Source organism: Apodemus sylvaticus, chromosome 8 (assembly GCF_947179515.1).
Source record: "Apodemus sylvaticus chromosome 8, mApoSyl1.1, whole genome shotgun sequence".
In the NCBI taxonomy this organism is placed as follows: domain Eukaryota; kingdom Metazoa; phylum Chordata; class Mammalia; order Rodentia; family Muridae; genus Apodemus; species Apodemus sylvaticus.
The window spans coordinates 63815058-63878187 of NC_067479.1; the positions used below are offsets into that span (position 1 = coordinate 63815058).

General features: G+C 44.7%; 2 protein-coding genes across 2 annotated transcripts; both read left to right on the plus strand.

Moving 5' to 3' along the window:
* The first annotated feature begins 3484 nt into the window (after positions 1-3484).
* Mtmr9 (myotubularin related protein 9) lies at positions 3485-26733 on the plus strand. The gene is made up of 10 exons (XM_052191218.1): positions 3485-4046; positions 5875-5983; positions 8243-8368; positions 10124-10297; positions 12713-12930; positions 16869-17030; positions 17355-17496; positions 18651-18871; positions 19959-20110; positions 22638-26733. Exons 1-10 carry the CDS (start codon positions 3865-3867, stop codon positions 22796-22798), a joined length of 1647 nt encoding a protein of 548 aa, XP_052047178.1. The 5' UTR covers positions 3485-3864; the 3' UTR covers positions 22799-26733.
* A 6702-nt stretch (positions 26734-33435) lies between these two features.
* LOC127690938 (L-threonine 3-dehydrogenase, mitochondrial) lies at positions 33436-49006 on the plus strand. Its single transcript, XM_052190508.1, has 9 exons — positions 33436-33509; positions 41622-41818; positions 43993-44035; positions 44597-44667; positions 45500-45649; positions 45733-45905; positions 47112-47202; positions 47534-47803; positions 48661-49006. Exons 2-9 carry the CDS (start codon positions 41638-41640, stop codon positions 48798-48800), a joined length of 1119 nt encoding a protein of 372 aa, XP_052046468.1. The 5' UTR covers positions 33436-33509; positions 41622-41637; the 3' UTR covers positions 48801-49006.
* Positions 49007-63130: the final 14124 nt, after the last annotated feature.

Sequence of the window (63130 nt, forward strand, 5' to 3'; positions counted from 1 at the left end):
CCATGTCATACAATACATCAATCTAAAAAAATAAAATAAAATACGTAACTGAAAAAAAACAACAATAGAACTACCTCATGACCCAGCTAAACCAATCTTGGACATATGCCCAAAGGATTTTCAATCAACATACCTCAGAGAGCCTTGAAATGTTTATTTGTAAAGTGTTCACAATAGCTGAGTTATGAATCAGCCACATTTGTCAACAGATGAATGGATAAAAAAATGTGACACTCACAATGCAGTTTTATTCATATGCACAGAAGGAATTAGTATTTTCAGGAAAGTGGATGGACTTCGGATCATGTTAAGGGAAATAAATCAGATGTAGAAAGACAAGTACCACGTTTTCTTGTTTGTAGTTCCTAGGATAAACTTTTGCTGGTTACACACCCATACCACGTTAATCTCAAGAATAAAGATGATAATAGTACCTGCGAGGCAGTGAAGAAATCCTTTACAGTGTTTTATCTTTAAAAATACTCACTTGGTTTGTATGAGTGTTTTACCTGAATGGATGTAGTGAGTGCACTTTGTGCTTGTTTGATGCCTTTGGAGGCCAGACGAGGGCACTGGATTCCTGCATCTGGACTTAAAGATGGTTTTGAGTTTCTAAGTGGGTGCTGGGAAGTGAATCTGGGTCCTCTGGAAGAGCAGTGACTACTGTCAATCTCTGAGGCATCTCCCAGGTCTCCTTAGTATTTTAATTCAATTTTATGATGTGTGTTCTCTCTCTCTCTCTCTCTCTCTCTCTCTCTCTCTCTCTCTCTCTCTGTGTGTGTGTGTGTGTGTGTGAGCATGCGTGCATGCATGTGTATATGACTATATGGGCCTATGAGTTTGGAGGTCAGTATTAGGTGCATTTCATGAGTCCCCTGAACTTTATTTTTGAGTCCGTTTCTCTCATTAGTTGGTCCAGAGTTTACTGTTTCCACTACACTGGTTGGCCTATGAACCCTCAGGATCCTCTTGTCTCTGTCTCCCTTCTCCAGCACTGGGGTTTTAGACACAGGTTTCTGTTTTGTATGTGTTCTAGGGTTTTGAGCTTAGGTTTTCACACTTGCTTATTGTCCATTGTGGTGGTTGGAATAAGAATGGTCCAGTAGGTTCAAATATTTGAATGCATAGGGATTAGCACTATTTGAAAGGATTAGGAGGTATGGTCTTGTTGGAGGAAGTGTGTCACTGGGGATGAGCTTTGGGGTTTCAAATGCTCAGGCCAACAGCTCTCTGGAGCTTCCTGCTACCTGCAGATCCAGTTGTAGAACTCTCAGCTCCTTTTCCAGCACTAGGTCTGCCTGCGTGCTTTTATGTTCTGCCATGCTGATAATAGACTGAACCACTGAAACTGCAAGCCACCCTCAATTAAATGCTTCCCTTTATAAGAGTTGATGTGGTCGGACTGAGCACAGGGGCCCCAATAGAGGAGTTACAGAAAGGACTGAAGGAGCTGAAGGGGTTTGCAATCCCATAGGAAGAAAAACAGTATCAACTCACCAGACCCCCAGAGCTCCCAGGGACTAAACCACTAACTAAAGAGGGACTTGGAGGGACCCAGGACTCCAACCTCATATGTAGTAGAGGATGGCATTGTCCGTCCTCAATGAGAGAAGAGGCCCTTGGTCCTGTGAAGGCTCAATGACCTAGTATAGGAGAATTCAAAGACGAGGAGGCAGGAGTGGGTTGGGTGGGTGGGGGCACACCCTCATAGAAGCAGGGGGAGGGAGGATGGCATAGGGAGCTTGGGGGGAACTGGAAAATGGAATAACAGTTGAAATGTAAATTAAGAAAATCTCTAATAATAATAATAATAATAATGAGTTGCTGTGGTCTTGTCTCTTCACATTAGACTGGGAAAGCACCCATTAAGCTATCTTTATAGTCTTTCAGTAAAATTTTTGTATACATTATAAATTCCATTATTTTCTTGGCTTATCAGAATCGCCTGAGACCCTTATTTCTTGACGGTTTGGGCAGTTAATATTTGACTACATCATTGGACTGTTTTAATAGAAGTATATCCCATTGCTTTCGAATTCTACTGCCACCTACTGCTTATGTAGGGAACTGCTACGCATGCTTTATTCCTAAGTATACAAGTTTGGTTTTCTCAGCACTGGTGAACTTTCTAAACTTTGAACTTCAAATCACTGTCGATGTACTCCTAACAGTTTCTGGTATTTCATTATAACAACTCAGAAGATACAGAATTTTTTCCTCTTGTCAAAAAACAAATAAAAGGAAAAAAACCCTAATTTATACTTTATAGAACATGAAACATGTTAACTTAATGATATAATGTTTTCATAATTTATATTCAAGAAAACCAGAAGGGACATAGGGTCCATGGAGAATTTCTATCTTCTAACATATACTAAATTGGACACTAAGTTCTTCCTTGAACATCTTCCATTCAGGGATCCTTCCTTACTTACCCTTCAAGGCTTTACTTTCATGTTTTTTCTGTAAAACTTTCCATTACTTTTCAGATTAAAAGTAAATTCTCCATTCCACAATTTGTAGTTAATATAGAGTCATATGAGAAAGGAAAATGAGCAAAACCAGTTTGAAAAATCCCTCCACATTACTTTGCCTCACTTCCTTGCATCCACTGCTGGTTGTTTTTCTTTTGCAGATAAACTGGATCACAGGAGTGATTTAAGAAGGGAAGGTTTGTAGGAGAGACGAGAGCAAAAGCAAGGACAAACACTGTGCCGTCTGGTCAGCTTCTCTTTGCACACTCTGAAGTCAGCTACCTTGCTATTCTTAAGACACTGGATGGTGAGAATTTTCATGGCTAACAAAGTAAAAGCAGTCCAGGGCTCAAACGTGATTCTTATTCTGGGATAAAGTAGAGGGATAGAAAGCAAGAAGGGGAAAATCACAACAGCAAAACTGTCATTGCAGTGTCCGTGAGCAGTTCGGCTAGACTGTACTTAGCTGAGATGCTATGAAGTCGTGACCAATATACCAAGGTGTCTTTGATTTCAGGCTTTGCTACAGATTAACTGAGCTGTCTCTGAAGTCACTAGAGTCGTTTTAAGGGGAGAGGATTAATCAGTTTCTCTTTGTATCCGTTTAGAATACGCCGTTCTTGGTTAAAATCATTGGCGTTCTCAAAGAGTCTAAAGCATAGATAGCCCCGTGTCCCTTCCAGACACAAAGAGGCTACTTTTCGATCACAACCACTGCTTCCACCCTACATTTGACATCTCTTCGTGACCAATCCATGAGACTAGCTAGCAGTTATAGCAAACGCCCAGAAGAACCCTTGAGGGACATCATTCAAGTGGAGGCTGGCAGGTTAGCGACGTCTTCTCGTCCCGCTTTTTCGGAAAAGGAGTATTTGAAGGGCAAAGATTGCGCCGGTAGAAGGTGAAAGAGTGTTTTTCCCTCCCCATTGTAGGAACATAAAGTCATTGTTTCTGGCTGTGTTCCACCGGATTTAACAAAGCACCAACTTCCGGTCCGGCTCCTATGTCTTCCGAGTCTTGAGTACCTCTAATTCCTCTCCGAGTTACTGCCGGGTGCAGCGTTCAGTAGCTACTTCCGCCAGAAGTCAATAGCTGCTCGGGCTCTGATGCTGCCCTGACGCCGGGTCCATCTCCTCTGCAGCTCGCCCGTCAAAGGCCGGTGGCAGCGGAGAGTGCAGGGCCTGGAGTGGAGCCTTCTCTGCGATCGAGTCCAGGCCAGCGGTGCGGAAGAGACTTAGGAAGCGGCCAGGGCGGTGCCCGCAGGACTAGACGCACCCGCCCAATAGGGGCGGGGCTCGACCTCCCGGGCCCGCCCAGCCGGGGCGGTAGGTCTGCGGATTAACCTCCCCTGTACCTGCCGTAGCAGGCCTCCCTCTAGGCTGCGCCGAACATGGAGTTCGCGGAGCTGATTAAGACCCCACGGGTGGACAATGTAGTGCTGCACCGGCCTTTCTACCCCGCCGTGGAAGGGACCCTGTGTCTGACAGGCCACCACCTGATCCTGTCTTCCCGGCAGGACAACACAGAGGAGCTCTGGCTCCTCCATTCAAATATCGACGCCATTGACAAACGGTGAGCGCCCACCACACCCAGGTCCGCGAGGAGCCTGGAACGGAAGCTTTCAGGTGTTTTTTTGGGCATCCTCGCTCAGCCAGCCAAATGAGCATTCTGTGGCCTAGATTTGAATGCCATCTGCACTGGCTACCTGGCATCCCCTTGCTAAGGTCTCAGAGTCGTAGTGGTCAATTTGAATATCATTTGGGCGTATTTTTAATGTTCTCTGTAAAAATTTTTTTCTTTCATCACATTTCTTGAATTATTGGTTGTTGTTAATCAGACTTCATGAAGTTGTGATTGAATACAATTTAAAGCGACGCCCCTCCCCCGCCCCGTTTTTAAACAAGCATGCTCAGCCCTTTGCAGCATAGGGTTGAAATCCCAACCCTCCAGCCTCAGCCTCCCAAACAAGGGCTGGAATTATAGTTGTGTGTGTAATGGCCACTGTGCCTGGCCATTTAGTACTTAACTGAGTACACTGTCATTTTTTCCATATATGCATATGCATTTTAGTCTCTCCTTACAAAGCTTTAGAATCGGTAAGGTGCAGCCCTGTAATAGTCCATGGGGAATGCCGATGCAGTTGGATGACAAATTTTACACCCCTCCTACAGTGTAGGGAAGACCGAGTTTATCATATTGCATCTTACTTACTCTCTGGAATGTTTACTTCCCACTGAGGTAATCATTAGCCCTTAACAGCCAGCTTTTCTTATGAGAAGAAAAGGGCTGGCCCTAAAGGAAAGTATGAACTAATTCATCTTTATTTCCCTACTCCATCACTGTAAATTTTTTTACTTTTACTTATATGTGTGTACTGGCTGGTTTTGTGTCAACTTGACACAAGCTGGAGTTATCACAGAGAAAGGAAGTGCCTCTGTGAGATCCAGCTGTAAGGTATTTTTTCAATTAGTGATCAAGGCGGGAGGCCCCTTGTGGGTGGTGCAATCTTGGGCTGGTGGTCTTGGGTTCTATAAGAAGGAAAGCTGAGCAAGCCAGGGGAAGCAAGCCAGTAAGAAACACCCCTCCATGGCCTCTGCATCAGCTCCTGCTTCCTGACCTGCTTGAGTTTCAGTCCTGACTTCCTTTGGTGATGAATAGCAATATGGAAGTGTAAGCTGAATAAACCCTTTCCTCCCCAACTTGCTTCTTGATCATGGTGTTTTGTGCAGGAAGAGAAACCCTAACTAAGACAGTGTGTATGTGTGTATCCATGTACAAGAATGTACACATGAGTGCAGATGCCCCAGAAGCCAGAAGAAGGTGTTGAATCTCATAGAGCTGGAGTTGCAGGCAGTTGTGAGCCACACTGTGTGAGTTCTGGGGTCAGAGTTTGGATCTTCTGGAAAAACATCAAGTGTTCTTCATTGCTGAAATATCTCTCCAGCCTCCCATTCTATACTCTTTACCTGTGCAAGAGAGTGTATCAGAGTCAAATGGTTATATATACCTTGATCTGTGCTTAATTTCTCTGTCTTGTCAGTAACCCTGTGAACCCTTTGTACTCTAGGCAGAAGGCAAATTGCTTATCTAGTTCTTTGTAAACTACTTGAGTGCATATTTTGGATGCTTTCTACAGAGATGATGCCTTAAGATGATCTGAAGTGACAGTGTTACCAGCAGTTTGGGTGAAGAGGTTGTAGGTCATCCATCTGTCTATACTACTGGACTCTTCAGTTCATCTTTATTGCATAAATGTATTCAGTGGTCTCTCATTCAGGCCTGCATGATAAAGGTTGAATCCCTGGCCCTCTATGTCTGGTTCTCACCTTCTGTCCACACTGTTTTGTTGTTGTTGTTGTTGTTTTTAACCATTATCATGATTTTGTGTAATTTCTTACAGATTTGTGGGCTCTCTGGGTACTATCATCATAAAATGCAAAGATTTTCGAATCATTCAGTTGGATATTCCTGGAATGGAGGAGTGTTTAAATATAGCCAGTTCCATTGAGGTAAGTATTTTGCAGGCAAAATTCTGATAGGAAAATGGCTATATTTTGACTTAGTACAGCCCTTGACACATAAGTAGAATCATGTATACTGTGCAAATCTTGCTACTTTCATAATGAAGACAGTTTGTGAACTGTTTTTCTGTTTCAGAGGATTTCTTGAAAGAACATCCTATGTAAAGTTCTCAGCCAATAAAACAAATATAGTGTAGTTAGATCGTGGACACATCACAGTCAGTGGGCATTACAGTGAGCAAGTGTAATCTTCTTGAGTGGATTGCGTCATTGGAACCGATGAACTCTGAGCAGTACTCTTAATACCGTGATTGTTGTAATAGTGAGGTTCTTTTAGCATGGGGTCCATGGGTGAAGTACCTCATGTCTCACGGTTAGCCTATAGTATCTTATAAAAGGAAGATAACATTACTTGCCTTTCACAGCAATTAATTTTTAATTAATTAATTATTTTTTAATTGTTGTACAGTTACATTCGTGGGTATATGTAAAATGCTTAGTATAATACTGGGAAAGTGGTTGCTGCCATTGGAGGGCCTTTCTATGGCAACAGTTTTATTCTGAGACTGGGGGTAGAAATTAGCCACATCACATAAAGTTCACTGTCTCAACTTATCATGGCACTGTGTGTCAGAAGTACATTCACAGTATTGTGTAACAGACTAAAGCAAGCGATTATCACTAACAGCAGGCATCGGAACTTTAGCATATCTGCAAGCATGTATTTGTTTTCACCACTTCACCTAAGGTGGGTCTGTTTATGCTTGTATAAAAGCTTTGAACAGTGGTTCTGGCCACACAGAAACTTTGCTTGGATAGTTTATTGCCTCTGATGAAGGCTTCACACTCCTTTTCCTTCTAACTATTTTGGTCACTGTGATTTTTAAATTGCCTTATTTTTAATTGCTACCACTAAATTATATCAATTATATCAACTGACTCTGTTTAAAGTAATTTCTAGGTAATTATAGAATCAAGCAGATTTTATTTTCTTTCTGTGTAACTGACTTATTGGGATTTATGTAAAAAAAAAATGGATTTAGCTCTTAAAAGGAGAGAGAAAGCCTTAAATCTATAATTAGAATTTTGTTTGGCTTTAAACAAGAAGTAGAGGATCGGGTGATGTGTTGTTGAGGAATGACACACACACCTTTCTGCCTTTGCTAAGTTCTACTCAAAGAAATGAGCACCTAAGTTGAATAGTCTGCCATACGTGGTTGTCATTTGGAAGTACAATCTTGACTTGGCTGTACTCCCCAACATGAAGGAGAAAGCAAACTGAGATAACATTACACTATTTGGACAAAGGCATGCCTGGGGCTGGCTCACTTTGCTTGGGTAGAACCAGTGTAGCATAGAGACAGTACGATGCGATGCCTCGCCAATTGGCAGAGCCCTGTAGGAAGGAGGACGTGGGCGTGGGTGAAGCTTCCACGTGTGTGTCTTGTAAGAGCTCACTTTCATTATGTACCATGTACTGTTGTTGAGCTATTAGATGCCTTATCTCCATGGAGACTCCTAATCAGCCTGTAAAGTTTTTTCCATTGAACAAGACTTAGGGGAAGCTATATGACTTAACCACTGTGTAGCTGGGATCTGGAGCTTGAGGCTTCTGAATACTTGGCAGCTGGCCAGAGTTGAGCACTCCTTTATATAGTGGCAAGCAGACATAGCTTTTGAATAGTTTACAATGTTTAGTTAATTACTAGATATTTATTTATTTATTTATTTATTTATTTATTTATTTATTTTGGTTTTTTGAGACAGATTTTCTCTGTACAGTTCTGGCTGCCCTGGAACTCACACTGTAGACCAGGCTGGCCTCAAACTCAAAAATCTTCCTGCCTCTGCCTCCCAAGTGCTGGGATTAAAGGCATACGCCACTACTGCCCAGATTAATTACTAGATTTTTAGCTGAGGCTTTACTAACTAATCCAGACCTCCTTGTTCCCCAGTACCCAGAAATTCTTGAACATTTCACTGAGCGTGGTTAAATTGTACCAAGAAGCATTATTTCACTAGGCACAGACTGACTGTCCTGATGCTTGTTTCATTCAGGCAGCAATTGTTGAGTGTGGGTGTGTGTGTCAGTGTCTTGTTAGATGATGAAGTGTGGATGCTGGAGTCAGACTAGCTGCATGTAGAGACATGGTGTTGGAGACCTGTACCGGCTCCACCATCACCAGGTCCTGTGTGCCAACTGCTACTTTGTTAGATTTGCAGACTCCTTTTCTTTCTGTCCTGCAGGCATTGTCCACTCTGGACTCGGTCACCCTGATGTACCCTTTCTTCTACCGACCTATGTTTGAAGTGATTGAGGATGGCTGGCATTCCTTCCTTCCTGAGCAAGAATTTGAGTTCTACTCCTCTGCTGTGAGTCAACATTGGACACTGTGGGTGATAAGATCCTTCACTTGTGAAAGTCCTCCCTTCCCTTTGAAGACTAGTGAGGTGGGGCTGGGCTAAGAGTGTGCACTGGCTGTTGTTCAGCCCCTTTTGTTCTGGGCTGGTTATTTTGTCTGTGTGTAAGTATAATTGCCGCAGCTGGCAATGCTTTTCCTTCTAGTAAATTAACATAGTCTAGGTGTTTTAATTTTTTAAATTATATTTATTAATATTATTTTCAAAAATAAAAATAAGGGTATGAAGGGATGGCTCAGCAGTTAAGAATAATGACTGCTCTTCCAGAGGTCCTGAGTTCAATTCCCAGCATCCACATGATGGCTCACAACCATCTGTAATGGGATCCGACGCACTCTTTTGGTGTGTCTGAAGATAGCGACAGTGTACTCACTAACACGAAATAAATAAATCTTTAAAAAAAAATAAAAATAAAGCATTGATTTGCTTAAAGCTAGCCTTGGCAGACTGTGCATTAATTAATAGGTGTCTCCTGAGTAACAGCTTAATATGTAACAGAATTTGATCCACTCTTCCAAAGTATGTTAAATCCACAGTGTGCCTAGGATGGCACTGGAGAACCCCTCACTTGTGTGTGAGCTGCTGTGGGTTAACCCTGGCCTGGTCTCCAAGGCCAGCTGCAAGAACCAGGTTTTCTTTCTCAGCTGTTTGGCTTCTTTATTCTTACTTTTATAAATGATCAGTTGAAAATCAAGAAGTAGAGATTAGGCAGCGATGGCATTTGAAAAATGAAGATGCCCATTGTGGCAGAGGAAGAAGGAAGGGAGTATTATGGTCTTGTATGGTAAATACCATTGAAAACGGTGAAGATATAGCTTAGCCTAGAGCTTGAGAGATCTGTATAAAAGATGAAAATTTGGCAGGAATCAAACTGTGTGTTATGAAAAGCCTGGGATGAGGGGAGCCATAGGCTCCTGAAGGGTAGGTCTGAAGGAAGAGAGCCAGGGTTTGAATCTGCTGAGAAGCGGGCAGAGCAGTTTCTAAGAAGCATCCTTCAAGTACTGTGGGGAAGCAGCAGTCTTCAGGCTGTGCTCATAGCCTACTGTCCTCCTGTGCTAGGAAGTAAGCAGCGAGTGTGTGCTTCACAGAACAGGAATCGGGGCACGTTTATTCCTATGCAGTATTTCTGGCACATGACCAGCAAGTGGTAAGGATTTGTTAAGTGAATAAAAGAATGTAAGAATTTATTATATTTATAGAATACAACAAAGGATCTTGGGTTAATCATTAGAAAACCTTTGAGCAGGACAGGTTGCCTTGATATGTAGACTTTGGAAAGCTGGGGGCTTTTTGTTTGTTTGTTTGTTTGTTTGTTTTGAGCTTCTTTTGTTTTGTTTGCCAGCTACAAAATTCTCTAATAGTATTAGCCACTTCTGCTTATAAGTTGTGTCCCTCCACCCTATGCAATGTGATATTGCAAGAACAGAATATTTAGAATAGCTATAAAGAGGCCTCATTAGTCTCATTTGGTGGCTTCGTTTTAGAGCTCAGCATGCTGTGGCATTGCTAGTTCAGAGCAGCTCACACTCTGACAGAAGAGGACCCATGTTCCTCCAGGAGGAAAAGCTAGAGGACAGAGCCTGAGGTGATGAGTGACACAGGGGAGCAGTGAGGAGCCATGGGCAGGAGTGGGCCTGACATTGTTCCAACCCAGGTCTCTATGACAAGGAAACAGTTGCTAAGTTTTGAAGTGCATGTGTTTTTCAGACCAGTGAATGGAGACTGAGCTATGTCAATAAGGAATTTTCCATCTGTCCTTCCTACCCACCAACTGTCATTGTGCCCAAGTCCATCGATGACGAAGCGCTTCGGAAGGTGGCAGCCTTCCGACATGGGGGGCGCTTCCCAGTCCTGAGCTATTACCATAAAAAGAATGGCATGGTGAGTACGAGGGGCTGCTGCTCTGCTGACAGGAGTGCTCTGGGCTGGGCAGGATCCTTGCAAATGATCTTGTCTCTGTGTGGCTTTTGGCTGAAGTTATGGCCAGATTGTTCCTACTAGTACATCCTTCATGTAAACTGCAGGGCACCAGGAGTGGGTGCTTTCCTGAGGAGGACTCACTAAATTCTTTCAGTACTGCTCAGCTTTAGAAAGGTTGGATTTATCTTCCCAGCACAATGTGAAGGAAACCGTGCTTATTTAATGCTTGCTGCAGTAGAAAATCTGGGACAGGTAGGCCATCATAGTCTGGTGGCGAGGCACCAGCACTTCAGTGTGGAACCTCAGCCTGGTTATTATGGACAGGACAGGGGAGGGTTCAGCCAGCTTAGGAGCGAGCTCTCTAAGCCAGCCGGCTCTGTGCTTGTTAGTTTTGTATAAGCTGTCAACATTTATACTTAGTGGAAGGTTGTGCCATTTCTCTTATCCGACCACGGGCAAGGCTTTGTCTTTGACCAAAGGCCTGCTCACATCAGCAAGACCCTTCAGTCAGGGCTTCCTAGGTTCCCCACAGGAGATGCGGCAGTCTAGAGCTTGCCCCGTGTAAGCTTTCCACATTACTTTCTGCTCTCTCCCTTCCCCTTCTTTCCCCTCCCTTTCTCGCCCCACTCCCACTCTCCTCCTTTCTCCCTCCCGCCTGCCCCCTTAGTGTTTTTGAGACAGGGTTTCTGTGTTTAACCTTGGCAGCTCTGGAACTCTCTGTAGACCAGGCTGGCCTCAAACTCATAGAGACCCACCTGCCTCTGCCTCTTGAACGCTGGGATTAAAGGTGTGTGCCACCATGTCTGACACTTTGTCCTCTCTTGATTTCCAGTAAAATGTGCTTCTTATTCTGCAGCCCATATTAAATTAGACAGTCTCAGCTCTCTTCCGTTGTCCTTTCCTCTGGGAATATAAAAGAGGGGACCAGTGTGACAGAATGTTAAATTGTGCTCTGTAGTCAGCAGGCCACCTGTCCTGTCAGCAGAGGCTTTGCTCCATAGTTTTTATTACAGTGTTTAACAACAGACACTAAATGTAGTTTTGTGTCCTCTGGAGGCATCAATATAAAATAATTGCTGTTTCTTCTGAGCCAAACAGTAGTGTCTGCCCTGGGTGATAGGTTTCATAAGCTCCTGCCGTCCCAAATCAAAGAAAGGCACAGGTAATGCATGTAATGGCTGCATGGTGAGCACCTTGGGTAGTTGGGTGACAAAGCAAGAAAACTTGTGTGTGTTTCAGATGTCACAGCTTTAGATTAAGGGCGTGCAGAGATCAGAGATTGGCAAAGCCTAATGGTGCAGCCCATAAGGTTTTCCTCACAGTCACCAGGCTATTGGTCAGATCCAGAGATGGGCAACTGCTGTGGAGAAACAAGTTAATGGAGGAAAGACATGTGCTGGCTCACAGAGTCCATGTTTTTGTCCCCAGCCTGCTGCTCCACTGCTCTGGGCTTGCGGTGAGGTAGAGCACCATGGTGGAGGGAGTGTGGGGAGATAGAGGCTCCTGACCTCAGCAGAGAGGCAGGAAGAAGAGGCCAGGGGCAGGGCTATCCCCTAAACACATCCCTAGATACCTATTTACTCCAGCAAGGCCCCACTTCCTCTATCTCCCAAAACTTAGCCACAAACTGGCCGCAGGCTGCTTGGACTATTTTCGAGAGGTGGGAGCATGAGCTGAAGCTTTCCCTGAGACAGCTCCAGTCCGTTCCCCGGAAGAGACAAGCTTAGACAGCAAACCTTTCAAATGCGTAGATGGTAGTCTTCAGAGAAAGGTAGTCTCAGAATAGGAAGAGGATGGCGGAGGACAGTGGAGGATAAATAATAGACAGGAAACTCCAGAGCATTGCAGATGGCTCCCCACACAAGTATACATGCTTTTTATTTTGTGTTTCTCTTCATAATTCTTGCCTGCCAACCCTGTGTGTATGGAGGTGAGGTTTGCTCTTTCCTCCAAGATTGTGAGTCTCTCAGATAAAGTGATAGAGATATAAAGTGGGAAATAACTTACAGATTTTATTCTATGTCTAAGTGCTGGGGCGTGACACTAAGAACCAGAAGGTGGAATTATCTAGAGAAAGACGTGGACTTCTGGGCGGGGACAGTGGTTGGGGTAGAAAGGAATGTATTTGCAGTCAGCAGGGCTGTTATGTTACACAAATGAAGCCTCCCTGGTCCATGAATATAACTATTAAAGTTCAAGGCTTATCTTTGTTTTTACAGTATTAACTGTTGTTAATACACGCAGAGGTTTATGTATGGCACACTCATCAGAATCCATGACAATGTGCCACCGATTGTTTCTGAGGGAATTCAGATCCAGCTTCTTTTCAGGAACTTCAGCTGACTGCTACTGAATCCTTACCATGTGTGCTTCCAGGTGATTATGCGAAGTGGTCAGCCCCTGACTGGCACAAATGGGCGGAGGTGCAAGGAAGATGAGAAGCTGATAAATGCCACCCTCAGGGCAGGAAAGCGTGGCTACCTTATTGACACCAGATCCCTAAATGTGGCCCAGCAAGCTAGAGCCAAAGGAGGTGGCTTTGAACAGGAGGCTCATTATCCCCAGTGGAGGCGGATTCACAAGTCCATTGAGAGGTAATCAGTCAGGGTGATGGGACTTCCTGTAGGCTCCTTGGAGTGGGTGATCCTGGATGTTCAGAAATCACAGCCACTCTACATAGCTGAGGGTCTGCAATAGACGGGACAAATTATTGGGGGTTCTCTGCCCCATCTGATTTATCCAGGTTTAGTGGACACAAATGTGTTTGTTTGTCAATGCATATAGCTCTCAACTCATAGGGAGTAAGAGTGAGTTTATTCTTGAGCCAAATACAGTGACCCTGGCCCAGAAACACAGATTTGGGTTCCTCCAAATGACATATTCCAATGTGGAAGTTATTCCATGAAGATTTCATAGTCATAGGATGAAAGGCATGAAGTGAGGCATTTTCCAGATACATTGGTGAGAAAATCAGGTAGGTGGGTTATATAAACGGGGGACCATTGTCTAGCAGGTCTCAGGTGCTGTCTGACAGCATTCTTAGCTTTTATGCTAGTGGTTTGCCATGTTAATGGATTCCAGAGGTTTACCAGTGGCAGGAAGGTTAGGTCAAACAAGATGACCAGAGTGGATGGCTCCTGAAGGAAGAGATGACTAAACATAATTTGATTGGGAATCTGCAACATTCCAACTCCACAATCACAACATTCAAATCAGCCAGTCTTGTGTCTTTGACATAGGTGTGGCTATTTGCTGCACACCTGAGTCCATACCGTTGTGTGTGATGTGTTGTTTTGATTCAGCTGTAGATTGTGAAATGACAAAGCGACAAATCCATCATCTCACCTGCCTGTCTTTGGCACGAATATTTGTGTCTTCTCTGTCAGCAGTTTCCAAGTGCTCCTGTACCTGCTGTACCCGTGTCCTGTAGAACCAGCCTCTCAGGCCCATGGCTTACCGCATCCTAAAAGAACAAAGCAGGACATATATCAGTAAATAAAAGTGGTCTTTAAGCCAGAAGAGAAAGAAAAGAAGGTTCCTAATTCAGTCTGTCATGGCTGTGGCAGAATTGGGACTTTGGGGAAGTCATGAGACAAAAGCCAGAGCTCCATCGATTGAGTTGTGGGCTTGATAAGTCCTTTCCTGGGAGAAGACAGCTGCTTGGCCTCCGTTCTTAGCATAGCAAGTGTGTTGTCCAGGCCCAGGTGGGGTTTAGGATTGTCCTCTTTCTCTTTCTGGCTACTGCCATTACACTTTTGTAAAGGGTCATATAGAGTCTATAGATTGATTTGGGTAGAAGAGCACCCTACCCATCTTCCCAGCCCATGAACACGAGATCTCTTTCCATTGATTTGTGTCCACATTAAGTTTCTTGAGCATTTTATAGCTTTTAGTGTACAGATCTTTTACAGTCTTAAGTAATTCACTCCCAAGTACTTTCTTCTTTTTGTTGTTCCCTGAATGAGTTTCCTGTTTCTTTTTACATAGTTCACTGCTAGGATGTAGAAATGTGCCTGAGTGGGACTGGGGAGACAGTCAATCAGTTACAGTACTTACAAGCATGAAGACCTAAACTCAACTTTCCATTACTCACGTAAAAGGCCAGATGTGATGGTGTGTATCTGTAGTCCCAGTGTTGGGGTGGTAGAGACAAAGGATCCAAGAAGCTCATTGGCCAGCCAGTGTAGTTTAGTCAGCAAGCTCCAGGGTTGGTGTCACAAAAACTATGGTGAAGAACAATAAAATCAGACACACCTGACGTCAACCTCTGGCCTCTATCCATATGCCTTTACATTCTCTCTCTCTCTCTCTCTCTCTCTCTCTCTCTCTCTCTCTCTCTCACACACACACACACACACACACACACACACAGCCTTCTACCTCCTGACTTAAATATGTTGGTTTTAATCTGAATTTTTTTCTAACAGATTTTTTGCTGGAGTCTTTAGAATCTTTCCATTTACAAGATACTTTTGTTTGTAGAGAGACAATTTCACTCCTACCTTTTGATGTATTTGTTTATTTCTTTCTGTTGCTCATTGCTCTGGCTGGTACCATGATGACAGCAGGCATTCTTGTGTTGTTACTGATCTCCAAGGAGACACCGTGGGCCACCCCACAGAGTCCGGTTTGACTATAGGTTTGTCTCATAGCCATATTGTGCTCCAGTGCATTTTTCCGTAGGGAACTGGTTGAGTATCAGGAAAGGATGCTGACGTTTGTCTCAGGCTTTCCCTGTGTCTGTTGAGATCTTTGTGTTTTCACAACATGTGTACATTGTCACATGTATTAACAGTTTGAGTTGTGTCCTTGTGTATGAAAGTGTGGATCCTGGATGATGTTGCTTTAGATGTGCTGTTGAGTTCCGTTTGGTAGTGTTTTGGTGGTTTTTTACATCTGTGTTCACCATGGCTACTGGCCAGCAATCTTGTCCTTTTTTTTAAAGATTTATTTTATTTATTATAATACAGTGTAGGTACACTGTAGCTATTTTCAGCCACTCCAAAAGAGGGAGTCAGATCTTGTTGCAAATGGTTGTGAGTCATCATGTGGTTGTGGGATTTGAACTCAGGACCTTCAGAAGAGCAGTCAGTGCTCTTAACTGCTGAGCATTTGTCTTTGTCTGGCTTTGGTATTAGAATTGGGCTAGTAGATTTGTGGCACTTTCTCCAGGATTTTGGAAGACTGGCAGGACTGACATTTAGTTCTTCGTGTGTTCTGTGACCTATGAAGCCTCCAGGACTGCGGCTTTTCTCTGATCGCAGATTCTTGGTTTCGTTACTGATTCAGTCTGTTATTGTTGTTAACTCATTGTGCTGTTCACACTCTTGTTTCCTCATGATTCTGTCTTGGCAGTTCTGTTTTCCCATTTTCTCATTTTTTAGGGTATTCAGTTTGTGGTACATAATTGCTCATAGAAGTCCATAATCCTTTTTTCTTTTTCTGTTTGAGGTAGGATGCCACTGTGTCACCCTGGCTGTCTTGGAATTCACTATGTGGACCAGACTAGCCTCAGACTCTCAGCGCTCTGCCTGCCCTCATTATTCAGTCCAGCCTGCCTGGATTAAATAAAGGCCGCCAGCATGCCACCCTCTGCGCCTTCCACTCCTGGTCTGTCACCTGCCGTGTCTCCTCCTGCCATGCCATGCTCATTAGATTACTTGAATTTGTTCGCTTTTTAAATTATTTAATTTAGTTAAAGAGTTTTAATTTTAGCTAACTCACTTTTTGGTGTGTGTGTGTGTGTGTGTGTGTGTGTGTGTGTGTGTGTGTATATGTGTGTGTGTGTGTAGCAATTGAATACAGGCTTGGGTATATTAAGCAAATGATCTCCACCCAAGCCTTCATTGAATTGTGTAAGATAAGCAAAAAATCTCATGTTGAGTAAGCACAGATGAGCCTTACTAGATAGCAATCTTTTTAAATTCAGCCCCGAGCTCTTACCATGTGTCAGCTGTTGCCAGACTGGCAGAACAGATTTGCTAAATATAATTATATCTTCCTACATAGAAGGTATAGAGGTTTAGTCTCTCCTGTTCCTCCTTGTGTTTCCTGTACCTGTTTGCTTCTCCTTAAAGGAGGGATTTACAGGTTCTTCAGGGGGGTAGCAGGTATGTGTGTGGGAGTCTTGGAGCTAAATTGAATAGGATTTGTGCTGGTCCTGTGTGTCACTGCTGAGACCTAGGTGTGTAATCTAGATCATTTAGTAGCTGTAGGGGCAGAGATGTAAGTTAACCCAAGTCTTGGGATCAGATGGTCACAGGACAAGGCCCCAGCCTCTGCCTTCCTAGGTAACCGAGCTTCTTGGACCGGGCCTCCTCTGTTCATTCAGCAGGAACAGTTTGCCATGAGACGTTGAAGCATCTTTGCAGTAGTGCTAAAGGTCATTTTCAATCCTTAACCCTCAGCGTAAGTGGTCTGAATTGCTTTGCCACTGGATGCACTGGAGATGGATTGGGGTTTGTTCTCTTTAGCATTCATTTTATCTCTCTGTCTCTCTTTCTGTAACTTTCTCTTTTTTTTGTTTTAAAAGATACCATGTTCTTCAGGAGAGCCTAATCAAACTCGTAGAAGCATGCAATGAACAAACCCACAACATGGATCGGTGGCTCGGCAAGTTGGAGGCCTCCAACTGGCTGTCACATGTCAAGGAGATTCTGACCACCGCCTGCCTGGCCGCCCAGTGCATTGACAGGTAGCGTGTGCTTGGCCTCCCTGCTTATAAGTTTGATGGAACAGTTTGCTCAGCCACTAAAGCCGTGAAGGCAAGTAAGTACCTGCTCTGACAGGGACTGTTGTGGTCTGTAAAGGGTCAGAAGTCAGTTGAGTGGTGCTGTGAGATTTGTTGGTGCAAAAGGATTCTTGCTATATGAAGTTTGGGATTTGTTTTAGTCACATGTTTTCCTCAAGACAATTCTCATCTGCCCAGTGTCTCATTTAGATTCCATATCCCACTGACAGTATAGGAAATGCTCATTATTACGGAGTTTCCCATCTGTACTCTGGGTTTTCTGCTCAGGGAAGGTGCGTCAGTGTTGATTCATGGGACAGAAGGAACTGATTCCACACTGCAGGTGACTTCTCTGGCCCAGATCATCCTGGAACCAAGAAGCAGGACCATCCGAGGCTTTGAGGCCCTGATAGAGAGAGAGTGGCTGCAGGTGAGGACGCTGCCGGGAAGGAATGGGAGGGACTGCCAGTTGTTGGCATTAAAGTCTCAGTTGTGGTGCAAACATTATGTGTGACATTTTGATCAGTTAAAATTTTTAAGTTGTATGTTTACTTTTCAGTGAGTCTGATAATCTACCTTCACCCAAATAAGAACTTATCATTAGCTTACAGTTTCTCCATCTCCCGTGCTGGCTGTTGAACTGGGCTGTGTATACATAAGCCGGCGCCACCACGGAGCGGCAGTCCCATCCCAGCGTCGGTTTATATGGCTCACACCTGTGCAAGCTGAGCATCCCTAATGTCCGAATCCCAAATGCTCCAAAATGCTGACTCCTGACATCCTGTGATTGCAGTGGGAACCACCCTTCGGCTGCGGAGAGGCGTCTGCTATGAGGCTTAGGTTCCACCCCCAGATTATCTCATGCTGCATGCACAGTTTTCAAACTTTGAAAAACCCTGGAGCCAGAGTACTTCTGGTCCCAATCAGACAAGGGATCTTCATCTTGTGTTTGTTACCCCTATGGGAAATAGACTGTTAGACATAGAAGGTTTTTCATGAGCTGAGTCTTGATACAGATAACCAAGGAGGGAAAGTGGGGTTGTGACCATGAGTCTGGACTTCCACACAGTCTGCCTCTTGTCCATGCTGCTCCAGCCTTCACTTCCTTTAAGATCCAATTAAAGGTCATACTTTCATGGTGTGTTTGAAAACAAAGCCTCCTTTCACACATGAAGTTGATTCATTCCCTTCATGTCCTGTGGTTAGAGACTCTTATCCTGTTCTTGTGTTTCTCCCTAGGACACACCACTGCCCCCTAATGTTGGTGTAATGCTATGTAATGACTGTTAACAGGCACACCTGGGGCAGTAGCTGAAATCAAGTCTGAGGATTTTATAAATTTGTCATTACTTAAGCTTCACCTTGCACTTGATGTCTGAAGGACATTTTCAGTTCCCATATTCATCTCCTCACTACACAACTTTGCCAAGGGTTTGGAAATGATCATTTTCCTTAGTTGCAGAAGTTAGTCATTTTAACCCCAAAACTCATCCAGGTACTCCAGTAAATAGATGTGCCCTATGCGTGTGTGAACTGGTGTTCTCAGGTGTGCCATAATGTGGTCCTTTCTGTCTTTCCCACCAGGCTGGTCACCCATTCCAGCAGCGCTGTGCACAGTCAGCCTATTGCAGCAGTAAGCAGAAGTGGGAGGCCCCCGTGTTTCTTCTCTTCCTGGACTGTGTGTGGCAGATCCTCCGGCAGTTCCCTTGCTCCTTTGAGTTTAATGAGCATTTTCTCATCATGCTCTTTGAGCATGCTTATGCCTCACAGTTCGGAACATTCCTGGGCAACAATGAAAGTGAAAGGTGAGTGAGCTCACACAAGGTCACCTCCTGAAAGAGACTGGGCTTTGGATGTGTGTGAATGCCATTTATAAGAAGGTAGAATCTGGGCTGGAGAAATGGCTCAGTAGTTAAGAGCGCTGACTGCTCTTCCAGAGTCCTGAGTTCAATTCCCAGCACCCACATGGTTTCTCACAACCATCTGTAATGGTATCTGGTGCCCTCTTCTGGTGTGTCTGAAGAAAGCAACAGTATACTGATACATAAAATAATAAATCTTTAGAAAAAGGAGGAGGAGGAGCAGGAGGAGGAAGAGAAGGAAGAGGAAGAGGAATCTGCAGTTAAGCACAAATTAAATTATGCAAAATACAGACACCTTATCCTTATGAGCCAAGCATGTGCTCGGTGAGAGGGAACCCTAGGCTTTCTGCCGCTGGATTAAAATTAGTTTATGCACCGCTTAAAGACATAAATCAGATTAGACAGCCATTTTCATGTGAGTGTCTTGATGTACCATCGCAGTTTCATATATTTGGGAGTCAAGTTATGATATAACCAGGCATGCTTTCCTTCCTCTCCCGTAGTTTAGGAGAATAAGATCCAGAGAAATCAACTAACTGTCCAGAGACACACCGCTAAGCCTGGAGCTGGAGTGTGGCACATCAGTGAAGAGCTCACACGGCTGGTTCAGGGGACCCAAACTGTGTTCCTAGCACTCTGATTGGGTAGCTCACAATGCCCTCTCAGGACAGTTGCATCCATGTGATAACAGATGTATACTCTAAAGTAAAACTTGGGGAATGAATCTTTACAAATATAACCTCAGTACAGGTCTTCTGGCTACTGGTTTACCTGGGAATTGTCCCTGGGTCCTGAGTGACATTAAACTATCCCTAGGCCCTGAGTGACAGTTCCCCCAGCCACTGCTGCTTATAGAAGGTTTTAGGAGCTTCATAGCAGTTGCTTCTGTTGTTTCATCCTAAAGCATTTTGTTTCTCTACTAAGAGTCTTATTTTATGTCACAGGGGAAGTAGTGAGACCTGCTAGGATGAGCACTTAAAGGTGTTTCTTGTCACTAATGACTCTAATGGTGATGTTCTTTTTTGAGCAGATGTAAGTTGAAGCTACAGCAGAAAACAATGTCTTTGTGGTCGTGGGTCAATCGGCCCAGTGAGCTGAGTAAATTCACCAATCCGCTCTTTGAAGCCAACAACCTGGTCATCTGGCCTTCTGTAGCTCCGCAGAGTCTCCAGCTGTGGGAAGGTAACTCCTCTACTGTGTGCAGAGATTCACATACTCCAAGCTGTGCCCTGAGCTGGCCTGGGGTCACATGCCACAGTAGTCGGCATTTGAAGATGGCCAGCTGGTAACCCACAGACCTGTGTATGGGTGTTACTGTTTCACAGTGTGGGCATGGCAGCTGATTAACAGGGAGACTTTGACGGGAGTTGATAGATAGCTGGGACATGAACGAATTCTAAGTTCTTCTATCTGTTTCAATTCTTAAGCATCATTACAGTTAAGTGAGCCTTAAGTATTATCACACAGTCATTCCAGTAGGATCTGTAAGTCAGCACAAAACACCAGTGGGCACTGCAGGTGCCACTGTTCATGTAGAATAGCAATTCATGATGCATTTCTAAGTGTATTCTAAAATAGGTTCTTACATGTGTAATTTTCACATGAAGCTAATCTCCTTAAATAGCGAAGTTTGGTTTTTGTTTTGTTTTGTTTTTTAAAAAAAAGACCAGATGTCACATAGTGTATATTAGATGTTCATTCCTCAGGCACAGTAGATGTTCCCTTCAACTTAGTAATCACTTTGAAGACAGTGAGTGCATCTTCATGCATGTTTGCACTAAGCACCATAAATATAAAAAGGCTGTTGTTTGGGAAGTTCTCCTAGGTTACCATGTATGTCTGTTGACAACTTCTAATTTGTGGTGCTCTTGGGATAGCTCAGGAATAGAAAGTGGTTTGCCCATCATGTGGCGCTTTCTCTGTCTGGACTGCCTCTTGTTCCTCTTGGCATGTCGGCTAAGTGCATCCTCCTCCTCAGGCTAGGTGCCTCCCTCCTCAGAGTGCAGGGAAGCTAGATGCCTCTATCATTGTCTAGGTCCCCTGAGCAGGCCCCTGTGATTTAAATCTGTGACGGGGTAGAGCCTCTGTGCTTCCTCTGGACCTGTAGGCAGCCACAGGTCACAGAATAAGTAATTTCCTAGATGAGAGCTGGCCGCTTCGCTTCCTTTGTAAAGGTCTTGGGCCTGGTGAAGTAGCTCAGTGACAATCTGAGTTCTGTCTCCAGGACTCATGTGATGGAAGCAGAGAACCTACTAGCTCTGGCAGCTTGTCCTGACTTACACACACACACACACACACACACACACACATGAACACATGAACATACACACACAGACACACACGCACACACACGCACATGAACACATGAATATACACACACACACATGAACACATGTACATACACACACACAAACACACAAGCAGGCACGCACACACACATTTGCATACATAAACTGAATAAAATGTAATAAAAATTTTCAGTTTCTGAGGCAGTTTATTTAAAAGCCACTGTCATACTTAATCACTGAAATGAGAGGCCAGCTGTTGGAGACAAATCCCAGTCCGGAGTGGGACTCCAGAGATGAAGTGGTGGAGGAAACCCAGCTGCTGTGTGCTTCATCCTAGGAGGCATTCATAGTGACTTCTAACTGAAGAGTAGTCGACAGTGTCGTTGTGGGATAGGAACAACATGAGCCAGCTTTCTCTAACCATTTGTTTGGCCTCTGTCTGTGTGCACAGACAGAACCAGCTGTGGGTTGGAAATTTCAAAAAGTTTGTCCTGTAGCAGGTTAGTTTCTTATTCACACTCTCTAAGCAGCACAGTACCATGAGCGTTTACAGAGTCCACGCTGAATAGGACAGACATCCTGAGAGGCTCGTGTGCGTAGGTTAGAACTCTGTCATTTGAAGTAAAGGATTCAGCATCCAAGAATGTGATACCCAGGAGTGATTCTGGAACCAGTCACCTGAGATGACAAGCACCCCTTCAGACCACAGGGAGTCAGTGGAGGTTGTCTGAGAGAGAGAAGCAGTTCCCTGTGGAGCTGGGTGAGGACTAATGGTGCAGAGTGATGTGAGCTACAGATGGTTAGGCGTGTGTAACAGCCCGTGCCTCTGATGCTACAGCCACCATCACTATTCCAGTGAGAATAGCTTTACCCATGCAGGCAGTCTCACAGACCAACTAGCATTCTGCAGTGGTAAAATGGGTGACTTAGGTTATCAAAGTGAAGACTTTGTGGCACTGTAAGTTACCAGCTTATTTTCATGAGCATATACAACAGTGTTTCTGGTTATAACCAGTGAGCACCTCCATGACAACTGCAGTTCTTTGCTACTGTGTGGGTCTTTCAGTAACTGAACAATCTGTGGAGTTTAGGGTATCGTGAAGCACAGGGTGAGCCAGGTGTGGCGGTGCATGCCTGGAATCCTAGCTGCTTGGAGGCTGAGATAGGAGGATCACAAGTTTCAGGCAAGCGTGGCCATTTAGTGAGACCTGCTTCTCAAAATCAGGAAGAGCCATCGTTCTGTAGTAGAGTATTTGTCTGTCAAGCATAAGGTCCTGGGTTCAGTCTCTAATGCTGCAAAACAAAAATCTAAACAAATGTAACATGCATTGTGGGAAACTGTACAGCAGTGCATGAAGACACCAGGGACACAATGCTTCTCTGAACATCCTACTCCTGTTTTTCATTCCCGGATTCTACAGGAATCTTCCTACGCTGGAGCAGATCCTCCAAGTATCTGGATGAAGCATATGAGGAAATGGTCAATATCATTGAATATAACAAGGAGTTACAAGCCAAGGTCAATGTCCTGAGAAGGCAGTTGGCTGAGTTGGAAACAGAGGATGACAAAGAGAGTCCTTGAGAGATCTCCTACCTGTCTTGAGGACCTGTCTAGGCCTGAGTCCATTTCTCCCTCTATTTGCCCTTCAGTTCATGTACACAGTACCTGCAGGTGTGGGGTCCCTGTAATGTTACGGCCTTCTAAGCATGGCAAGGTGGAAGTCACTAACACACAGATAGGGCCTTCTAGGCCCTTCACTTTGGGAGCAGAAGGTGCTGTCACTTCACTAAATATATGACACCTACGCCCCATGCTGTTCCTCATCACCAGTTTGTGAACAGTGGTCCAGACGAGTTAAGAATTTGTCTACAACATGAGCCAGGCTTATTTGCATTTAAGTATAGAGGTGGGTTTTTAATGGAAATGGTTGAGAAGCCACAATTGTATGTTTAACATGTCCTCTTGCCCCTATCCTCCACTCCCAGCTATAAAATGATCATTCTTTTTAAAAACAGTTTTGGACTAACAAAGCCTGTTTTGTCAAGGAGGAAAATCAGAATAGTTATTTTCGATAAATCTTTGTACAAGGGCAACAGATGTGATCTTCTGATAACTTCATTAAGAAAAGATAAATTTGCAAGTAGACACTAAAAGTGTGTGCCCCAGAGAACTGAAGTAGGAATTCCTTACTGGTAGCCATATGCTACCATTGCATTGGCTTTTAGGGTTTCTGACCATAATTACAAAATGTGCTTTGAGCAGTGGGTGTGAATGAAGCCGTCTCCTGAATAGAATTCACTTTTTAGAGCTGTACAGCGCGGACAGCATCTGTGAGCCAGAGGTCTGAGTTCTTACTGCGCTGGGTGGTATTTACCTCCATGTGACTTATTTTACTTTTAAATATTTTAAGAATTGACTTGTGTCACAGCTTTGATGTCAGTGTGAACCATTTGTAAATCCGTCATCCTGTGTTATGCAAATAGGAGTGCACTGGAGTGGGAAGCTAGGAAAGTGACACAACTGCTTGAGACCTTGCTGTGTGAAAAGCAGGGCTGCAGTGGCTGCAGTGGTGTAGTCAGCTGAGTGCTGCACCCTCAATGCCTGTGGCTTGGTACTTTCCAGCTGCCTGTCTCATAGCAGCTGCCAACTGCTTGCTGTTGCAAATGCTGTCATTTCTAGAAGAGAATAGCTGCAGAGTAATTTTTAAAGCCATGTATCAAGGCGAAAATAGAATTGCTGTGGGTGGCACCTCTCTAATCCCAGCACTTGGAAGGCTGAGGCAGGAGGATTTAAGTTTGAGGCCATTCTGAGCTATTTTATATCATGGGTTCCTGGCCATCCTACCTACAGAGTGAGGCTAAAACTCTAGCAGGGTGTGTGGGCCCTGCTGAAGCACTGGAAGGTAACCACTGTTTTCCATATCCAGTTGCCCCACCTCCTCTTCCTTCCTCCCTCCTTCGACCCGTGGCAGAAGGCCAGGCACCAATCAGCAGCCCCAGCTCTGCTTGTGGGATTGCCCACTGGCATCAGGCTGTCTTTCTGAAGGCCTGTTTGATGTGAATTTCAAAGAAGAAATTGCCTGGATTTCTTGGGGCTGCTGAGTCACCAGCCCTGTCTATCACTCTGTCACTGGGTTTCTCCTATTTTTTTGTCTCAGCCATGTGTGAAGTCCTCAATTTCTCAGCTGATCCATATGAAAACCATCTAGAGATTTTTTCCTTTGTAGTTCTTAAAAAGTGATCCCCACTGCTGTGGACCAGCCTGAAAGCTTCTGTGCACAGAGATGTGGGGAATTTGTTCTGTTTGGTCAGGGAGAGCCCTACTGCACCCCCTGCGTGCCCGTCTTCTTGATGAACACTCGCTGTGCATTTCTGAGTCATAACTCCAGTATTCCAGTACCTTTGCCACTTTGTTTCCCATGAAAACAGCAGTCATCACTGTTTTTGACAGGCTTGCATTTAGTATTGATTTATAAATAGAGATTATCTAAATATCAGCTTTAAAAGCAAACCTTGGTATCATTCCACTTTCCAAGAGTCATTTAATATAGCAAACACTACAGTTTCCTAAACTCATGAACTCGGTTAAACACAGGTGTGTTAACACTGAGTTGGGGTTTTATGGCATAGCACTGTCTATATCCTTCCTTTGGATGCAACAAATAAGTCCAGCAGCTACGCTCAGGAAACTGGGTCAGAGTGGTGCTGAGTTGCTTGAATGACCATGGCTCTAAAACCTGGTAAAGAAGATGGAGGCACAGTTCATGAGCAAGTGACCATGTAGGAGCCAGGAATCACGTGACCCCTTGGGTCCCCCTCATACCCACGGTCTCTGCTTACTTATGAGGGGATTTCAGTGTAGGCTACAGCCTCTGGGGAAGTCTCAGAGGCTGTGGCCTCCTTTATCAGCAGTGAAGGATGCTTGTGTTTAAGTCTGTGATTTTTTGAAAATCAGAAAACCAAAGTTACTTGATCATCTAAGAAACCGGAAATTCTTTGTTGGTAAGATTTTACAGTGACATCAGTAATTTTTTTTATTGTATGCAATGAAGAGAAAAGCAGAAATAATAAAATCCAAATGGTCTTAACACACATTTGTTTTAAGGAAAAGTTAGAATGTCAAAAGACAAAACTTTAGTGTAATCTTTTCACCAAATATGGGAAGATGATAGCAGATAGATATCTGAAAATTCTATATCCAGGGTCTAAAGCTCTTTGAATTTGAGGCCTGACACAGTGGGTCTTACTGCTGCATTTCATTTTTGAAAATGAGGTCTAGTAGAATTTTCCCCTTTGATTTGGTCAGGATTGGGTTTGTGTTAATGAAGTCAGTGTCACGGGAAAGATTTGACCAGAATTTAACCTCCCAATGTGAAAACTGACGCAGTGTCTCCACATCTCAATTCCTAGAGTGGCCACTGGGAAGGGTCTGGTTTGGGGTGGAGCCATTGTCACTGTTAGGCTTCTTTATGGGACTTCATGTGAAGCTGAGGCTGCAAAGCCTGTCCACGCAGATGCAAGTGACAGCTGCGTGAAGGCAGGGAACACTCTAGTCCCCCCCACCCCCACCTGATTCTGGAAGCCTTGACCTTCACCAACAGATGATGTCATTGGGCACATCTGGTATACATTAGTCCTTTCTACTCTAATAAATTTGGTTCTGCTTTCACTTTGTCTCATAATCCACTGTCCACAGAACTGCTTCCTTTGCTCAGTCATCCCAGAGGAAATCTGAGACAAGGTTGTATACTTCTGAACCCCACTGACTCTTAAGATGAACAGCCTTGCAGAAGTGCAAAGTTTGCATGTAGCAAGCAGTCGGAGCTCCCTGTAGGGGCCAAATTGTCAGCATTGTGCAGCGCTGCCCTCGTTGTTGTGTTGAGCCATTGGGTCCATTTAAACTGCAAGACTTAGGGAAGGTGAGATCTTCCCACAAGCGTACCTAGAACCTGTTGCTTAGTCGTTAGAGATTTGAAAGGGTTACATTAAAAATAATTATTCTTGCACAAATTAATTTACAAAAACAATGTGTATTTTTTCAATAGCCAAGCATAAGGATTGTACCCTGTATTTGAATGTGGCTCTTTGGATGGAAGTGCACGATCATTTGTGTCTTAAACAATAAAGTTGCACTGTGTGGCAAAACGTGCATGAAGCGTATGCTTTCCTGAAACTTCAGAATGCTGTACAGAACAGTTTTTATATTATATGTCTCTCTGTGCACATTCGTGTGCACACATATACTCTTAGGGAAAATTCTAAGCGTTTGAAAGTCTGCATTTTGATGCTACCTGTAATGTTCGGTTAGTAATGAGTTGATTTATGTCATGTAACTGGAGCCAGTCCCCCTGAGCTGGTTTGTCACTTGGTATATGACATTGAGGCACAGTCTCTTGAGTGTGGTACTGTTTGCTGCATACTGTTTTTGTGACATGTTCTCCCTCTGCCTCAGAGGATTGTTACATAAATGCTGATGTTAAATTTCTTGACAGTAATAATAAAATTAGAATATTCAAATGTTGCTGTATGGAATATGATTTTACCATCTCTGAAAAATTTGTGAGGGCTTTTGGTTCTGTTTCAGTTGAAATTGCTGTACCATCATCATCATCATCATTACTTTATATGGCTGTTTTGCCTGATGTGTGTCTGTGTACTATATGCATACAGTTTCCAAAGAGGCCAGAGAGAACATGAGGTCCCCTGGGACTTGAGGCACAAACAGTTATGAGCTACCATGTAGGTGCTGGGACTTGAACCCAGGCATCTGGAAGAGTAGCCAGTACTTGGTTAATGCTGAGCCATTACTTCGTATACTTTTCACAATCTAAGATGGGTGAAACAGTACAGTGCTGTCTTCTGTGCTGTTCTTCAGTAGTGAATAAGAATATTCACCACCGGGTGGTGGTGGTGGTGGTGGTGGTGCACGCCTTTAATCCCAGCACTTAGGAGGCAGAGGCAGGCGGATTTCTTAGTTCGAGGCCAGCCTGGTCTACAAGAGTGTGTTCCAGGATATCCAGGGCTACACAGAGAAACCCTGTCTTGAAAACAAACAAAACAAAAGAATATTCTTGCATTTGCTATCAGAGCCGTGTGTGTGTGTGTGTGTGTGTGTGTGTGTGTGTTATTACTACTGTTATTTTGCTAAAGAATATGCAAGTAAGCTTTAGATATAACTTACCTATGAACAGGTATTTTCCATTTAAGATTGTGTATTGTAGATACTAATGACTGAGTATATTAATAAAGATGAGTCAGTGGAGGAAAGTGAGGTGCCAGCTCTTACATGTAGGAGACCTAAGAGATGAAAAGATCATCACCTTAGTTAATGTAAGTAGCATCACAGTGACACAAAAATCCGTGGGCACAGGATATTGGGAGGTGTGCATGTGTGTATATGAGCCGGGGTCTGATCTTGTGTGTCTTCTTTTTTTTTTTTTTTTTTTTTTTTTTTGAGTCAGGGTTTCTCTGTGTAGTCCTGGCTGTCCTGGAACTCACTCTGTAGACCAGGCTGGCCTCGAACTCAGAAATCCGCCTGCCTCTGCCTCCCAAGTGCTGGGATTACAGGCGTGAGCCACCACGCCTGGCTCCTTGTGTGTCTTCTTGAGTCATTCTGCACCTCACTTTTTGAAACAGTCTCTCACAGAACTTGGATCACCCATTTGGCTATACCATCTGACCATCAAGCCCCAGGTGTAGGTGAATCAATTTAAGCTTATCCACAACTAGCTTACAAATATATGAAACTGAGACTATGGTTATTTTATTTGGCTATGACAATTTCTGAGGGTAACCCCTAATCTACTTTTCTAACTGCTGCCCTGGCTACCTCCCCACCACTGTTACTTAAATACTTGCTGTTTTTCCTGGCTGTATGTTCATGGTATATCTCCTTTCTTGGTGCTATTGTGGTTTGAATATGCTTAGCCCGGGGAGTGGCACCTATTAGAACACCTAATAGTAACACCTATTAGAAGGTGTTGGGAGGCAGAGGTAGGCAGACTTCTGAGTTCAAGGCCAGCCTGGTCTACAGAGTGAGTTCCAGGACAGCCAGAGCTATACAGAGAAACCCTGCCTCAACAAAACCAAAATCCAAAAATCAAAAACAACAACAACAACAACAAAAACCAAAACAAAACAAAAAACAAAAACAGAAGGTTTTAGAGTGGGGCCTTGTTGGAGTAAGTGTACTACTGTGGATGTGCACTTTAAGACCCTCATCCATCTGCCTGGAAGCCAGTATTCTAGCAACCTTCAGATGAAGATGTAGAACTCTCAGCTCTGCCTGCACCATGCCTGCCTGGATGCTGCCATGCTTCTACCTTGATGATAATGGACTGAACCTCTGAACCTGTAAACCAGCCCTAATTAATTGTTGTCCTTATAAGAGATGCCTTGGCAGAGACAGAAGGAAAGGCCATTCAGAGACTGCCATCTGGGGATCCATCCCATATACAGTAGCCAAACCCGGACACTATTGCGGATGCTGGGACGTGCTTGCTGTCAGAAGCCTGATATGGTGGTCTCCTGAGAGGTTCTGCCAGAGCCTGACAAATACAGAGGCAGATGCTCACCGCCAACCATTGGACTGAGTGTGGGGTCCCCATGGAGGCGTTGGAGAAGGGACTGAAGGAGCTGAGGGGGTTTGCAGCCCCATGGAGGGAGCAACAGTATCAAACAGCCAGATGTACCCCACCTACCCCCTGGAGCTCCCGGGGACTGAACCACCAACCAAAGAGTACATGTGGAGGGACCCACGGCTCCAGCTGCATCTATGGCAGAGGATGACCGACTGTGTTGGACATAAATGTGAGGAACAGCCCTTGGGCCTGAGGGGGTTTGATGCCTCAGTGTAGGGGAATGCCAGGGAGGGAAAGCAGGACTGGGTGGGTGGGTGGTGGAGAGGCAGGGGGAGGGGGATGGAATAAGGGGGTTTGGAGGGGAAACCTGGAAAGGGGATGTAAATAAAATATCCAATAAAAGGGGAAAAAGGAATTGCCTTGGTCAAGGTGTTTGTTCACAGCAATAAAAGCCTAAGTCAGGGCCTTCTCTCTCCTCCTATTTTCCCACTTCTGTCTCTTGCTCACTTCCCCTGTATCCTTTCTTTTCCACTAGCTCTGGTGGATGGTGGGCTAAAAGGAAGATTAAAGTGTTTAAGAACCATCATTAAAAATAGGCATTTGAAAAAAAAATTAAAGTTACAGACTACCACAGCCTTCCGTAGTATTGAGGGTGGGTAGTATTTTAAAGCAACCAAACAACCTTTGACAGTAACAACTATAAATACCAGAGAAGACTGAGTGAGCATCTGGTTTCCATTATAATTAAATATCCCATTTCAACAAAAATACAATACATGCAAAGAAATCAATTAGAGTTTATTCAAAGGAACAAATTAAATAGAAAATAACTATATTATACAGGAGGAAGTCCAGACATTGGACTTATGAAACAAGTAAACAGCTTAAATGTGTTCAAAGGGTCAAAGGAAAACATTGACAAGGTACCAAATAACCCTTAAGCAAAAATAAAAAATAAAATATGGAAATAAATTATAGAAAGAAAATGAAAATATTCCCTGGCTGCTTCTCCTCTGGGTTGTGTTTCAGCCACAATGCCGTCCGAAGTGGATGCAGGTGCCAGGCCATGCACTTGACTCTTTCAAGTGGACTGAATGAGCCTCTCTCTCCCTTAAAAACAAAATATTTATTCTCCAGAATTTTGTTATAGCGACAGAAAATGGACTAGTAGTTTGAATCCAAAGGCAAGAGAAAATCTGTTTCTCAGTGCAATGTCTATAGCCTGTGAATTTCAGGTCAAAAAATCCTTCCCATTCTTGTTTCTCCTTTATCCCCTATCACACTATGTCATTTCCTGTTCCTTGGAAGCCCACCCCCTCCCTGCTACACCCCCACTCCTTTTTGTTGTACAACGTGCACGTGTTGCTGCTCATTGTCCCTTAACTGCATGTGTGGATGTGAAACAGGCCAGAACTAGATCTTTTAACACACTGTTAGGTATAAACACTCAGGAAAGAGAAGCACTCTTCAGTAAGCCAGCTGATGACTGGAGGAGAATTTGTTCATATTCTTTTGAAAGAGGGCTGTACTGTATAGCCCTGACTAGCCTGCAACTTCATATTGTAGACCCGGCTGGCCTTGAATTCAGAGATCTCCCAGCTTCTGCCTCCTTAGTGCTGGAAATAAAGATGCAGGCCATTATACAGTTTTTTGGTCTTGGCTGTTGTTTTTGCTTGTTTGTTTGTTTGTTTGTTTGTTTGTTTGTTTTGAGACAGGATGTAGTGGTTTAGATAAGAATGGCCCCCATAGGGCTGTCTCTGTCTCTGTTTCCTGCCATTGGATCCCCTTCCCCCCCAACTTAGATGATCCTCAGTGGGAGAGGATGTGCCTAGACCTGCTGGGATAAGATGCCCCAGAGTGGAGTGGTATGCAAGGGCAGTCTCCTTCTCTGGGGAAAAGGGGAGCAATGCAGGGGAGAGATTTGTAAGGATGGAACTGGGAAGAGAAAAGGGAGGGTTGTGACGGATGAAAAATGAATAAAAAAGAGAAAGAAAAGAAAAGAAAAAAGAATGGTCCTTAAAGGCTTCCATACTGAAATTCATAGACATCAGGGTGTGATGCTATTTGAAGGGATCAGAAGGATTAGGAGACTCTATTGCAGGAAGTGTGTCACCAGGTGGGCTGTGAGTTTTTAAAAGGCCATGCCTCTCCCCTCCCCCACCCCACTCCTTTTGTCTGTTTATGGATCAGGATGTAGAGCTCCTACTACTCCTCCAGCACCAGGCCTGCCTGTGTGCTGCCACGTTCCCCACCACGATGAGAATGGAGTAACCTCTGTAGTGTTAAGCAAGAGTTGCCTAGAAGAGGGTGTAGGATCCCCTGGAACTGGAGTTACAATGGTTGTCAGCCACAATGTCCGTGCTGGGAATCAATACAGATCCTGTGGAAGAGCAAGCAGCTGGTGCTCTTAGCCACTGAGCCATTTCTCCAGCTCAAATTAAGACATTTTAAAATACATGGAGGGGAACATCAGACCAGTCATAGCAGTGAAGACAGGAAGCAGCTACTATAGCACTCATTATCTGAAGCATTCTTATTTGGATTTGTCCTTGTCGCTTCTATTACTGTGATATACCCCATGACCAAAAGCTATTTGGGAAAAAAAAAAAGATCAGTATAGTGGCTATTCCTGGTTGTCAACTTGACTATATCTGGAATGAACTACAATCTAGAACTGGAAGGCTCACCTATGATCCTAATCTGAAGGCTCTGAGATTTCTGACCTGGCTCTTGGCATGGAGATCTTGAAGCATAGTGACTATGAATTTCAGAAGATTAAGACAAGGAGATCTCCGAGTTCAAGATTATCAGGGATTAAAGGCGTGGAGGCACACGCCTTTAATCTGGGCCACACCCTCTGCTGGAGACCTACAGCCTTTAATCTGGGCCACACCCTCTGCTGGAGACCTACAGCCTTTAATGTGGGCCACACCCTCTGCTGGAGACCTACAGCCTTTAATCTGGGCCACACCCTCTGCTGGAGACCTACAGCCTTTAATGTGGGCCACACCCTCTGCTGGAGATCTATATAAGGACATTGGAAGAAGGAAGATTGACTCACTCTTCCTTGCCTGCTTGCCTCACGGAACTGAGCAACTGCTAGATCCTTGGACTTCCATCCACAGCTGCTGCTGACCATTGTTGGAGAGTTGGACTATAGACTGTAAGTCATCGACAAATTCCCTAACTATATAGAGACTGCCCATATGTTCTGTGACTCTAGAGAACCCAAACTAATACAATCGGTTACATTTTTACAGCTCATAGTTCAGTGGTTCTCAACCTTCCTAATGCTGCAACCCAATACAGTTCCTTGTGTTATGGTGACCCCCGACCATAAAATTATTTTGTTGCTACTTCATAACTAATTTTGCTACTGTTATGAATCATAATCTGATATCTAGGATATCTGATATTTGACACCCCCAAAAGAGTCCACAGGTTGAGAATCTCTGTTAACAGTCCATCAGGAAGGGAAGCCAGGAGAGGAACTGAAGCCGAGACCATGGTGGAACGTGCTGCTTATTGGCTTGCTCCCCTGGGCTGGCTTGGCCTTCTTTCTCACACAGCTCAGGCCTACCTGCCTGTGTCCACAGTGGGCTGGGCCCTGCCACATCAGTCATAACAAAGCAAAAGCCCCACTGACTGACCTACAGGCTAATCTGATGGAGGCAATTCCTCAGTTGAGGTGCCTTCTTCCCCAGGAAGTCTAGTGTGTGTCCTGTTGACAAAAAATTAACCAGCACAGGGTTGTTGGAATCTAGGAGTCTTGTTTGTTCATTCCCCAAGGATTTACCTAATAGTCACAAGGATGTTAGGGCAAACAGAGGGGTGGACAGTAAATGGCTACCAAGAGACTAAGATAGCCGGAGATAATTTTGGCTCCCAACTTGTAATAGTCTGGCTTCTCACTCAGTTAATAAGTCAATCGGCCTTGGGAAATGTTTAACATTGGTGCTGCCCCCTGTCTCCCTCTACTCCTTCCTGGGAAACTCACTTCAGGTCCCCAAGTCCAACTTTCTGGTAGTGGCTTGAGAGATAGTTCAGTAGATAAAGATGTTTGACAATCTGGGTTTAATCTCTGAAACCCAGGTAAATTGTTTACCAACCCCCACAGGCACAATGTGGCTCACGCCTACCCCACCTCCTGTGATTAAACATAAAATATTTTTGCTCGAGCAGGACAGCTACAACATTGGACTGACAAAGGAGATACACTCGCACCGGGGCCCTTTCAGCTCCAGATGGGAACCCTTTGGTCGAGTGTGCACACTGGTGTCTGGTTTGAGGCTGCCACTCAGAATATCTAAGCCCTTCCTTCCCAGACTGCTCCCGTTCTGCTTAGTCCTTGCCTTAAAAGTCACTTAATTTTACCTCAGTGCTCCTAGGAACCAGAAACAACTAAGTGCCTATGGGTCCGCAGCAGATCTTTCCAGCCATGGCTTGCATGTCCCAAATCTAACCCCGGTCAATTGTAGAAGGGGAGTGGCAGCGTCCTGGTGCAGCTGCTGCAAGGTCAGCTCTGTTCCAGATGTAGGTGTGTGCTTGCCACAAGCCTCCTGGGGCGGAGGTGAGGTGGTGGGGGGCGAGGCTTCCGTGGCGAGGCGGGTCCAGAGCAGAGAGAGGATAAAAGGCAGAACCAAACTCATGACTCTGCACGTGCTGCTCCGGCTCCGCGTGGCCTTCTCAGCATCCAGTCTTCTGCCTCTGCAGGTCAGTGTAGGAGATGGTCGCGTCTGTGCCGGGAATTGTATCTTTGCAGGGCGTGGGACGACCTGCAAAGTCTGCTGTCTGGGTTGGGGCCCGGAGCGACTGCAGGGCGCCGCAACTTTGGAGACGCCCCGGCGCAGCCCAGGGTGGGAAGACGACGCCCGCTCCTTCCCGCTCTTAGCAGTCAGTGCTCAACCTCTCAGGAATAGGAGTGGGCACGCGGCTCCCAGAAAACTGGTTTGTCTAGTAATCTGGGATGTGATCGTCCCGAAGGATGGCTTGGGAGGCCCCACACCCTTTTCATCTGGGAGCAAGCTGAGGCTGGCTGTCCCGGGTTCCTCCCGTGGTTTCCCAACCTCGGCAGATGAAAGGAGACCCCTTGGGTGGGTAGAATTTCCCTGTGAGACACTATGGGTGGGTAGAATTTCCCTCTGAGACACTTTGTAGCTCCCTCCTGAGGCTTCCTTGCTTTCAGTGCCCAGTAGTAAATTCCAGTCTTTCCTGATATAATTTTTTTAAGTGACATGAATAAAATTAACGTAGACACTTTTGCCAGACGCCTTTTCTAGGTTGTCTGCTTATATTCAACTCTCAATATGGTGACATTTTGGTCTGATTTCTGAGAACAAGGAGACAAGAGACTACCCAGGCTCAGTGAGAGCCTGGTGGTGTGCCGCCTGGCCCTGATCCCCAGGAGTGTGGAGGAATTGCTGCTCAGAGCTCTGGGGCCCAGTGGGAGGTGCCCTTGAAACTGGAACTTTACTAAACCCCCATCTTTTTTCTTTTTGGGCAAGATGGCTGCCTTGACTGTTGATCCTTACTAGTTGAGGAAGGCCTTTGATTGAGGTGTGTAAACCCAGTTCGAATGAAGGTGGGTAAGGCTGACAGTACCAATTGATACTGAGAGGACACTGGCATTGGGATGCTGCCTCTCAAGCAGTGCTGGCCTTTCCTAGACAGGTTTCTGGGCCTTCACAGCAGAAATCAGCCTTGCAGGATTAAACACGGCAGAAAGTTTCGTGTAGAGACAGCAAAGAAAGATAAGGGCTTAGGGCAGGTTTGAGAAGCAGGAGGCTGTGCCCTTGGAGAAGGGGTACAGAAAGGATTGGGGTTTGTCTAGTGTCCTGGTTCCTCCATGGTGTGTGTGTGTGTGTGTGTGTGTATGTGTGTGTGTGTGTGTGTATGCACGAACATGTGCACACATTTGTGCAGACCTTACCTTTCTGTTCGACCATGGCTATGGGCAGCTAACCACAGAATTATTATATTAAGTACTTCTTTTAAAGGTCAGTAATGTGGGGCTGAAGAGCTGGCTCACAGGTTTAGAACACTAGCTGCTCTTCCAGAGGCCCTGGATTCAATTCCCAGCATCCACATGGCAGCTCACCACTGTCTATAATGGGATCTGAAGCCCTTTTCTGGTGTGCTGGCACGCATGCAGACAAAGCACTCATAAAATACACAAATAAATCTTTAAAAGTCGGGAGTGTGACCTATGTGCACTGTCATGCGGTAGATCTGTGGGATGCGCCTCTCTCCCCAAGGCGATGTCCTACTTTGTTGCTGGGGATGTTGACTCCAGCTTACAGGGTGGCAGCAGGTGTGTGTCTCCTTGTCTCATTTAGCCCCACACGGTCCGGGCCCATCTGTGCCGTAGCATGTGTCAGTATTTCTTGTTTTTGTTGGTTTTGCTTTCTCTTGTTTGAAAGGCTGAAATTCTCCCTCGTGTTTAGACCCCTCCTTCTTCATCTCGTCATGCAAGGTGGATACTTTCTGTTCTGTGCTTATTGTGATGGGCTTGAGACTTCAAAGCCCAACTTGATTTGGTCTCTGAGACTAAGAATGATCGCAGTTAGAAGTTTAGGTTGGTCTGTGGTGGATGGAGCACTGAAGCCTTTCCCCATGGAAAAGACTATTTCAAAAGAACTCCAATACTACTGAGGGACAACTGTTTATCCCCAGGACAGTTGTGATGGAATCCTATTTCCCAGAGGTAAAGCTGAGTCGGTTTAGTCTGAGAACATCATCGGTTAGGGTACAGATGAAGTCCTGGTGGCTTCTGCCCTCTGTCTGTGCTTCTCGAGCTGGCAGGGCTGCTGGAACTGCCCTCTGGGGACACAAACACTGCCTCCCGACACCTGAAGCCAGTGTGGCTAACCCTGACTGAACTCCTCTCACCTGAGCCACTTCTCAAGGAAGCCTGGGCTTACAGCAGCTTACGAGAGACCTTTGTACCCAGGTGCAAATACACACAAATTCATCTGAGCACCGACCCATCTCTGTTACCCAGGTCACTGGTGCCAGTCCCCCTCTCAGTGGTGTTCCTGAGGGTCTCTTCACGTTCTGGATGGAAGAAATCGTCCTGTTGCTTGAGGGGAAGAGTGCATTTCCCTCTCAGTTTCATTCTTTACACTTAAAGTCTGCAAGGTGCTTGGGAGAGAGTCCGCTGCCTACTTACTATTTGACTTTAACAAAGAAGGATCAAGGATCAGTGTTTGCTCTTTGCAAATTTACCTTCTGGCCCAGCAAAAGCTGTTCTCAGAGTATGATCCGGGGAAACCTGGAGATCCCCCAGACCTTTCATAGAGTCCACGGGGTCAAACCCCTGGAGGAAGAATGCTGCTCTTTGCATCCTCTTCTCCCCAGTGCACGAGGGTTTCTCAGAAGATCAATGAGTTTGGCCTCTGGTAGCTAATGAGAGGTGTGTTTAAGTAGTCTTGTGTTTCTAGAGTCTTTAAACTCTAGGCTTAGGGGATAGCTATGTGTTTCTAGAGATGAACATGGTTTGCACTGCTGTACATTTTCAAGCCTGTTTTTAATCTCTGTGGCTTTGGATTCAGGTTTTCCTGCATCAACATGGAAAGGAAGGCATCAAATCTAATACTACTGTACTATAAGGATATCCATTCGTACATTCTTAAAATATTTATTTATTTTATGGATATGAGTGCTCTATCTGCATGCATGCCTGCATGCCAGAAGATCCCATTAAGGATGGTTTTGAGCTACCATGAGGTTGCTGGGAATTGAACTCAGGACCAACAGAAGAACAATCAGGGCTCTTAACCACTAAGCCATCTCTGCAGTCCCCGTTCATATATTTTTAGGCTAAAGAATGAATGATTGGCTTGTCAGGGGATAACAGAAAACTTGACCTTCCAGCCCACAGCTGGCAGTGCCATCTGTGCCCATGAGTGCAGGGAAGTCTGAGCATCAAATGTGAGCCAATTCCTACACTCATGAAGGGGAGTTTATCCAGAGAAAAGGGCATAACTGAAAAAGTGCCCCTCGGCTTCCTGCTCCCCTGTGGATCTCCTGCCAGACCACCATTCTAAATAATGCAGTGATATCAGGGGCACAATGTCAAGAGAAGCCACTGAGAGTCCTCTGACAAGTGTTACTTGAATATCTTAACTAGATAGTCAAACTCATCAAAAGTCCTGAGTTATTAGATTTTTAAGACTAGAAACTAGAATAAACTGCTGTTGCAGTATCAAGCTGGATGGGTTACCAGGCTAAGTAAGCATCAAACGGGACAGATTATTAAACGTACTGTTGAGAAGCAGCAGAGTAATGTCTTGTTGAGAGGAAAGGATGCCAGACGGAATCATAGCACTTCCACTCCCAGTGGTCTTAACTGCTGAGCTATCTCTCCAACTCCCTGTTGGCAGCGTTTGGCCACCAGGAATACAGTGACCCTGTCAGTGTGTTGCATGGGCTTGAGTATTACAAGAGCATCAGCAGGTCCTGATTCCTCTGAATCACCAACACGTGCACACTGCAGCTCCACACAGAATGTGAAAAGGCGACTCAACACAACACTTGGACTATCTTGTTTCCAACTAAGATTCCTGTGATTGACCCGGCAATGGATTCATAAGCACGCGAACAGCATGCTGGATGCAGCCACCACTGCAAATTCATCCACTTGTGAGGGCAAACACACTGCATAGCACTCAGTCTTTGCATGTGCGGCCAAGTCTCTACCAGTCAATGCTTACACACACACACACACACACACACACACACACACACACACACACACACTATAAATTAATAAGCCTTTAAAAGACAAAATTGGAGGACCAGGCCTGTGATAAGCACTTGCCTAGCTGGTTTGAACAAACATTAATTTTTGCCTATAATCACTTTTACTGCTTCCTTAAGAACCTTTGATTTCCTGAAGCCTTGGCTTCTGAATGCAGGTCTTTACAGGATGCTGGGTGGTGACTGGAAGCACCCATAGAGCTCCCCTCTTACTATCAAATGTGATGCTGCCTTGTGGTAAAGTATTTGTAGGACCGAAGTGTGAGCTGGACCATCAACTCTTTTTTTTCTTTTAATTTATTTTATTTTATGTGTATGAGTCTTTTGCCTGTATGTATGTACATATATCATATGCATCCTGGTGCCCTGGAGTTCAGATGCTTGAGCTGAAGTTACAGATTGTTGTAAACCACCATGTGGTTGCTGGGAATCGAACCCTCTTCCTCTCTGGAAGAGCAGTCAGTGCTCTTAACTGCTGAGCCACCTCAACAGCTCAGACCATCACCTTGCTGACAGAACATTAGTTCTGCTTGAAAGGACTGACACCATGGTTATTCATACTTGGGAATTTGGAAGATGGAGTCTAAAAGACTCTTCTGCTGCCTCGGAACAAGTAAAGGTGCTCATTCCCAGCGCCTAGGAGTTTTGTGGCATTTGCCAGTGTGACTTTGACATTGCAGAGGGAAATATACTAATGTTTGCTTGGAAGAAGTTCATAACTCACCCAACCAATGTTTTCCAAAAGTCCAGTGCATGGAGCTAAAAAATGGAGCTAAGAGATTATACAAAAGCATTAGATGGAGACGGGTATAGTGGTTCATGCCTTCAGACCCCAGCACTCGGGAGGCAGGAGCGGATGGATTGTCTTGTACAGTGATGGCATGTCAGATCTCTCTCGCAGCCGCCCTTGAGGAGGATTAAAGGGTGAGAGGTGGCTCCACTTTATTGTGAATTGATTGTCATGCATGCATGGGGACAACCTGATTCAGATCTACAGGAACCACCGAGCGTGATGCTGATCCTCTGTACTTCCTGTTCCATCTGGGAAGGAAGCACGGTGGACAGGGGGAACAGGAAGAACCTTGAAATCCATTCAGGGTGGCCTAACAGGATTGGTGAGTGTCAGGCTCAGTGGGAGATTCCTTCTCAAAAATGTAAGGTGGAGAGACGGGTGGAGGAAAGATACCCAGCCTCCATCTCTGGCCTCCGTGCACAGGTGCGTACACATATGTGGGTGCACTGGTTCTAATTACAGTCATCACACACCCAAGTTAAAGGTTAGCTGACCTTTGGCCTTTAGAGAAGTATCAGATATCACCAAATGAATTCATAAAAATAAACATCTCACTAACTAACTATAACAGGGCTGGAGAGATGGCTCATCGGTTGGTTAAGAGACTCTTCCAGGGGTCCTGAGTTCAATTCCCAGCATCCACATGGTGGCTCACAACCATCTGTAATGGGATCTGATGCCCTCTTCTGCTGTGTCTGAGGACAGTGACAGTGCACTCATATACATAAAATAAATAAAATATTAAAAATAACTTTAACAATGTTTAATACAGTAAATAGATAGATGATGTTATTCACGTAAATTTTTCAGTCCACAGTTTTTTGTTTGTTTTCCAGAACAGGGTTTCTCTGTGTCAGGCTGTCCTGACACTTGTAGACCAGGCTGTCCCTGACAGAGATCTGCTTGCTTCTACCTCTGGAGTGCTGAGATGAAAGATTTATGGGCCACCACAGCTGGCTTTCAGTCCACAACTGTTAAGAGTATAAAGAGGGCTGGGTGTGGTAGTACACACATCTGGGAGGCTGGCAGATCGCAGTGAGTTCCAGGACAGCCAGGGCTACACAGTGAGTCCTGTCTTTTTTTTTTAAAAGTGCAAACTAATCTTGAAATTGGAAAGCTTGAGGGCTGCTGCTGTGAGTGTCGTCATGCTTACACAACAGTGGAGACAGACAAGAAACACATCAGTAGGGAATTATACCACTCACCTAGTTGATTATTACATCCCTTCACCATATTTTGGAATTATCGTTGTGTGGCCTACTGTGGGGCAAGATGGCTTTATTAGGCAGTATGTGGCTATGTTAAGATGAACTGGGCAGAAGCAAGATAGTAGTCTTTACTTGGAAAAACTGCACTGTGGGAAGAGGTTTCTGTCGCTCTGACTTGGTGTCTCCACGTTAAAGCTATCCCATAATGGATCCTCCAGTGGGAGAGCAAGGCAGCAGACTTATCACAGCAGAGCAGGGCAGTTCTGCTACCCTGTGGCATGCAGGGAAGACCAACATTGGCTAGTAGTGGATTAACAAGAGCCAGCACAGGTATATGTTGTCCACGTTGCCAGGGTAAACATTTGGCCTTTGGCTAAGAACCCATCTGGCACCTCCTTGTGTCTTTGAGGGGGGTAACGGGTAGGGAGGTGGTTCAAAGGCTTCCTCTGTCTCCTTTTGAACTTGCTGATAAGTGACTGAAAAGATCTGAGTTTTTACCTGGTCTTGGCTGCAGGGACCATTTTTCCAACAGCATCCCTCTGAGAGTGGTCAAGGAGGGACTAGGATATTCCCTGTATTCTGTGTATTGGGGCCAACATTGGTTGCCTCTTATCTGATGCTAACCTGGAGTCGTGAAGTCAGTGATGTGCCTGTGACAGAAGGACCATCTTCCAGGCTCCCTTATGAGCCAGCTGGGAAGAAGGGCCTCAGCTGCTCTGCAGAGCATCCCCTGCCCCACCAGCAGATGCTGGAGTTCTAACCACCTGAACTTTTCATACTTAAAAAAAAAATCACCCCTCCCATGACTCATAAGGTTTTAAAATGTTTTCTCAAGATGGTAACCTTTTATTGCCCACAGTCATGAAACATTATTTAGGGGTTCCTCAACCTGTGTTCTTCGGTCAAAGACACTCATATTTGGAGGAAAACAGTTTTGTCATTACAGAACAAAATGTCCTAAATCAAGGCACTTTTAAAACCCATGGATGAGAACCTCAGGTAGGTGAGTTAGAGAGAAGCAGAGAAGCGTCTTTGCTATGCTTCAGATGTGACCTGATGACAGTGCTAGGTTTAGGATTGGTGGGAGTTAGTGGTCTGCTAAGTTAATACAGTCTGAAAGGACAAAAGGCAAGACATAGTGGTGGGCAACAGGTGGCAATTTCAGAGACCACTGTTAATCCCAGGTGAATGCAAATGTCTCAATTCTCCACAATTACCCATTCTAAATGGTCAGTCATCTATGTAGTTGGTAACATAGGTGTGCTTGACCTGCCCCTACCTCCTTTTTTTTTCTTCATGGGAACTTTCAGTTCACAGCATGGGGACACAAGTCCTATGTGTTTGAACCTCTAACTTCCTGAGACAAGAAATGGTTCCACTGTCATCTGGTAGTGAAGGGAGGAGGAAGAGGAAGAGGAAGAGGGAAGTATTTGTATATTTGTGGTCTTGGAAGCACTTGGAAAGTGGCTTTTCAAAAATGAGCCTTTCAAAAGATGTGGGAGTCGAACAAAGGCTGTTCACAGCTTACCAAACATTTCCAGGCCTTTTTCTTTTAGCCATCTGCTTTCTTAGTCTGTTTCATTCCAAACATAACATCTGAAGAGTTAGCATAGATCGTCAGTGCTTGGCTACTTAGTCTGGGACCTGCTTGTCCCCTACAGATGGTGTGTGTGCACAGGTTGATAGCAGCTGTAGTCGAGATTGCAAGCCCTCGACAATCTGTTGACTGGTTTCTTCTGGTTTGGGGGTTTGTTGTTGTTTGGTGCCTGTTGGTTGGGCTTTATTGACCCCACCCCCACCACGGATTTGCATCTGACTTGGGTTCTGTAATACTCCCAGCTTAGGCTCTGTGGGAATATTTATCCTTTTGTCTCTGGGCCTGGCTCAAAGCAGGCGCATGACTGGCTTCCTATGGGAAAGTCATTGGTTAAGTCTGATGCATTCCTGAATCACAAAAGAAGGCGTTGCTCCTGAACTGGTGATAAGTGTGATTTCAGGGGGTAGCTGGTTTCCAGGGGCCAAATGGATGTAAAGTTAGTAATGGAAGCTGTCCTTCCTTGCTCCCAGGGTATCAGAAGAACAGATGCTGTTCCTTGGGATGCTAAAACAGCTGGTCGGCGGGACACAGAGCAAAGCCTCAGGCTGCCGGAAGCTTGTCTTGCCTTTGCAGTTTCTAGGTACCTCCCAGCACCGAATCCCAGCAGAAGCCAACTTCCACTCTGCCTCATTCTCGGAAGCAGAGCCTCCTCGGGTCTTGATCACAGGTTGGTTTTCTCTTCCCCTCGTTTGTGGGATGAGCCTTGCTTTCTCTGAGTTGCTTCTCGGTGACAATGAGTGTGCTGGGCTATGTCAGAGCAGGCTATAATGAGCACTGGAGCTGAATTTAAAGGTCACACTGCAGAAAGGGTCTCTGAGTGGGGCATGTCATCATAAAGTACTTTTCATTGCGGTGGCAGCCTTTTTCTGATCAGGCACAGCCTTTTTTGAAAAGTCCTGGGCTTAGATTCAAAGGGATTGTTCTTTTGGGGTAAGAGATCTATCAGAAGAATTATTAACGCTGTACTCAGGGAGACAACAGCATAGCAGGGTCTCTGAAGAAAGTTCAGGCATAAATGGCATAGTGGGAGTCTTCCTCCAGGTTTCAGGGAATGGGAAGGATTCTATGCTGTGGAGTTGATGAGCAGCCCGTAGTGCATGCCTACAGTTAAGATGTCTCTTAATTACCTATGAGGATGAGAAGGGTAGGAATCCAGAAAAATGAGTTACTTTAGTCCTGAAACCAAATTATTGTAGTTTTGTTACCATCGAGGGATCTTGATGGGGTTAGATTTCTTTTCCAGTTAAAGAATTAAAAGATAGGAAAAGTTCTCAAGCTCGGCAGGTAACAGCAGAGAAACCTCAACTAACAGACAGAGCAGCAGCTGAAGACAGGCTTTCATTAGGGGTGTGGAGACACATACATATAGATCAGGCACATAGAGAAAAGGACTCCCTGCAAAGCAGGGGAGAACAGGAGGGGGACTTGAAGCCAAAATTCTAGTCTCTTAGCCCGAGGGATGGGCATTTTAAAGACTCTCTAGAGTTTCCTTCCCTAATTTGTGGTTGGCCAGTTGAAAGAAAGGCAGACTGGTTGGCCCACAACTGTTGTGTAACCATGTCCTGATCTGGTCTTGAGTTTGTTGAGTCAGTCCGTCTTCCAGGGCCGTATTGATGGAAGAAGAGCTCACAAGGTCTTTGTTTTAAGCTGCTAGGCTTTTGTCTGGGGTCAGGAAGGCGAGGAAGGAGCCAGCCATCTTGGAAATTCACCATCTTTGTTACCTGGTTACAGTCTCTCTCCCTTCTGTCTGCATACCAGGGAACCTGTGTAACCCCTGGTCTCCCAGCTTCGGGAATGAACAGCTCAACTACAGTGGAGGAGCGTACACAATGGTTCTGGCTGACAGCTTCCATCTTACTCATAACTGTTACCTGTGTTTGCTTTCCCTAACAAAGTCTTGTTTGCTGAATAGGCCTAGGGGCCAAGCAGCTGCCCGGGAACTTGGTTCCCTTCCTATTATACGTAATGGTCAGGGCAGCAAGCTGAATGGACAGGAAGGGTTCCAGTTCTAGAACACATCCTTCTCCAACCTAAGCTCAGAATCACCCATCACAACGATCACAAACTGTTACTGCACGTTGTGTGCTGGAAACAGAACAGGATCTAAGCACTGCACAAGCTTCTCCTCGCATGGAGTGCCTGTCCACCACCACCACCACCGCCACCACCACCACACCCCCTCTCCAATACCAACTCCATGTTGTCACTGACAGTGCTTACAAGCAGCCCAAGACGACTTCTCATTTGATTGACACTTTTTTTTTTTCCTGGTTTTTCTTTCGAGGCAGGGTTTCTCTCTGTAGCCCTGGCTGTCCTGGAACTCACTCTGTAGACCAGGCTGGCCTCTGCCTCCCAAGTGCTGGGATTAAAGGCTTGCGCTGCTGCTGCTGCCGCCACCCCACCCCCACCTCCACCCCCTTCTGATTGACACATTTTATTTCTCCCTCCCCTGCCATATTTTCACTCCTTTCCTAACCTGCTCTATGCGGGTTTCTTTCATTGTCTGTCTTCACTGGGGAGGCATCTGTAGGACCTCTGGGTTCTAGTCCTGTGTTAACTGTCAGGGAGCCTCGTGGCACTATCTTCCCGCCATGTAAGCATCTTGCCTGAATTTATAGTTGTCCTCCTCCAAACGTGTTCCTAGCCCCTGGTTCCAGCCTCCAAATTAGGAAGAAATGATACTAGTGTAGTGTAGCGCTGCTGGTGAGAGTTATCTGCAGATCTGCATCAGCCCAACCCCCACCCTCACCTCAGCTCACTCAGACAGGAGACGCCTTAGTCCACTATTATGCTCAGGACAGATCCGCAGTCTGGTCTCACCCTGTTTTCTTCCTCACCTAGGAGGTCTTGGCCAGCTGGGAGTAGGACTTGCTAACCTCTTGAGGTAAGAGTTTTAAAATCAAGTTAAGGGTGGACGGTTGTCTCTGTAAACACTGGCCATCTTTTCTTTTGCCCCTGGCCTCTTTCTGCTTCTGTCTAAGATGTCACACCTAACTAGCTGCATAAAACACATTTTAGTTTGCCTCCTTTGCACAACACCGGTTCTTTGCTCTCGTCCTGGCTTGAGCACTGAGACAGCCATCAAATGAACCACTTACCCTTCAGTTGTTTGGGAGCAGAGGGCAGGGGCCAGTGCTTATAGGAGCTGGAAGGGCATGCGCTGGGGATGAAGACAGTGGGCGAGAGAATCAAGCAGAGGAGGAGGTGCCAAGGGTGTGGAGATAGCACTGGGGACAGTAGAGCGGGGGAGGGGACAGATGCAGAGAACAGGCTGTGGGGAGAAAAGGAGGCGTGGACCCAGGGAGGCGAAGCTGACTGGCATGTGACAATGGTACCGGAGGAAGGCCCAGAATTCGCAGTGTTTGCTTGAAGCAATCAGTTACCTAAGACTTGAATCCTTGATGTTGCTGACTTGTTGGGGGTGGTGGGCTTTCTTTCCCTACAGGAAACGATTTGGGAAGGAAAATGTGATTCTCTCAGACATAAGGAAGCCCCCTGCTCATGTCTTCCATAGTGGTAAGATATATGGTCCTTGATGTTTTACTATTCAAAATACTGTCAAAGGGGAAGCTCACAGAGAGGGACCCGGGCATGGTCCTGGCTTAATAGTGTATTTTCAATGCTGCTTTGTTCAAATGTCAAAGAGTAGGAGTGTTCTGTGGAACCTGAGGTTTGGAGTAATATATTTGATATTACTTAAAATAATGTCTTTGAACTAAAATTTCTGATTCCTATCTTTTGAGTTTTTGGTTGACTTTCTTGAGCCCACAAACAAAACTTAACAGTTATTTGATGAGGAAAAGAACTTGACGAATATGGAAAGGGCAGGTGGCTCAGTGGTTAAGAGCTCTTTCAGAGGACTCAAGTTTGGTTCCCAGCACCCACATCAGGTGGGTCTCAACCACCCATAACTCCAGCCTAGAGGATTCAAGACTAGATTTAAGGCGCCACAGGTACATGCACACAAACTCTCACCACCAATAACTTCAGCGTCTTCTTCTGGCCCCTATGGGCACCTGGATTCACACACACACACACACACACACACATACAACACCACCATCACCACCACCACTAACAACAACAACAACAACAACGATGATGACGAATTCCAAGAAAGCAGACATGGGAGATGGAACATGCTGCTAACCCAGTGCTCAGAAGGCTAGCCCAGAAGGACCACAAAGGTCCAATCCAGCCTAGGCTACCTAACCAGGTTCTCCTCCAGGAAGGCTGGGGAGGGAGGGGGAGGGAAAATAAGGTTGAGATTTTCTCGAGTCAGTGGCAGGAGACGGGGATCCATTTAGCTCTCCGCTGCTCCTCAGCCTTTGTCACTCTGTGATTGCAGGCCCGTTTGTTTATGCCAACATCTTGGATTACAAGAGCCTTCGTGAGATTGTGGTGAACCACCGTATCAGCTGGCTGTTTCACTACAGTGCCCTGCTGAGTGCCGTGGGAGAGGCAAATGTGTCCTTGGCCAGAGATGTGAATATAAATGGTGAGCAGCTGGCTCTGGCCAGTTTTTCCAGCTCTTGGTAAGAAGTCTTATTTTCAGATTTTCACAGTGTCTATTCATTTCAGGACTGCACAACGTTCTAGATGTTGCAGCCGAGTACAATGTGAGATTGTTCGTGCCCAGCACAATTGGAGCCTTCGGACCAACCTCTCCTCGGAACCCTGCGCCCGATCTCTGTATTCAAAGGCCTAGGACCATCTATGGGGTGTCCAAGGTCCACACGGAGCTCATGGGAGAAGTAAGCATTACTTGGCAAGATTGCTCAGTGTCCAGGACCAGATGATTCTGTGTGACTGCCCCCATTCTTTCGTCCTGCTTCATTTTTAGGGAAATGTTTGCACCCCAGAGATGCTTGCTTACTTTACTGGTGTGTTTGTCAAGTGGTTAGCCGTTTGTAGGCACTGCTGTAGATTGTTCCTTGTCCATAGCCATGGTAGTAACACACAGCACTTTTGGACACTCTGGCCTTGAAACTGCTCCTGTTTGTGCTTGCTATCAATCTCCTCTGTAAGGCTCTCAATGCTGGGGTTTACCGGTAGGAATGTAAAACTTTCTGCATGAGAGAAGGGGGGGTGGGAGGGAGGGAGAGAATATATGTATGTACTTGTATGTGGAGGCCAGAAGTTGGTTGTCTTTCTCAATTCCTCTCTACCTTAAATTTTGAGACAGGGTGTCTTCCTGGAACCTGGAACAAGTAGGCTAGGCTTACAGGCACTGAGCCTTTGGGATCCTGTCTCACATTATAGCCGCATGCTGTGCCTTGCTTTCTTAAGTGAGTTCTAGAGAATCTAACTCTGTTCTTCATGCTTGTCCCAGAAGCACTCTACCAACTGAGTCATCTCTCCAGACCAGAAACTTTCTACTGTGGAAAATGTCAACCATGCTTTTACTCTGACCTTATAGTACACTGTAGTCAGTGCCCGGTCCTTTAGGTACTGGACATCAAACGCCCTTCCTGCAGGGAAGCAAGCCTGTAGTACTCATGGCAGGGAGCAGGGGCGCCACCTGCAGGCTGCTCTATCATTTGCAGTGTGGATGTAGCACCCAGATGGTGATTCTTAGAAGATAAAAAATTGTCTGTTATTAAACAACAGTGAAAAACATAGAGATTCTGAAAATCCCATACTATTTCCTTTAAAAATTGTGTTTGTGCATGTTATTTGTGTATATCCACACAGGGATGTGCCACAACATGTGTGTGGAGGTCAGGGGACAGCTATGGAGTCTCTTTCCACCTTTACATTGGTTCCGAGGATCCAACTCAGTCACCAGGCTGTGTGGCAGGTGCCTTTATCCACCGAGCCATCCTCCAGGCCTCAAATGTTTATTCCCCCGAGGAACAGTTTAACTGCATGTGATGACATTTTAGGAAAAAGGCTATTTTTGTTTTATTTGATCTACAGGATTACTATTGTTTCTTTAGCCAGTTCTTTCTTTTTCTTAGTACTATTATTACCGGTATGGGTTAGATTTCCGGTGCCTGAGATATCCTGGAATCATTTCTGCAGATTCCCAGCCTGGAGGAGGAACAACTGGTAAGTGCTATCTCCAGTCTCCTCCATCTTTAATTTCTCTTGTTTCAGGGCGACCCTGCATAGTCCACTAACTGGCCTCCTTAGTTTCAAGAGAGATGGGAAAGAAGGGAGTGTTTTTCTCTCCTTGGTCCTCAAAATGCAGTAACTAAAAATTTTCTCATTTACCAGTATATAACAGTAAATCTTCATGTAGCCCATCTATTCAGATCTTTCTTGGGAACTTAACATTTTTAACAGTCTAAAGAGGTTCTGTATTAAGAGCACTGGAGAACTGGCATCTCAGTCCTGACCCTCCTCCCTCCTGCTGAGAAAACGCCGGATTCTCTTTTAGACTACGCAGTCCAGATTTTCCACGCTGCAGCAAAAAATGGCACGTTTGAGTGCAACCTCGAGGCCAGCACCAGGCTCCCAATGATGTACATCAGTGACTGCCTCAGGGCCACCCTGGAAGTCATGGAAGCCCCTGCGGAATGCCTGTCCATGAGGACCTACAACATCGGCGCCATGAGCTTCACCCCAGAAGAGCTGGCCCAGGAGCTCCGCAAGCACGCGCCTGACTTCCGGATCTCCTACTGTGTGGATCCCCTCCGGCAGGCTATAGGTGGGCCCGCACGCCAGCCCACTCACTCTAAGCTCAAAATAGGGTTCGTGAGTACACACGCCAGTCCAGTGGGGGAGGCTTTAAGGCTGAGGAGCTGCGGTTGTCCATCTGCCGGTGCTTCCGTGTGGGAAACGGGTCCGCGGGAGAAAGGTTCCAGGTCAGGAAACAGTCCGGCCCCATTTCACGTTACCTATGGTCTGGAACACACTTCTGGACATAAGAATGCCCCCTTTCAAGCTCTGAGAGGTTTTTAATAACACAGTTTAATAAACCCCAGTGCAGGTGCCCAGTGAAAGGGAAAGAATCAGCTCAGGACCCCTAAGACCAAGTTCTCAGCACAAAGGAGATTTATTTGCCCTAGAAGGACAGAGAGCAGGGATAAGGGACAAAGACAGGAGATAGAGGATAAGGGAGAAGATGAAGGGAACAAGGAAGAGGAGAGAAAATGAGCAAGGGAGAGAGGTGAAGAGTGTTTGCTCCAGAGGACAAAGGACTGCCTCTGGATAAAGAGGAGACAGACAGGGCACACAGGTAAAATGGGAAACTCCATATTAGGATGAGGTGTTTAATTTTAATTAGGTGAGCCAAAGGTGTTTTTCAATTGCTGGACTTCTGAGCTTTGATAGCTGGACCTTGGTAATCAGCCTCAACAGGAGGAATTGGTCAAATAAGGGAATAGGTCTTGGTGGCTAGCATTAGGAACGTAGAGAGAAGACATGCTCACCAGGCCAGAGTCCCTTCACCCAGTGTCTTCAGAAAGGGTGGCCCTGTGTGTACTAGTGGAGCAGTGCTCCCTCTCTGCCTTCACAAACGCAGAGCCTGGATAACCCAGTGTTCACTCCCATGTCTTTCCCCAGCGGAGAGCTGGCCCATGGTTCTAGATGACAGCAATGCCCGAAAGGACTGGGGCTGGAAGCATGACTTTGATCTTCCAGAGTTGGTGGCTACGATGCTCAGCTTCCACGGAGTCAGCACCAGAGTTGCCCAAGTGAACTGAAAGAGGAGGAGCAGCCCCCACGTTGTCCAAGTGCCGGGGCAACGGCATCTCTAAGTTGGAGAACCTGACTGAATTCTAGCTGCTTACGGAACTGCTGGGTGGAGTTGGAGTTGCTTTACACACTACTTTTGTCGTGTGCCTAAATTGGTCCAGATACATATGCCAGAGAAATGAAGTCCTAAGTGGTGGTAGCTATCTCTCGGAATTTGCAGCATTTGTATTTAATTAAATTCAATTTAAATATCACTCCTGAGATTTATTCTCTTGTCCAGAGACCAAAGATTACATGCTAAGGGTTTTCAAAGATGTTCTTCATGTTCAAGACTGGGATACTTCTTCAAAAACTTATCACTTGCAACTTACTTTTTACTTAGGATTTATCTAGGTGATATATGAATATGAAAGATTATACAGTCCATAAAGGGGAAGGGGCTCTAATGGATTCTGATTCCATTTGGAGGCTGCTAGAACGCTCAGCGATGTCTATTGGAATTCAGTTCCCTGACCTGGTGATATCAGTAACCTCAGAGAAGTTGTTTGAAGATGCAAGTTTCTGGGCTTCACCCCCTCAGACTGACACAGCAAAGTGGAGTAAGCTGTGGCCCAATCACAGATTCTGAAGAGCGCCCTCCTGTGGCAGTAGTGAACTCACCGACAGTAGAGAAGTTGCTCAAACACTGGTGGGTGCACCTGACTACCTTCAGAAGTCATCAGTAAGGGAAACTTCTGATTAAAAAATAGCTGTGCTTCTGCTCTGGGTCAGTGATGGTCAATTGCTTTGCATTTATATTTTAAACTCCTAGGGAGTGGCATGAGTATTTTTTTTCTTTTAGTCTTAACTGGATTTGAATCTTTTTTTAAACGAGAACTTTTAGATAATAGAGTTTTAGTGGCTACAGTAGTATAGCTTATCTCTTATACATTTAACATAATTAAGCTTACATTGTGTATTTCATTTCCTAAAATGTTTTTAAAATAAATTTATTGAGATAGTTTATATACTTTAAAATTTTATTTGGGGTCTGGAGAAAAGACTGAGCACTTAGGAACACTTGCTGTTCTTATAGAGGACCTGAGTTCAGTCCCCAGCATCCAATTGGTGGCTTATGAATGTCTGTAGCTCCAGGCCAAGGGGACCTCACACCCTTTTCTGATCTCTGAGAGCACTAGTACATGCTTACATATACACAGTACATACATCTTACATGCAGGCAAATACTCATACATGTAAAATAAATAAAACTTAAAATTTATATTGTTTTTCAGTATGTTAGAGTTACAGTCTTGGTAACAATAGAGAAACCTAAATGTAAGTCCCACTATCTTCCTGTGTCTCTGGGTGGCGGTTCTGAATATCTCACCTGAGCCAAATGTAGTCAATAGTGAAAGGCCTTGGATTTGTTAACCTGTTAGACATCGAGTTTTCATAAATGCTGCTCTAAGTTTAAGTTCACATTTCATATTAAATCAACTTTTGGAGTCATCCAACAGGTGAAGAGCAAATGATTGTGGTTGTGTAGGAAGGTGTAAGTTTAAAGTTCATGTGTGATTTTAGAAATCTATGTGCGTGGTAAAACTCAAGCAGCACAAGTGGATAAATACAGTGGAAAGTAAGTCTCACTCTCTGCACCAGTAACCATGACATGGTTACAATTGTGTGTGTGTGTGTGTGTGTGTTAGATAGATAGATAGATAGATAGATAGAGAGAGAGAGAGAGATTCTGGGGTTAGAACTCAGGGCTTAGGCACAGCACACAAATATTCTACCACCAAGACACATCTCCAACCCTATCTGTTTGTTTAAAGGCTCTAAAGCTCATCATTGGCTGGTTGTACAGGAATATTTAACAGGCCCCATTATTAAGGACATTTGGTCTTACAGCCCTTAACTGTCATAAACAAAACTGTAAGAAAGATGGTAGGAAACACATGCAAATGCGATTGTCTTAAAGGGCCCACATCTCTTTCTGGAACTTGAAGATTACAGCTTTACGCCCATCCAACTAACTCTAAGCCCTGTAAGGAATGACGCCTCCCTACCCCACCCCCATCATGATAAGCTTACTAAATAAATTTAAAGAACTTACTGTCTTAGGGTTTTACTGCTGTGAACAAACGCCATGAGCAAGGCAAGTCTTATAAAGGACAAGATTTAATTGGGGCTGGCTTACAAGCTCAGAGGTTCAGTCCAGTATCATCAAGGCAGGAACATGGCCGCATCCAGGCAGGCATGGTACAGTAGGAGCTGAGAGTTCTACATCTTCATCTGAAGGCTGCTAGCAGAATACTGACTTCCAGACAGCTAGGATGAGGGTCTTAAAGCCCATACACCTACTCCAACAAGGCCACACCTACTCCAAAGGGCCACACCTTCTAATAGTACCACTCCCTGAGCTGAGTATACATACACAAGCCATAACTGATACCAAGAGCTTTTCGTGAGATATTTACCTGCATGTTTTCATGAAAGATCTGCACTGTATAAACAAATTGTGTATGTTGCATGTTTATTTTTCTATTTCAAAAAATATGTATCGCTTGTTTGTTTTGTTATTTTTGTTTCTGGATGTTTGTTTGTTTGAGACAGTGTTTCTCTATGTATTCCTGGATGTCCTGAAACTCTCTCTATAGACTAGGCTGACCTGCCCGAGTGCTGGGATTAAAGTTGTACTCCTCTTTAGTGTGCTTACAGCTCAGAAGCTGATTTAGGAGTGAACTATCATTTCCAGTGCCTTATTTTATTACTGTTAGGGTATAAATTCATGGTTTACATTCTAATGCACATTAAGAAAGCCAGGTCATTCTGCTGAGGTTTCTGATTTTGAAGCTCAGTGTGAACAGAGTTAGCAAAGCATTGTCGGGATAGTGAGAATAAGGACAGCGCCTCGGCCCAAAAGAGTGCTGGGTTGATGACACGAGTAACAAAAGTAACAAGGAGCAGGAGTGAAAGTTGTAACAGGGAGGAAGACTGCTCCCGACACTGTAAAGTGCAGTTACCATTCATAAATGAACATAACTCTGTCCAGGAGCCTCTGCCATTGGCTCCTATCTGCAGGCATCGCGACATCAGGACCACAGCTGTGGACAGCGCTCCTCTCCTTCTCAACCCTTTACTGGGTGGGGCTTCTCCAACATTTTCTACCACTCAAATTTCTTTTGTGTGAGCCTGAGTATATAGGTATCTGAAGTGCTCAGGTCTACCAAATGTTTTTCAATAGTACACCACAATGAGATCTATCTTAAGCGAATCTTTTGTATACATATAATTTTCCCATAGATAGATTGAAGATGAAAGCAAATTTGCGTATTAATGAGATGTTGTACTTGTTGGATTTTACATAAAGACTAAATCTTGGCTGGATATTTGATACTGCAGGATATACAGCACCTACGATATATTTTTCAGAGTTAGTCAATGTATTGACTTTTGTAATTATCAAGACTAAGAATTCCTCCCCGCATAGTCTAATTAGCTGAAGTACAATTAGGACCTGTGGTGGTTTGAATGAGAATGGTTCCCATAGGCTCAGACGTTCCAATGCTTGGTCCCCAGTTGGCGGGACTACTTGGGGAGAATTAGGAGATGTGATCTTGGAGGAGGTGTGTGACTGTGGGCTGGTGGGTTAGTCAAGGTTTCTATCGCTGTGATGAAACACCAGGACCGAAAGGCAAGTTGGGAAAGTAAATGCAAGAAGGCAAAGAAGGGTGAGCCTTCCTTCTTCCACTGTTCATATGTAGGCTTCCACCAGAAGATATGGCCCAGATTAAAGGTGTGTACCACCATGCCTGGACTTGGAACATTCTCTGTCCCAGGATTGCCTTGAATTTAGAGATCTGCTTGCCTTAGTTTCCTGGGATTAAAGACATGTACTATTTTGTCTAGACCTAAACTTTTCATGGCCACTATGCCTCAAGATCTGGTTCAAAAGCATATATCATCTCATGATCCTGTCTCTTCCAGCCTCATGATTTGAATCACAGATATTCCCTCCATTTCTGAGTGTTAGGCGTATTTATGACCTGGCTATTGTTTTAATTTGGACATGAACTATGATTTGTGTCAAGTTGACAAAGGGTGGATTGTGATGCCTATTCTTGGTTGTCAACTTGACTATATCTGGAATGAACTACAATCCAGAAATGGAGGGCACACCTGGAACCTGGATCTTGAGGTTGGAAGACAAGCTTTTGATTCAGATCTTGAGGTGGGATGACGCATGTTCTTAATCTGAATTGACACTAGCTTTTAATCCAGATCTTGAAGAGTACCTTTAACCTGGGCCATACCTTCTTCTGGAGACCTACATAAGGACAGTGGGAGAAGGAAGGGTTTGCTCTTCTTCATCTATTTGCCAGCACATCTTTGGGACCTACTTCTTCAGGGTTCTAGTTTATACAGAAGGCCAGGTGAAAGACCTGGCCTCATGGGGCTGAGCAACTACTAGATTCTCGGACTTCTCATTCACAGCTGCCTGCTGTTGGGTTAATTGGATGGCAGCCTGTAAATCATTCCAACAAATTCCCTTTATATAAATAGATTCATCCCATATGTTCTGTACTTTGAAGAACCCTGACTAACACAGTGGGCTTTAAGGTTTCAAAATACTGGTGTTGTTTCCAATATGCTCTCTGCTTCCCGTTTGCTATTTGAGGTGTGAGCTCTCAGCTGCTGCTCCTGCCAACATGCTTCTGCTTGCTGCCACGCTGCCCCACCATGATGGACTCTTACTCCCCTGAAACTGTAAGCCCAAAATAAACCCTGCCTTCTAAGTTAACTTAGCTTTTAACATAGCAATAACTAATCCAGGGACATTTCAAAAATTGTTGGAAATTGTATCTTAATCCTAAGCCAAAGTTCAACAAACACCTTTTTTTCTAAATGAAATTCAAAGAGCAATTAAAAAAAAACAACATAGTAAAACAATTCAGTATCCAGGCATGATAATAGGAAGTATAATTATAAATATATATATGTAATATTATATATCATATGTTATAATTACCTAGGCATGATGGTAGGGAGACATGTAGAGATTTTGTTTCCTGTAATTAAACGATTATGTTTCTGTAACAGCAGAAAAACATTATATGGGTGGTGGTGCACGACTGTAATCCCAGCACTCTGGGAGGCAGAGGCAGGCTGATTTCTGAGTTCGAGGCCAGCCTGGTCTACAGAGTGAGTTCCAGGACAGCCAGGGCTATACAGAGAAACCCTGTCTTGAAAAACCCAAATCCAAAAAACCAAAAACCAAAAAAAGAAAAAAGAAAAAAAGAAAGAAAGAAAAGAAAAGAAAAGAAAAAAAAAAACATTATATGGCTGAAACATACTGCAACTCCTGATGTTGGGTAGCCTCAGTCTGAGCTATGTCTCTGGCAGTATTTGCAAGCCCTGTATGGCCACATGATTCAAAGTGCATGTGCCATCCAGAACCAGGTCTATGGTGATGTCTTGTGACATAATATAGGCAAACTCTTCCAGAAACACCATGGATTCATTCTGTGTCTGATTTTGAATTAATTTTTGGTTGTTTCCTGTTCAGAAACCTTTCATGATTGACAAAATTCTTGAAACATCTACATTCAGTTTTTGAGTCCCAGGGTAGGGAGCAGTGGTGGGAGTCCATGTCCCAGGTGTTGGGGTCCATGTCCGATCTTTGCCTATCACAATGTAAGGAACCCACAGTAGAGTGGTGACTTTGCAAATGCCCAGTGCCCTGACATCCTGCATTTTCTTTGCTTCCATTCATATCTTTGAACATGCTTATTGGGGTCACTAGAAAACCTACATTTTCTCCAAGCAGTGTGGAATCTGACTTTAGAGGTTGGATTTGTGCATAGGAGAGAAAAGAATTCTGCTCACTAGTTTGCCTCAAATTATATAATCTTTTTTAAAAAAAAAAAGTTTCTTTTAAATTATTTTTTATTAGTTGTAAGTATCTGTGTGTAAGTATGTCTGTGGCTATGTGTTCTTGAACGCAGTGCCCCTGGGGTGTTGAATTCTCTGGGGTTGGAGTTAGATGACTGTGTGCCAACATATCTGTTCCTGTGCTAGGAATGGAACCCAGGTCCTCTGCAAGAGTAACAAGAGCTGAGCCAGCTCTCCATTGCACTGTCTTAACCAAATCACTTTCTGTCCTGATTCTCCAGGGCAGATGATGCTTGAGTCTGACTCTGCTGGGTGAGCCTCTTCCAACTGTGCTTAGGAATTGCTTGTTTCCACACCGCAGTCTCCTAGGCTACCTTTCCATTTAGAAGCTCATATCGTAAAGGTGGGTTTGCAGCCATCGTCACTTCCTGGTTGATGATTGGACACTTACATTTCCTTTTGCCTTTTAAATAAACTAGTATCAAAATACCTTGCCTTAAATATATCCTTCTTAAAATTACTCAACACGTTCACACTAAGGTTCAACATGTTCACATTATGGTTGTCTTGTCAAGAAAGATAACATCAACAATATGGATTTCCTTTCTGTTAAGTAAAATGTTGTATTGGAACAAGTTAAAAAAAATTCTGGGGCTGGAGAGATGGTTCAGCGGTTAAGAGCACTGACTGCTCTTCCAGAGGTCCTGAGTTCAAATCCCAGCAACCACATGGTGGCTCACAGCCATCTGTAATGGGATCTGATGCCCTCTTCTGGAGTGTCTGAAAACAGCTACGGTGTACTCATATAAATAAAATAAATGAAGTTTTTTTTTTTTTAAATTTCTGGCTTTATATTACACACAGAGGTGTGTGTGTGTGTGTGTGTGTGTGTAACAGCGTCTCACTCTGTAGCTTAGGCCGGTCTTAAACTAGCAGCTGTCCTCCTGCATCAGCTTCCCATGAGCTGAAATAAAAGATGTGAACCACCACACCTGGTTCCTATTTTTCTGTTCAGTCATATTGTTACTTTTGGGAGAGGAAAAGCTCAAACATTTGCTAAATGTTGGCCATACACTTTGAAACTGATCTCTCAGTGTTTACTAACTTCCAGAAATGAACCTCAAGTCGACATATTTATTCAGTCTTAAAACAGATGGGCGGCTGCTAAGAAGAAACAAATCCTTTCTAAGAAGCTGAATCTTTGAAAAAGCTCTCCTGTTAATACTGAATCTTGGTCATGGGACAGCTCCCATAGTGGTGTAGAAACTGTTTCAAAAAAATGTCTGTTCAGCGAGGACAAGTTTCATCTCCCTGGGGAGCATCCTTTACAGCAGAAACATTGCCCCTTTGTTTGTATGCTAATGAGTTCCTAATATTTCTGGATTGCTGCCGCTTCCCCCAGAAAACCAAAAAGGAGTCTAGAATGACATCATTACTCTTGTGCTGACGTCACTCCTATCTCCAGGTGGGTCATTGCTAAGTAGGTTTTATTGCTCTGGAATTCTGCAAAGATCAACCGTATTTGGCTGCTGCAGTTGGCTTCGTTTTGCTCCACTGTGTTTGTAAGATCCACCCACTCAGCTGCACAGAGCCAGAGCCTGCCCGTCTTCAGTGCTGTAGTGTATCCCAGTGTATGTGTGATGAGGCGGTGTCTGAGAAAGTCTCCTCTTCAGTATATGGACACTTCGATTGTTCTCATGCCTCCTTTCCTGTGTCTTTGCTGAACGCCTTTGGTTTCTCTTGGGCATCACCTAGGTCTGTGACCTACTGTGTGGCAGGCCAGATTTAACTCCGGCACCTGTTGCCCGTTCCTCCCAAGCTGTGTGCACCTGCTCCATGTCCCCGCCAACATTTGATTTTGTTGGGGTTTTTAATTCGTGCCACCTGGTGAGTGAGTACTGTAGGATTTCAGTGTACTGTGCATCCTTTTTTGTTGTTGTTCAGTTTCTCTTGGTGCTGGAGACTGAGCCCAGAGCTTTGGACACATTGAGGTATACGCAGCCCACAGTGTCTATGTATACCGTACAAAAGTTGTACAGATTTTATGAGCTAACTTTTAAATTTCTGAGGTACATTTGATAACTTTCTACTACCTAAATAGACATTTTAAAAAATATTAAAATTTACTCTTTCTCTCTCACGTGTGAGTGTGTGTGTGCGTGCATGTGCATGTGTGTGTGTGTCTGTGAGTGCATGCATAATTTGTGTATGGCAGACTTGATTCTCTTTACCTGCTGCGTCATCTTGTTAGCCCTAAGTGGCCTATTTTAAATGTATTTATATACTTATTTTTATGTGTATGGGTGCTTTCCCTGAATGTGTGCCTGTGCATCATGCACATGCAGTTCCCAGAGAAGCTAGCAAAGGCTTTCTGATCCTCTGGAACTGAGATGGTGTGAGCCCATGGTGTGGGTGCTGGGACTCAAACCTGATGCAGCAGGATCTATGTGGAAGTGTCACAATTGCTGTAAACCTATAGTTTACAGGAGCGCGTGTTTGTGAGCAGAAGCTACACTTTAACCTGAAGCTGGAGGCCCAGGCTTTTGCCTCTTTTCTATCTTTCCCTCTCAATCTCTGTGTTTACATCATCAGCTTAACTTGGTCCTTTCTGTCTCTCAGCAGAGGTTAGTGAAACATTTCCCCCCTGCAGTCCTGTTGCCTTGATAAGGCTTCGTTATTCTGTTCACACAATGTTTCAGAAGGGGAACGTCAGAAGGATGGCTTTGCTTTCTTAATATAGAATAGAACACACGCCATGAGTGGAAGCCCTTTATGTGTTTGTGCCTGCAATGGATGCAGCATACAGATGTCAGATCATTGCAGCCTGTTTCTACTGCCTTAGCACACTCAGATCATGGTGCTGATGTGGAATTCCCACGCTCTTTACCACACACTCAGGCGGATCTCAGAACGAGAGGACAGCACAGTTGTGGGTCTGTCTGTCTTTATTGCTCCCCTGCACGAGTCTCTTCTGGGTGCTGTACAACTTTGACCATAAAACAGTCCTCCTCCTCCTAATCTTCCTCTTCTTCTTCTCCTTCTCCTTCTCCTCCTTCTCTTCCTCCTCCTCCTCCTCCTTCTTCTTCTCCTCCTCCTCCTTCTCCTTCTCCTCCTCCTCCTTCTTCTCCCCTCCCCCTCCTCCTTCTTCTCCCCTCCCCCTCCTCCTTCTCCCCCTCCTCCTCCTCCTCCTCCTTCTTCTCCCCCTCCCCCTCCTCCTTCTCCTCCTCCTTTTCCTCCTCCCTCCCTTCTCCTCCTTCTTCCCCTTCTTTTTAGTGTCTAAGATTGTCATGGAGAAATAGAAAAAAAAAAAACAATTAAGATACACGGTGGAAAGTTCTAAATAAAAAAAAAAGAAAACCTTTTACATGAAAGACTGTCTTTACACCTCAAGCTTGTCTTGTCTAATGCAGATCTCTTGGGAACAGAGCGCATGTGAAAGGACTTGGTACTGGAACAAAGATTACCAACAATAGCTGGGATTTCAATATCTTTAATAAATAATCTTAGGTCATTTCATAGCTCTGAAGTAGACTGAAAGTAATACAAATGCTTCTCCCCAGAACTAGAAGCACAAATGATTTTGGTTTGACAGAGACACAATTAGTCCCTTTATAAAGAATCCAGTTTTGTCTCTTATCAAGGCATATCAACTAGTGCACGCGCGCGTGTGTGTGTGTGTGTGTGTGTGTGTGTGTGTGTGTGTGTGTGTGTGTGTGTATTTCTCTGGATTCATCTGTGAGTCAACTGCATCTTGCTAGTTCCCTCCTTAATTAACAAGATGAAAACAATCTCCAAGCAGTCTCATAGTTCTCTGGCAGACTTGATTTACTCTCTTAAGATCGTTAACCATTGTGACCCTCCCCTGGAGGAGAAGTTGTGCTGGCTGGGGGATGTCTCTCTCTTCTGCTGTGCACCTTCTAAGTGGCCAGAGAGGATCTCAAAGTAACGGAACTTCAACTCGGCTGCTCTTTCTCTAGCTCCCCACCACACACCTGAAAGCTTTGTGGCCTGAATGCTTTGCTTGCATTTCTGGGCCCCAGTGGCTGTAAGCAGTCTCCCCTGAATCCTCTGTGGCAATGATTTGGTTTTGCTTTTTAAATCTAGTCTTCATTGAGTGATACATGAATCTTTGTTTATTCTTTTTCTGTCTATTGCAATTAGTTAATAGGGTTTTTTTCCATTTAAGACAGAGTCTTACTATACATCCCAGCTTCCTCAACATTTGTGTCCTATGTCAGCTCCTGAATGTTGGTAGTATTATTTCTTTCTTTCTTTTTCTTTTTTTTTTTTAAAGATTTACTTATTATATAATTACACTGTAGCTGTCTTCAGGCACACCAGAAGAGGGAGTCAGATCTCATTATAGATGGTTGTGAGCCACCATGTGGTTGCTGGGATTTGAACTTAGGACCTCTGGAAGAGCAGTCAGTGCTCTTAACCACTGAGCCATCTCTCCAGCCCGGTAGAATTATTTCTAAATGTTCTCTGGGTCTACTTTTAATTCAAATCAATTAAGAGTTTTGTGTCTATTTGGAAGAGCAGGCCTTTGATATCTTAGACAAAGTTACATTGTGACTACTGTAACTCTTTTGTGATTTGTTCTTGACAAGAGCTGAAGTTACAATGTAAAAGGCGGTGGTGGTGGCTGCACAGTGCACACCTTTAATCACAGCAATTGGGAAGCAGAGGCAGGCAGATCTCTGGGTTTGAGGCCAGCTTGGACTACAGAGTGAGTTCCAGAACATCCAGGGCTACACAAAGAAATCCTGTCTCAAAAACAAAAAAAACAAAAGACAAAAACAAGCCATCTCTGGAGAGAATTAACTCATTAGATCATAAAGTCCCTCAATCTGATGCAGCTCCATTCTGACTGGCCATAGAGAGTACAGAGTTTATATAAATTGGATATGCTTAAAATACTCATGAAATAAGGATGTTAAATTTCCACTGTCATTTCAGAGTCATTTTAGAGTATGGGTTAATATACTGTTAGTCTTTGGTAAGTAAGACTAATTTAATAATTTAAAATTTAAAAAAGCCATATTGCTTTTCTTATTTTTCTTTTTTATTGTCAACAGAATGGATAATATATTTTGCAATTTTTAACATGTTTTAACTACTGTTATTACAATATTAAATCCTTAAAAATTCTATGTACCGATTGAAATCCCAGCTGTTGCTTACCAAGCATGTTAGGAAAGGCTGTGGAGCTCAAATTATAGATTATCAGTTTGCTTTCTAAATGTAGAGTTTATCTTTCTTCACAAAAGCTTTTTCTTATTTTTCAATATATAACACATGCATAGTTTGATTTTCCTAAACTCATCAAATAGGCTATTGTTTGCTAACATAGAATGTGGTGTACACTTATAACCTCAAGGCTAAAGAAGGAAGAATGGAAACTCAAAGCCAGCCTGGGCTACATAGTGGCTTCCTGAGCTGTCCAAAAAATACCTCCTATTATTTATAGTTATATATCATATGGGATTATAAAATATGAAACAGTATGTTCAACTAAACTCAATGGCACATGTTTTGTTTTAACAATAATTGTATGTGTACATACTTTTTATTTAACTTTAAATTTTGGGTGATAATCATTTCAGTTAGTTAATGGATAATCTCTAGATGTTTACAGGGTATTGATTTCTAAACATAATTTTGCACCTGGCTTGTGTCCTTCAGAAGGCCGTGTGACTATTTCAGAAGACAAGGGGTGGTGCGGGTAGGATGCTGAGTTCCGGGGCGGGGGCATAGATTTTGCTCCTCTGCTAAAATGACCGTCATAATCTATGACTCACTCTCATGGTTTTCCCTTTATGTTTCTGTAGAGTCCTAAAAGTTATGTTTCTGTAGAGTCTATATGAGAGTCAATAATGACAACAGTAAAACTGTGCTTGGGATGTGTGTCTTCTGTGGAAGAGCATCCCCCCATCTCCCAGTACACTAATTCCTAAACATTTTGAAGGATCTTCCATCACAAAATGGGAGCTTTGGGCTTTCCTTGGGCTTTTCCTGAAGTACCTGATCATCCTGGCTCAGTGTCTGCTGCTCAGAGATCCAGATCTTCCCACAAAGGTGATTGGGGTCAGACATTTGTATGCATCTGCCCTCCTGTGGGCGCTTAAGCTCTCCTGGCAGCTGAGAGCACTGGGCTCTGCTTAGAATTCATTTATTCACTATTGACTTAGGTGCTGGGGGGAAATAGATATGAACTTTGTATAGTCATGTTTTAGGGGGTTGTTGTAACAAAGAAATGATATGACTAGGGGTTGTCTGTATAGTAGTGTATACACCTGTATCCTAATACTTAGGAGGTGGAGGCAGGAAGATCAGAAGTTCAAGGTCATCCTTGGCTCGATGGAGAGTTTGAGGCCAGCTTTGGATATTCAAGGCCCTGTTTAAAAAAGCAGCAGCAGCAGGAAGAGGAGGAGGAGGAGGAGAAACGGTGTTGGCTTCATCAGATTCTCAAATGGTCCTCCCTCAGCTCACAATATGAACCATGGTATAGGTGGGCTCCAGTGCATCCAGTCTTTGTTTGGAGACGGCTTGCTGCCTCGGTCCATCCTCTGCCCAGGTAGCAAGTATTGCTTGGAAGTCCTCCAAAGCCCGGCAGGGCCTGTGTCAGAGAAATCCAAGGCCACTCGTGTATATACATTGGAGCACGCGCCACCCCACTAAACCCAAGGCCACTCTGCTAAGGCCTTGACCTTGTGAGCTCAGGCCTTGGAAGCTGATAGCATCTTCCCCTCTTGCCAGAGTCAACAGGGCTACGTGCCTATGAAGTTGTCAGCTTTTTGTGTAAGGGAGGGCAGTGCCAGATTGACAGCTGCTTAGCAGGTGTGTTCAGTTTTTGACTTGACAGGTCCAATTGGCTTCTACTCCTTATTTGTTTGCCCTTAAGGGTTCACAGGGATCCTTGCCTCTTTCCTCTGCCTCAGGCTTTCTGAGATTTCTGACAATAACTACAGTTCTTCCTCTTTCAGCCCCCTGGACACTTTCTTTCTCTGGCAGAGAGATACCCTGTGCTTCTAGAAACCATTGTCTAAGAATGCAGAGTCTGCTCCTGGGTGGGCAGGAGCCTTGCATGACAATCCCTGGCTGTGCTGTGGTGAGGCAGTCAGTGGTCAGTTTTCCTCCACTATGACAAAATGCCTGAGATGAGTGAACTGAAAAGATAGAGAGGTTTTGCTTGTTGCATGGGTTCGCAGACTTTAGTCCACAGGTTGTGGGCTCCATTGCTGTGGAGACTATAATAAGTCAGGCACAGGGAGCAGGTGGTCAAGAAATGATGCTCATACCATGACATCTAGAAAGTAATGGGAGTGTCCTAACATCCCCTACTGACCTAACTTAAGCCCCAGCTCCTAAAAGTCCTCCCAAATCTTAGGGACAACAGGAGGGGAAAAGAAGTGCCTTGCCCACAACTACCTCAGGACTCTACTCTTCAGGCTTGGTTTGCAGAGCTGGAGGTAACGTGGTGTGCACATCTGCTCTGGTTTAGATCTTAGATATCCCCCAACGTTTCTTGTGTAGAAACCATGAGTCCCACCTGCAGACCCTCTAAGAGGCAAGGCTTTGGGGAGGAAGGAAGATTTCTAGGGACATGTCTTGAAGGGACTGTTAGGGCATGGCAGGAAGATTTCTAGGGACATGTCTTGAAGGGACTGTTAGGGCATGGCAGGAAGATTTCTAGGGACATGTCTTGAAGGGACTGTTAGGACACGGCACCTTCCAATTTCACTTGTTGCTTCCTAGACACTATGGTAGGAGGGACTTCTCTTGAGCCCTCCGTCACTCCCCAAGTCTGCTTACTACAGTCCCCTCCCCCCACCCCCACCCCCTCCCCCTCCACCACCCAGCCCCCAGATCAGAACATTAACATGCATACTACCCTTTTGCTGTTTGCTATTCACCATGAGACTCACAGCCTGCAGCACCAGTGTCATCTATTCCCCAGAGCTTGTTACAGATGCAGACCCTCAGGCTCCACCTCAGATGCCTGCCTCAGAATTAAGTAACTTTGTGTGCCTGGGAATGTATGAACCAGGTATATTAGCTACTCTGCTAGTTGTGTGGGAGTTCTCAGTATTAAAATGGAGTGACTTGTGTCAAGCCCTGACCAAAACAAAACAAAGCCAGAAGGGTCTCAGAAGATAACCTTGTGCATGAATGCTATATAAGGACAGGTCCCAAGGACCAAGAGAACAACAGCCTTGTTGAGAGACCACTATATCCTCAAACAGAAGAATCTTCTGCAAGGATGTATGTGCCCAGTATCTATCTGTCCAACTTCTGACTAGCACGAACCTTGTTACTGACCCTTGTGGCCATGGATCATTCTAAAAAAACCTGTGTAACCCCCATGTTGTCTTTAGAAGTCTTCATGGTCCCTGTCTCCTGTGCCATACTCCTGGATAATGTGTCTCATGGAGCAAAGTTCTCTGCTTCTTCCCCAAGATCA

What these genes read in the sequence shown, in the direction of transcription:
- LOC127690938 (XM_052190508.1), top strand. Translation starts at nt 41,638, where the DNA reads ATGCTGTTCCTTGGGATGCTAAAACAGCTGGTCGGCGGGACACAGAGC. An exon ending in GGACTTGCTAACCTCTTGAG is followed by an intron (nt 44,036 to 44,596) that starts GTAAGAGTTTTA and finishes CTTTCCCTACAG; the next exon opens with GAAACGATTTGGGAAGGAAA. An exon ending in CAGAGATGTGAATATAAATG is followed by an intron (nt 45,650 to 45,732) that starts GTGAGCAGCTGG and finishes TATTCATTTCAG; the next exon opens with GACTGCACAACGTTCTAGAT.
- Mtmr9 (XM_052191218.1), top strand. Translation starts at nt 3,865, where the DNA reads ATGGAGTTCGCGGAGCTGATTAAGACCCCACGGGTGGACAATGTAGTG. An exon ending in GCCGCCCAGTGCATTGACAG is followed by an intron (nt 17,031 to 17,354) that starts GTAGCGTGTGCT and finishes TTTTCTGCTCAG; the next exon opens with GGAAGGTGCGTCAGTGTTGA. An exon ending in GAGTCTCCAGCTGTGGGAAG is followed by an intron (nt 20,111 to 22,637) that starts GTAACTCCTCTA and finishes CGGATTCTACAG; the next exon opens with GAATCTTCCTACGCTGGAGC.